The sequence below is a fragment of the Triticum aestivum genome, chromosome 2A (assembly GCF_018294505.1).
Source record: "Triticum aestivum cultivar Chinese Spring chromosome 2A, IWGSC CS RefSeq v2.1, whole genome shotgun sequence".
NCBI classification, from domain to species: Eukaryota; Viridiplantae; Streptophyta; class Magnoliopsida; order Poales; family Poaceae; genus Triticum; species Triticum aestivum.
Genome location: NC_057797.1, coordinates 159,633,334 through 159,705,422, shown reverse-complemented (window position 1 = coordinate 159,705,422; position 72,089 = coordinate 159,633,334). Strand labels below are relative to the sequence as shown.

The 72,089-nt window shown below is 44.3% G+C and overlaps 1 protein-coding gene across 1 annotated transcript; it reads left to right on the top strand.

Moving 5' to 3' along the window:
• Window positions 1-34,949: 34,949 nt before the first annotated feature.
• LOC123185054 (putative polyol transporter 1) lies at window positions 34,950-36,937 on the top strand. The gene is made up of 2 exons (XM_044597067.1): window positions 34,950-35,159; window positions 35,260-36,937. Exons 1-2 carry the CDS (start codon window positions 35,045-35,047, stop codon window positions 36,738-36,740), a joined length of 1,596 nt encoding a protein of 531 aa, XP_044453002.1. The 5' UTR covers window positions 34,950-35,044; the 3' UTR covers window positions 36,741-36,937.
• The last annotated feature ends 35,152 nt before the right edge of the window (window positions 36,938-72,089 follow it).

Genomic DNA, 72,089 nt, shown 5'->3' with positions numbered 1-72,089 from the left:
ACAGAACTTACCCACTGACTATCAGCAACGGGATAAATTATACCTGCCTCCAGAAGCTTGAGTATTTCCTTCCTTACCACTTCTTTCATTTTAGGATTCAAACGTCATTGAGGATCACATACTGGCTTAGCATCCGCTTCCAAATTTATTTTATGCTGACATAGAGTGGGACTAATGCCCTTAAGATCATCAAGAGTATATCCAATAGCGGCACGGTGCTGCTTCAGAGTTTTCAATAATCTTTCTTCTTCATGCTCTGAAAGGTTAGCAGTAATAATAACAGGATATATTTTCTTTTCATCAAGATAAACATACTTAAGATTATCAGGCAACGGTTTAAGCTCAAAAACGGGATCACCCTTGGGTGGAGGAGGATCCCCTTGGATTTCAACAGGCAAATTGTGTTTCAGAATAGGTTCCTGTTTAAAGAATATTTCATCTATTTCCTTTCTTTCATTCATAAACATATCATTTTTATGGTCTAGCAAATAGTGTTCTAAAAGATCACTAGGAGGTACAGCAATAGAAGCAAGACCAATAATTTCATCCTTACTAGGCAATTCTTCCTCACGATGTTGTTTACTGAATTTAGAGAAATTAAACTCATGAACCATATCATCCAAGCCAACAGTAACAACATTCTTTTTGCAGTCTATCATAGCATTAACAGTATTCAAGAAGGGTCTACCAAAAATAATGGGACAAAAGCTATCTTGTGGATAACCAAGAACAAGAAAGTCAGTGGGATATTTGGTTTTACCACACAAGACATCAACATCTCGAACAATTCCCATTGCAGATATAGTATCTCTATTGGCAAGTTTAATTGTAACATCAATATCTTCTAACTCAGCAAGTGCGATGTCATGCATAATTTCTTTATATATGTCAATGGGTATAACACTAGCACTAGCACCCATATCACATAAGACATGATAACAATGATCTCCTATTTTAACAGAAATAACAGGCACGCCTACCACAGGTCTATGTTTATCTCTATCACAGGGTTTAGTAATTCTAGCAGTTTCACCAGAGAATTCAATGACATGCCCATCAATATTATCAGACAAGAGATCTTTAACAATAGAAATATTAGGTTCTACTTTGACTTGCTCAGGAGGTGTATAAGTTCTAGTATTGCTTTTACGAACAACAGTTGAAGCTTTAGCATGATCCTTTACTCTAGCAGGGAAAGGTGGTTTCTCAACATAAGAGGTGGGAACAATAGGATCATTATAAGTGATGGTCTTTTCTTCAACTTTAATAGGTGCAGCTACTTTTACTTCTATGGGAGGATGATATTTAAACCACTTCTCCTTGGGGAGATCAACATAAGTAGCAAAAGATTCACAGAAAGAAGCTACTATCTCAGAGTCAAGTCCATATTTAGTGCTAAACTTACGGAAAATATCGGTATCCATAAAAGATTTAACACAATCAAACTTAGGTGTCATACCTGACTCCTTACCTTCGTCGAGGTCCCAATCTTCAGAGTTGTGTTTAATTCTATCCAATAAATTCCATTTGAATTCAATAGACTTCATCATAAAAGAGCCAGCACAAGAAGTATCGAGCATGGTGCGATTGTTATCAGAAAGCCGAGCATAAAAATTCTGGAGAATTTTCAATTTTGAGAGCTCATGATTGGGGCATGAATATAACATTGATTTAAGCCTCCCCCAAGCTTGAGCGATGCTTTCTCCTTTGCGAGGCCAAAAATTATATATATAATTGCGATCACGATGAACAAGATGCATAGGGTAATACTTTTGATGAAATTCCAATTTCATTCTTTTATAGTTCCATGATCTCGTATCATCACATAGCCTATACCATGTCGATGGGTCTCCCTCCAAAGATAAAGGGAAAGCCTTCTTCTTAACAACATCATCGGGTATACCTGCTGTTGGGGAACGTAGTAATTTCAAAATTTTCCTACGCACACGCAAGATCATGGTGATGCATAGCAATGAGAGGGGAGATTGTGATCTACGTACCCTTGTAGATCGACAACAGAAGCGTTAGCACAACGTGGTTGATGTAGTCGTACGTCTTCACGGCCCGACCGATCAAGCATGGAAACTACGGCACCTCTGAGTTCTAGCACACGTTCAGCCTGATGACGATCCCCGGACTCCGATCCAGCAAAGTGTTGGGGAAGAGTTCCATCAGCACGACAGCGTGGTGACGATCTTGATGTACTACCGTTGCAGGGCTTCGCCTAAGCACTGCTACAATATTATCGAGGACTATGGTGGAAGGGGGCACCACACATGGCTAAGAATATGATCACGTGGATCAACTTGTGTCTCTAGGGGTGCCCTCTGCCTCCGTATATAAAGGATCAAAGGGGGGGTGCGGCCGGCCAGGAGAGGGCGCGCCAGGAGGAGTCCTACTCCCTCCGGGAGTAGGATTCCTCCCCTTTCCTAGTTGGAATAGGACTCGGGAGGGGGGAAAGAGGAGAGAGAGAAGGAAGGGGGGGGGGCGCCGCCCCCTTCTCCTTGTCCTATTCGGACTAGGGGGAGGGGCGCACAGCCCAGCCCTGGCCACCTCTCCTCTCTTCCACTAAGGCCCACTAAGGCCCATATACCTCCCGGGGGGTTCTGGTAACATCCCGGTACTCCGGTAAAATCCCGATTTCACCCGAAACACTTCCGATATCCAAATATAGGCTTCCAATATATCAATCTTTATGTCTCGACCATTTCGAGACTCCTCGTCATGTCCCCGATCCCATCTGGGACTCCGAACTCCTTCGGTACATCAAAACTCATAAACTCATAATATAACTGTCATCGAAACCTTAAGCGTGCGGACCCTACGGGTTCGAGAACAATGTAGACATGACCGAGACACGTCTCTGGTCAATAACCAATAGCGGAACCTAGATGCTCATATTGGCTCCTACATATTCTACGAAGATCTTTATCGGTCAGACCGCATAACAACATACGTTGTTCCCTTTGTCATCGGTATGTTACTTGCCCGAGATTCGATCGTCGGTATCTTAATACCTAGTTCAATCTCGTTACCGGCAAGTCTCTTTACTCGTTCCGTAATACATCATCTCACAACTAACTCATTAGTTGCAATGCTTGCAAGGCTTATGTGATGTGTATTACCGAGAGGGCCCAGAGATACCTCTCCGACAATCGGAGTGACAAATCCTAATCTCGAAATACGCCAACCCAACATGTACCTTTGGAGACACCTGTAGAGCACCTTTATAATCACCCAGTTACATTGTGACGTTTGGTAGCACACAAAGTGTTCCTCCGGTAAACGGGAGTTGCATAATCTCATAGTCATAGGAACATGTACAAGTCATGAAGAAAGCAATAACAACATACTAAATGATCGGGTGCTAAGCTAATGGAATGGGTCATGTCAATCAGATCGTTCACCTATGATGTGATCCCGTTAATCAAATAACAACTCTTTTTCCATGGTTAGGAAACATAACCATCTTTGATTAACGAGCTAGTCTAGTAGAGGCATACTAGTGACACTCTGTTTGTCTATGTATTCACACATGTATTATGTTTCCGGTTAATACAATTCTAGCATGAATAATAAACATTTACCATGATATAAGGAAATAAATAATAACTTTATTATTGCCTCTAGGGCATATTTCCTTCAGTCTCCCACTTGCACTAGAGTCAATAATCTAGTTCACATCGCCATGTGATTCAATACTAATAGTTCACATCACCATGTGATTAACACCCATAGTTCACATCGTCATGTGACCTATACCCAAAGGGTTTACTAGAGTCAATAATCTAGTTCACAACCTTTATGTGATTAACACCCAAAGAGTACTAAGGTGTGATCATGTTTTGCTTGTGAGATAATATTAGTCAACGGGTCTGTCACATACAGATCCGTAAGTATTTTGCGAATTCTATGTCTACAATGCTCTGCACGGAGCTACTCTAGCTAATTGCTCCCACTTTCAATATGTATCTAGATCGAGACTTAGAGTCATCCAGATCTGTGTCAAAACTTGCATCGACGTAACTTTTTACGATGAACCTTTTGTCACCTCCATAATTGAGAAATGTTTCCTTATTCCACTAAGGATAATTTTGACCGTTATCCAGTAATCTACTCTTAGATCACTATTGTACTCCCTTGCTTAACACAGTGTAGGGTATACAATAGATCTGGTACACAGCATGACATACTTTATAGAACCTATGGCTGAGGCATAGGGAATGACTTTAATTCTCTTTCTATCTTCTGCCGTGGTCGGGCTTTGAGTCTTACTCAATTTCACACCTTGTAACACAGCCAAGAACTCTTTTTTGACTATTCCATTTTTTGAACTACTTCAAAATATTGTCAAGGTATGCACTCATTGAAAAAACTTATCAAGCGTCTTGATCTATCTCTATAGATCTGATGCTTAATATGTAAGCAGCTTCACCGAGGTCTTTCTTTGAAAAACTTCTTTCAAAACACTCCTTTATGATTTGCAGAATAATTCTACATTATTTCCGATCAACAATATGTCATTCACATATATTTATCAGAAATGCTGTAGTGCTCCCACTCACTTTCTTGTAAATACAGGCTTCACCGCAAGTCTGTATAAAACTATATGCTTTGATTATACTATCAAAGCGTTTATTCCAACTCCGAGAGGCTTGCACCAGTCCATAAATGGATCGCTGGAGCTTGCACACTTTGTTAGCTCCTTTTGGATCGACAAAACCTTCCGGCTGCATCATATACAACTCTTCTTCCAGAAATCCATTCAGGAATGCAGTTTTGACATCCATTTGCCGGATTTCATAAAATGCGGCAATTGCTAACATGATTTGGACAGACTTAAGCATAGATACGAGTGAGAAACTCTCATCGTAGTCAACACCTTGAACTTGTCGAAAACCTTTTTGCGACAATTCTAGCTTTGTAGATAGTAACACTAGTATCAGCGTCTGTCTTCCTCTTGAAGATCCATTTAATCTCAATGGCTCGCCGATCATTGGGTAAGTCAATCAAAGTCCATACTTTGTTCTCATACATGGATCTCATCTCAGATTTCATGGCCTCAAACCATTTCGTGGAATCTGGGCTCATCATCGCTTCCTCATAGTTCGCAAGTTCGCCATGGTCTAGTAACATGACTTCCAGAACAGGATTACCGTACCACTCTGGTGCGGATCTCACTCTGGTTTACCTACGAGATTCAGTAGTAACTTGATCTGAAGTTACATGATCATCATCATTAGCTTCCTCACTAATTGATGTAGTAGTCATAGGAACAGATTTCTGTGATGAACTACTTTCCAATAAGGGAGAAGGTACAATTACCTTATCAAGTTCTACTTTCCTCCCACTCACTTCTTTCAAGAGAAACTCCTTCTCTAGAAAGGATGCATTCTTAGCAATGAATGTCTTGCCTTCGGATCTGTGATAGAAGGTGTACCCAACAGTCTCCTTTGGGTATCCTATGAAGACATATTTCTCCGATTTGGGTTTGAGCTTATCAGGATGAAACTTTTTCATATAAGCATCACAATCCCAAACTTTAAGAAACGAAAACTTTGGTTTTTTGCCAAACCACAGTTCAGATTGTGTCATCTCAACGGACTTAGATGGTGCCCTTTTTAACGTGAATGCAGCTGTCTCTAATGCATAACCCCAAAACTATAGTGATAAATCAGTAAGAAACATCATAGATTGCACTATATCCAATAAAGTACGGTTATGACGTTCGGACACACCATTATGCTGTGGTGTTCCAGGTGGCATGAATTTGTGAAACTATTCCATAGTGTTTTAATTGAAGACCAAACTTGTAACTCAAATATTCGTCTCCGTGATCAGATCGTGGAAACCTTATCTTCTTGTCACGATGATTTTCCACTTCACTCTGAAATTCTTTGAACTGTTCAAATGTTTCAGACTTATGTTTCATCAAGTAGATATACCCATATCTACTTAAATCATCTGTGAAGGTCAGAAAATAACGATACCCGCCGCGAGCCTCAACACTCATCGGATCGCATACATCAGTATGTATTATTTCCAATAAGTCAGTTGCTCGCTCCATTGTTCCAGAGAACGGCGTTTTAGTCATCTTGTCCATGAGGCATGGTTCGCAAGCATCAAGTGATTCATAATCAAGTGATTCCAAAAACCCATCAGCATGGAGTTTCTTCATGCGCTTTACACCAATATGACCTAAACGGCAGTGCCACAAATAAGTTGCACTATCATTATTAACTTTGCATCTTTTGGTTTCAATATTATGAATATGTGTATCACTACGATTGAGATCCAACGAACTATTTTCATTGGGTGTGTAACCATATAAGGTTTTATTCATGTAAACAGAACAACAATTTATTCTCTTACTTAAATGAATAACCGTATTGCAATAAACATGATCAAATCATATTTATGCTCAACGCAAACACCAAATAACACTTATTTAGGTTCAACACTAATCCCGAAAGTATAGGGAGTGTGTGATGATGATCATATCAATCTTGGAACTACTTCAAACACACATCGTCACCTTACCCTTAACTAGTCTCAGTTCATTCTGCAACTCCCGATTCAAGTTACTAATCTTAGCAACTGAACTAGTACCAAATACTGAGGGGTTGCTATGAACACTAGTAAAGTACACATCAATAACATGTATATCAAATATACCTTTGTTTACTTTGCCATCCTTTCTTATCCACCAAATACTTGGGTAGTTCCGCTTCCAGTGACTAGTCCCTTTGCAGTAGAAGCACTTGGTCTCAGGCTTGGGACCAGACTTGAGCTTCTTCACTTGAGCAGCAACTCGCTTGCCGTTCTTCTTGAAGTTCCTCTTCTTCCCTTTACCCTTTTCTTGAAACTAGTGGTCTCGTTAACCATCAACACTTGATGTTTTTCTTGATTTCTACCTTCGTCAATTTCAGCATTACGAAGAGCTTGGGAATCGTTTCCGTTATCCCTTGCATATCATAGTTCATCACGAAGTTCTACTAACTTGGTGATGGTGACTAGAGAATTTTGTCAATCACCATTTTATCTAGAAGATTAACTCCCACTTGATTCAAGCGATTGTAGTACCCAGACAATCTGAGCACATGCTCACTAGTTGAGCAATTCTCCTCCATCTTTTAGCTATAGAACTTGTTGGAGACTTCATATCTCTTAACTCGGGTATTTGCTTGAAATATTAACTTCAACTCCTGGAACATCTCATATGGTCCATGACGTTCAAAACGTCTTTGAAGTCCCGATTCTAAGCCGTTAAGCATGGTGCACTAAACTATCAAGTAGTCATCATATTGAGCTAGCCAAACGTTCATAACGTCTGCATCTGCTCCTGCAATAGGTCTGTCACTTAGCGGTGCATCAAGGACATAATTCTTCTGTGCAGCAATGAGGAAACCTTAGATCATGGATCCAATCCGTATCATTGCTACTAATATCTTTCAACACAATTTTCTCTAGGAACATATCAAAATAAACATATGAAAGCAACAACGCGAGCTATTGATCTACAACATAATTTGCAAAATACTATCAGGACTAAGTTCATAATAAATTTAAGTTCAATTAATCATATTACTTAAGAACTCCCACTTAGATAGACATCCCTCTAATCCTCTAAGTGATCACGTGATCCAAATCAACTAAACCATGTCCGATCATCACGTGAGATGGAGTAATTTCATTAGTGAACATCACTATGTTGATCATATCTACTATATGATTCACGCTCGACCTTTCGGTCTTCGTGTTCCGAGGCCATATCTGTATATGCTTGGCTCGTCAAGTATAACCTGAGTATTCCGCGTGTGCAACTGTTTTGCACCCGTTGTATTTGAACGTAGAGCCTATCACACCTGATCATCACCTGGTGTCTCAGCACGAAGAACTTTCGCAACGATGCATACTCAGGGAGAACACTTCTTGATAATTAGTGAGAGATCATCTTAAAATGCTACCGTCAAACAAAGCAAGATAAGATGCATAAAAGATAAACATCGCATGCAATCAATATAAGTGATATGATATGGCCATCATCATCTTGCACTTGTGATCTCCATCTCCGAAGTACCGTCATGATCACCATCGTCACCGGCGCGACACCTTGATCTCCATCGTAGCATCGTTGTCGTCTCGCCAATCTTATGCTTCCACGACTATCGCTACCGCTTAGTGATAAAGTAAAGCATTACAGCGCGATTGCATTGCATACAATAAAGCGACAACCATATGGCTCCTGCCAGTTGCCGATAACTCGGTTACAAAACATAATTATCTCATACAATAAAATTTAGCATCATGTCTTGACCATATCACATCACAACATGACCTGCAAAAACAAGTTAAACGTCCTCTACTTTGTTGTTGCAAGTTTTACGTGGCTTCTACAGGCTTAAGCAAGAACCAATCTTACCTACGCATCAAAACCAAAACGATAGTTTGTCAAGTTGGTGCTGTTTTAACCTTCGCAAGGACCGGGCGTAGCCACACTTGGTTCAACTAAAGTTGGAGAAACTGACACCCGCCAGCCACCTGTGTGCAAAGCACGTCGGGAGAACCAGTCTCGCGTAAGCGTACGCGTAATGTCGGTCCGGGTCGCTTCGTCCAACAATACCGCCGAACCAAAGTATGACATGCTGGTAAGCAGTATGACTTATATCGCCCACAACTAACTTGTGTTCTACTCGTGCATATAACATCAACACATAAAACCTAGGCTCGGATGCCACTGTTGGGGAACGTAGTAATTTCAAAATTTTCCTACGCACACGCAATATCATGGTGATGCATAGCAACGAGAGGGGAGAGTGTGATCTACGTATCCTTGTAGATCGACAACGGAAGCGTTAGCACAACGTGGTTGATGTAGTCATACGTCTTCACGGCCCGACCGATTAAGCACCGAAACTATGGCACCTCCGAGTTCTAGCACACGTTCAGCTTGATGATGATCCCCGGACTCCGATCCAGCAAAGTGTCGGGGAAGAGTTTCGTCAGCATGACGGCGTGGTGACGATCTTGATGTACTACCGTCACAGGGCTTCGCCTAAGCACCGCTACAATATTATCGAGGACTATGGTGGAAGGGGGCACAGCACACGGCTAAGAATATGATCACGTGGATCAACTTGTGTCTCTAGGGGTGCCCTCTGCCTCCGTATATAAAGGATCAAAGGGGGGGGGGGGGGGTGCGGCCGGCCAGGAGAGGGCGCGCCAGGAGGAGTCCTACTCCCTCCGGGAGTAGGATTCCCCCCTTTCCTAGTTGGAATAGGATTCGGGAGGGGGGAAAGAGGAGAGAGAGAAGGAAGGGGGGGCGCCGCCCCTTCTCCTTGTCCTATTCGGACTAGGGGGGAGGGGCGCGCAGCCCAGCCCTGGCCACCTCTCCTCTCTTCCACTAAGGCCCACTAAGGCCCATATACCTCCCGGGGGGTTCTGGTAACATCCCGGTACTCCGGTAAAATCCCGATTTCACCCAGAAAACTTCCGATATCCAAATATAGACTTCCAATATATAAATCTTTATGTCTCGACCATTTCGAGACTCCTCATCATGTCCCCGATCCCATCCGGGACTCCGAACTCCTTCGGTACATCTAAACTCATAAACTCATAATATAACTGTCATCGAAACCTTAAGCGTGCGGACCCTACGGGTTCGAGAACAATGTAGACATGACCGAGACACGTCTCTGGTCAATAACCAATAGCGGAACCTAGATGCTCATATTGGCTCCTACATATTCTACGAAGATCTTTATCGGTCAGACCGCATAACAACATACGTTGTTCCCTTTGTCATCGGTATGTTACTTGCCCGAGATTCGATCGTCGGTATCTTAATACCTAGTTCAATCTCGTTACCGGCAAGTCTCTTTACTCGTTCCGTAATACATCATCTCACAACTAACTCATTAGTTGCAATGCTTGCAAGGCTTATGTGATGTGTATTACTGAGAGGGCCCAGAGATACCTCTCCGACAATCAGAGTGACAAATCCTAATCTCGAAATACGCCAACCCAACATGTACCTTTGGAGACACCTATAGAGCACCTTTATAATCACCCAGTTATGTTGTGACGTTTGGTAGCACACAAAGTGTTCCTCCGGTAAACAGGAGTTGCATAATCTCATAGTCATAGGAACATGTATAAGTCATGAAGAAAGCAATAGCAACATACTAAACGATCGGGTGCTAAGCTAATGGAATGGGTCATGTCAATCAGATCATTCACCTAATGATGTGATCCCGTTAATCAAATAACAACTCTTTCCATGGTTAGGAAACATAACCATCTTTGATTAACGAGCTAGTCTAGTAGAGGCATACTAGTGACACTCTGTTTGTCTGTGTATTCACACATGTATTATGTTTCCGGTTAATAGAATTTTAGCATGAATAATAAACATTTATCATGATATAAGGAAATAAATAATAACTTTATTATTGCCTCTAGGGCATATTTCCTTCACCTGCAAGCTTAAATAATCCACAAATATCATCCAAATAGCGTAGATGCTCGTCGGGATGCTTTGTCCCATCTCCTGTAAAAGTATTAGCCAACAGTTTTTCCATAATACCCGAAGGAAATGCAAAAGGAGTTTCATTTTCAATAGGTTCAGTAGGTTGAGGAGCAACTCTTTGCTCTACTGGACGGGGTGAAGATACCCCGAACAAGCCCCTCAGAGATTCAGTTTCCATAGTAACAAGTGACAGAAAATTTCAGCACACTATATAAATTTTTCCTTACCAAATTGCACCTACCAAAGGCGCTACACTCCCCGGCAACGGCGCCAGAAAAGAGTCTTGATGACCCACAAGTATAGGGGATCTATCGTAGTCCTTTCGATAAGTAAGAGTGTCGAACCCAACGAGGAGCAGAAGGAAATGATAAGAGGTTTTCAGCAAGGTATTCTCTGCAAGTACTGAAATAAGTGGTAACAGATAGTTTTGTGATAAGGTAAATTGTAACGAGCAACAAGTAACAAAAGTAAATAAGGTGCAGAAAGGTGGCCCAATCCTTTTTGTAGCAAAGGACAAGCCGGACAAATTCTTATATAAGGAAAAGAGCTCCCGAGGACACATGGGAATATCGTCAAGCTAGTTTTCATCACGCTCATATGATTCGTGTTCGGTACTTTGATAATTTGATATGTGGGTGGACCGGTGCTTGGGTGCTGTTCTTACTTGAACAAGCATCCCACTTATGATTAACCTCTATTGCAAGCATCTGCAACTACAACAAAAGTATTAAGGTAAACCTAACCATAGCATGAAACATATGGATCCAAATCAGCCCATTACGAAGCAACGCATAAACTAGGGTTTAAGATTCTGTCACTCTAGCAACCCATCATCTACTTATTACTTCCCAATGCCTTCCTCTAGGCCCAAATAATGGCGGAGTGTTATGTAGTCGACGTTCACATAACACCACTAGAGGTTAGACAACATACATCTCATCAAAATATCGAACGAATACCAAATTAACATGACTACTAATAGCAAGACTTCTCCCGTGTCCTCAGGAACAAACGTAACTACTCACAAAGCATATTCATGTTCATAATCAGAGGGGTAATAGTATGCATAAAGGATCTGAACATATGATCTTCCACCAAGTAAACCAACTAGCATCAACTACAAGGAGTAATCAACACTACTAGCACCAATCCCGGACTTAGAGACAAGGATTGGATACAAGAGATGAACTAGGGTTTGGACATGAGATGGTGCTAGTGAAGATGTTGATGGAGATTGCCCTCTCCCGATGAGAGGAGCGTCGGTGATGACGATGGTGATGATTTCCCCCTCCCGGAGGGAAGTGTCCCCAGCAGAACAGCTCTGCCGGAGCCCTAGATTGGTTCCGCCAAGGTTCCGCCTCGTGGCGGCGGAGTCTCGTCCCGAAAGGTTGCTTATGATTTTTCTTCTCATCGAAAGACTTCATATAGGAGAAGATGGGCGTCGGAGAGCCACCAGGGGGCCCACGAGGTAGGGGGGCGCGCCCAGGGGGGAGGGGCGCGGCCCCCACCCTCGTGAGCAGGGTGTGGGCCCCCTGGCCTTCATCTTTGGCGATGATTTTTCTTTATTTATTTTAAGATATTCCGTGGAGTTTCAGGACTTTTGGAGTTGCGCAGAATAGGTCTCCAATATTTGCTCCTTTTCCAGCCAGAATTCCAGCTGCCGGCATTCCCCCTCTTCATGGTAAACCTTGTAAAATAAGAGAGAATAGCCATAAGTATTGTGACATAACATGAAATAACAGCCCATAATGCAATAAATATTAACATAAAAGCATGACGCAAAATGGACGTATCACCTTGCTGCCTTTACTGTCACCCGGAAAGGACACCGCAAGATTGAACCCAAAGCTAAGCACTTCTCTCATTGCAAGAAAGATCAATCTAGTAGGCCAAACCAAACTGATAATTCGAAGAGACTTGCAAAGATAACCAATCATACATAAAAGAATTCAGAGAAGATTCAAATATTATTCATAGATAGACTTGATCATAAACCCACAATTCATTGGTCTCAACAAACACACCGCAAAAACAAGATTACATCGAATAGATCTCCACAAGAGAGGGGGAGAACTTTGTATTGAGATTCAAAGAGAGAGAAGAAGCCATCTAGCTACTAACTATGGACCCGAAGGTCTCAGGTAAACTACTCACACTTCATCGGAGAGGATAGGATGATGTAGAAGCCCTTCGTGATGACGACCCTCTTCCGGTGGAGCTCCGGAACAGGCCCCAAGATGGGATCTCGTGGATACAGAAAGTTGTGGCGGTGGAATTAGGTTTTTGGCTCCTCTTCTGATCGTTTGGGGGTACGTGTGCATATATAGGAGGAAGAAGTACGCCGAAGGAGAACCGAGGGGCCCACGAGGCAGGAGGGCGCGCCCTAGGGGGGGGGGGGGGCGCCCCCACCCTCGTGACCGCCTCTTCTGTTCCTTGGAGCAGGGTCCAAGTCTCCTCGATTACGTTCGGTGAGAAAATCACGTCCCCGAAGGTTTTATTCCATTTGGACTCCGTTTGATATTCCGTTTCTTCGAAACACTAAAATAGACAAAAACAACAATTCTGGGCTAGGCCTCCGGTTAATAGGTTAGTCCCAAAAATAATATAAAAGTGGAAAATAAAGCCCAATATAGTAGATAATATAGCTGTAGCGACCCGACCTCAGACGGTCAAGTCTCTGTGCTTACGTGTCATCCCTGGATCGGTATGCTGACACACACAGTACTCAAGGATTTATAACAGAGGTAAATCACATGTAAAAGTAACGTAAATACTATTACCTCAATCCAAATAGCGGAAGTAACAAAGGTTGTGGATTCCCATCAACACCAACGGCAAAGTTGAGTGTAGAAATCGTAACCCTAACGTATCACTTACTCGTCGTAAGATTCCTGCAACATGAGACGTTGCAGCAACAAAGGGTCAGTACATTGAATGTACTGGCAAATTCACACCAGAGGATAATGATGAATAATGGCTATCACTACATGCATATTTGGCTGGTGGAAAAGCTCTATGGTTACAATGTTTTTGCGAAAACCAATTTTTCCCTACTGCAAAGGAATATATTTTATTTAACTACAAAGTTGGTTGAAAATATTGAGAAGGTTCCTCCAACTCAATCCCAAATTAACATCAATAACCCAACAAATTATTTAAGTAATGTGATGAGATCAATAGGATAATCCAAGTACCAGATACTCAAGATTGTCCATAACCAGGGACACGGCTAACCATGATTAGTTTGTACACTCTGCAGAGGTTTGCACACTTTTCCCCACAAGACTCGATTGCCTCCGTTGGATTTCTCGCACTACATGGTGTTTGAGAAACGTATGACCGAGACACAGTCTTTCAGAAACATTAACTCTCTACTCCGAGCAGACCATACCAAACCTACAACCCTCTACCTGCTGATCCACCTCTTCAAGAGCTTCATGTAACCTACTCAACTATGCTAGAGCCCATAATAGCTTGTGGCTGCACACGAAAGTTTCTAGCATGAATAATCTTATGATCCCTTTGAGCCTGGGTGGTGGACCGTAGGATGATCACACGGTATATCCCCGGGATCTCCTAGGACAACACTGGTATTTCCCCAGGTGTCCGGGCAAGTCCACTGGTATATCCCTAGGGTGCCCCTAGCAATCCACCCAGATGTGTATTAAAGTTGCCACCTTAAGTTGAACCATTAATTAACAATCTCACATCTGACATGGGTTCCACTCAAACCCAAACCTCGTCTACGAGCATAGCATAAAAATATAAGCAACGCGTAGAAGTAACTCCCAAGGGTTTGATAGTAATAGGGCAATAGGTTCCTACCTCATCAACTAGTTCCCAACCCAAATGTTAATGACATCCTAATCATGCAATGTTTGAGGGGTGAAACTAATGCATAAAAACTGGGTATGAAGGGGATATGATCAAAGTGTGAACTTGCCTGTACTGTTGATGAAGATGATTTGCACTCAAAACTCTTGATAGTTCTACTCGTCACACTCCGTTCAATCTATCGTGAGCAAGCAATAGTAACCACACATAAGAAATCACTCAGAAGATCGGGAAGAACGAAGAAGACAGTTCGGAAAACATCAAAACCAAGCAATTAACTCTTGCAACATAAAACAATTTCTAACAGTACCAAAATTATGTGAATTTGGCCTTATCAAGAAGTTTAGGTCAAGAGCTTCGATTTGCAAAAAGAATCAACTAAATCGGAGTTACAAAACTCAAGTTATGATCAAACAAAGTTCAAATTCAAATCTGATCTAATTCAAATTTTAAACTTCAAAAAAGATGTTTGAGTTGGATTACTGGATAGAGGACATCGTAACGAAGAAGTGGGCGTTGGTTTCATCTAATTTGGATAAACGAGTGAAAAGTTATTGCTATTTAAAAAATTAGGGTCAAGCTGTTTTATGGAAGAAAAATAGCTACGCCTAAGGTCTAATGTATAATACGTGGACTAATTGGTAATTTAATTATTCTATCGTTTTAGTCTAAAAATAATAAACTACGGAAGTATAAGAAAAAAAAGAAAGATACCTTTATAAGACAGAGAAAAGATGACTCTGAAGAATAGAGACAATTTTCCAGAAGTCGCGCGGGAGAGGAGAAAAATATTTTAAATGAATCTAGTCAAACCAAAATATTGATTTAACCCGAATCGGATGATTTTTGAAGGCTCTATGGGTCTATATTTATTGGGGGAAAAGAGGCTTAGGGGTCAAAGGCTAGCAATGTGGGACTAAACGTAGACGAAAATATACAAAACAGAGAAGAAAAGAGACGGATGGGCCTAAAGGCTTCGGCCGGCCGCGTGCACACGCCGCGGCTGCAGTTTTTTTTAAACAAAATTCGGCCTAAAAGAAATGAAAAGGCTGGCTGGGCCTGGCCCATTTAAGAGAGAAAAAAACAATGGGGCGCCAGAAGCTACTATACTGCGCATGTAGGCGATAAATAAATATGGGCCACATGTACCGTTTTTTTAAATAGAAACAGAAGGAAAACCGAATAACACAAATAAATAAAAATTTATATAGGCATATTATACATCAAAATTTTCAGAAAAAGATTTTATATGACATGAACATTTTCCTAGCATTAAATAAAATACACACAAATTCTAATAATTCCGACAGTGCTCCTGCTCTAATAAGATCCAACAAAAATCATTTTAAAAATACCAAAATGAAATCAAATTTATTTCTCTCCAATTTTCTATTGTAGGGGATCATGTTACCCTATTTTCCATGTATTTTATTTTTGGAGAAAAATGATTTGAATAAAATCCAAATAACTCCAAATTGAAAATTAATTCAAAAGAACTTTGAATTTAGTTCTTTGAAACTCCCAACTCATATTTCATATAATTTGAAGAAGTCATTTTATCTTCTCTCATGAAAATCATTGAGCTGCATGAAGTTTATGAATTGAAATATTTCCAAATGAAATTCAATTATTTTCAAATACCCTTTCATTTAATTTAAATGGAAGAAGTCATATCATCTTCGCTCAAGGGTTTTGTATTTGAAAAGAATTTGAATTCATGGAGATCAGAAAGCAAATATGAAAGTTTGGGAAAGTCCTTTTATTCCCTCTCATTTAACTTTCAAAAAGTTTCGAATTCACTCACTTTCAGACAATCAATCAAACAATCAATCAAATGTAACTATTTATTATAACATTCCAAAATTTAGAATTTTGGGATGTTACAAACCTAGCACCCTTAAAATGAATCTCGTCCTCGAGATTCGGAGAGGCTAGAAAGAAATAGGTTAGGTTCGGGGTCTTCTCAAAATCCATCGATCGTCTCCGGGGTCTCGGGTGCTACCACCCTTAGAAAGATTGTTACGGTCCCATCAATACTCATATACTCCATCCTTATTCTTGACAGGGCCGGTCTTCTCAGATCTTCAGTATAATTCCTCTCTCTGGGCTCTTCCGGTAACGAGATAACCTTTTCCTCAATTCTTTTGTCCTTTCATCTTGGTAAGGTTATTTCGAGACTGGGTCTTCTTACCTGACGGGTCTGGCGCCAGTACTAAACAACTAATCGATATCTCATGGTGGTCAACAATTTATGGTTTCTCCTGCAGGAAATGGGTCTGGGTTGATCCTCACCGTATAACCTACGGTTGGCAAAAGCTGCCTTGTACAAAGGAAAAATACTTATTCCATTCTAAGGTTTAAACAAGGTTTAATATCGTCGTCTCTCTACTATAGGTAAGTCACTCAGATTTACCATCCCATATAGCAAGGCGAATAATAAGAGTAAGTCGGTATGGTGATCAATCCATCCCGCACCCAAATCATTACCCTGTATACGGTTTAGTGAATCTCGCATTCTAACACTCGGTCATCCTCACAAGCATTGCAGAATTTTTCTTGTCAACGAACTAAGTTCTGATAAATCCATTGATTCTGCAAGACAAACAAACATCTATCGTTCCTTCACATCTCTCAGGTTTTGCGTAAACTCCTATAAGATCGTCTGCCGATAAACGTAACTTCTTCCAGGGTTTCTCCTTCGGCAATAGTGTGCTTACTTCTTGGCAGGTCCTGGGGCCTGTGGGTTATGGCCCATCTCATCACTTGTAAACCTTGAACTTATCCTCTGGGCAACTTATCATTATTCCAACATCCAACTTCCAGCTTCCTAGCATACTTAAAATCCATCCAATTGTATTGTCTCCCTTCCTTCTATTTGTACAAGACTAAGACGTGATTACTCAAACTCATGATGGAGTTATAATCATTCCATATACCAACATCATACCTCCTTTATATCCAATAGTAATTCATCTCTTCATCCTCATGGGTTATCCCACATACCGAGATATAAACTTATACTTATGGAGTCCATACTCCACTTCATGGAACATCATTATCCTTTCCAGGGTCAAGCGTCCTTACAGGGGAATATTGGCCATCTCTGCATGGCACTTCTTCAACTGGGAAATGTGAAACACATCATGAACTCCTAACAGTCCTTCGGGTGACTCCAACTTGTTGGCTACTTCTCCTATAAGCTCCAAAACTCGGTATGGTCCTACAAATTTCAGGGCTAACTTTCCCTTAACTCCAATTCGTTTAACTCCTCGCAGAGGGGACACACGAAGACATGCTCTATCTCCAATTTCATATACTACCTCCTTGCGTTTTTTAGTCTGCATAACTCTTCTGCCTAGACTGAGATACCTTCAGTCTATCTCGAATCAACTTAACATTCTCTTCTGACTCCTTGATCACATTTGGTCCAAACAACTGACGGTCTCCAACTTCATCCCACATAGTCTTGGGGTATCACACATATCGAGACAAAACTCGTATTCATTTTGTCCGAAATCCACTCAGTGGAGTATCCTTATCTTTTCCAGGGGTCAAGGGTTCTTACAGGGTACTACCACCCTTAAAATGCACAAATATTCCATAGACCATATTTCTCATATCCTCAGAAATGATCAAAATCCTTCTTCATAGAGTAACAACTCATAAAATCCATATCAGTACCAACAATGCTAACTTTATTCACTCTCAATTGATTACAATCTCTCGCTTTTCCATTACATGTCTCAACTCAACACCTCAATATAAAATAAAATTTTCTCACTTCTACTACTCCATTTCTTTTGTTGCAAACTCACTATCTAGCACAAGTCTCCTTCTCCTTGGGGCATCCTCTGGCAAAGTGCCCTGCTCTATTACAACAAAAACATATTACTTCTGACAAGTCTCGAGGTTTCCTTTTTGGGCAACTGCTGAGGTAGTGCCCTGACTCCTTGCACCTGTAACAGGTGATATGACTCAGGTCCTTCCTGGAGTCCAATCTGCTTTTCTTCCTGGACCTTTCCATGCCAATCATGGCTTCTATTTCTTGTGGGTCATACTCTACTTCCTCCATCGGGAATTCTACTAGATCCCCATTAAAACAATTTTGGGAGATGTGTCCTTCTTCTCCACATGAATAGCAAGACTTAGCGCAGGGTTTACTCGGGTCCTCTTTAGGTGTGTCCTCCACATCTTCCTTCATCATGGGTTATTCTAAAATTTCCATAAGGGCTCCTTGCTTTACTTCTTTCTTCTGCTGTACGGTTCTTAGTACCATGGGGTAAATGTGACACTAAGTAGGATAGTGGGTAATCCCTTCACACAAGAAACAAGTAATCTGCCTAGTTGGGCATTCTTCAACTGGGTGACTTCCTTCACAATTAGGGCATTCATCCTTGTGTTCTTTATGGGTGTGTCCTATTTCTCCACAAATTTTGCATGCACAAGGTTTCCTCATATCCTTTCCATAAGGCTTCAACTTCTGGGACACAAGGTGAGATCTTTGCAGAGTCAACTTTAATTCTCTCCAAGTGGTTACTCCTTGCCATCCATTCATGGTTTGGTATATCCTCCACCAAGTAGCAGCACCTCTTTCAAAGCACTGAAGAGCATGCTGGGTCATATCATTTCCAACTATAGGGTTATTCTCCATGTGATCCTCCATGTTCTGAATCCATCGGTCTGTCTCCAATTGACTCATCGGTCTGGAAAATACAAGCTCATCTCCATTCATCGTCTATTGGGTCCAAGGGTTTTGGGGTGAGATGAGAGAGAGGGAGAGGGATGCACAATACAAACAATGGTTTTGAAAAGATAGATTTTATCTGTGGCTGTCGGAAAACATCAAACAAATGACATCTCACAAACGTCGCATCTAGCGTAGGTATATAACATGGGTTTGGTCTTCTAAAGGTCAATAAATCTTCAACGTCTCCAAACTCTTCAAGCCTTGTTCATGCCTCCAATGGCTTCTTCCGATCATGATTGTCTTTCTCAACTTCTTTTGCCAGATCATCTCTGTTGGCGCGACGTCTCTCGTGATGTCCCTTAATATTTATGGAGTTGCATTCCAAACTTCTGGGTTTCAACATCCTTGGCATGAACCATGGTCCTACTGTCCTTCAGTTCCTGACGGATCTCCTGTATCTCAAAGTTTTGCTCCTCCAGCTTGGCTACTTTCAGCTTCTGGATCCTGAGTTCTCCATGAAATGCTCCTTGTCAAATATAGCTTCCTAAAGGTCCATCTTAACTTCTTGATGTAACACTCCAGATCCTGGTGATACACTAGCTAAGGTTAAAACTTCACCTCTTGCTGATAGATGCTCCATCAGCCTTCTACCATCCAATCCTTCCGTGCAAATGCATGCTTAACTCAGCACAGTGACAATAGCATAAGCGGGCGATAACATCATAGATAACCGTGTTTCTGCTCTTGTCATTTCCATGAGCTATCATTCCATAGTTCATATCTCCTGCCTTAGGGTTTTCTTGACAAAACTTTGAGTTCTCATGCTCCTTGTTTCAGTCTTTCTCCAATACACCTTGATCTCGGTATTGACAGCTTCCATAGTCTGCCAAGTTCCATAAGGGTAGCCTTCCTAGGGCATACAAATCTGGGAATTCTTCAGAGCCTTCAAATTCTCCTAGTCTTCGGAGTCTTCAACCATTGCATTTTCCATTATTATAATGCATGGTAAAATCCTCTTCATTCCAAAATGATCTTACTTGTCCGATATCTTGTCCTTCTCGGAGTGGTCTCATCAGCTGAATCTTCGCATGGTCAAAAGGGGAAAAGGGGGGGGGGTATAGTCTCACTAAAAGAATTTTTTTTAATAAGCTCAAAAGAGAAGAGAGGTAAAAGATCCTTTTGAAAAGAAAGTTTTAGAGAAAATCTTTCCTATGGGCTTGCCAATTTCTAGGGGTCACGTCCTACAGTCAACATATGCTTTGATACCATCTTGTAGCGACCCGACCTCAGATGGTCAAGTCTCTGTGCTTACGTGTCATCCCTGGATCGGTATGCTGACACACACAGTACTCGAGGATTTATAACAGAGGTAAATCATATGTAAAAGTAACGTAAATACTATTACCTCAATCCAAATAGCGGAAGTAACAAAGGTTGTGGATTCCCATCAACACCAACGGCAAATTTGAGTGTAGAAATCGTAACCCTAACATATCACTTACTCATCATAAGATTCCTGCAACATGAGACGTTGCAGCCACAAAGGGTCAGTACATTGAATGTACTGGCAAATTCACACCAGAGGATAATGATGAATAATGGCTATCACTACATGCATATTTGGCTGGTGGAAAAGCTCTATGGTTACAATGTTTTTGCGAAAAGCCAATTTTTCCCTACTGCAAAGGAATATATTTTATTTAACTACAAAGTTGGTTGAAAATATTGAGAAGGTTCCTCCAACTCAATCCTAAATTAACATCAATAACCCAACAAATTATTTAAGTAACGTGATGAGATCAATAGGATAATCCAAGTACCAGATACTCAAGATTGTCCATAACCGGGGACACGGCTAACCATGATTAGTTTGTACACTCTGCAGAGGTTTGCGCACTTTTCCCCACAAGACTCGATCGCCTCCGTTGGATTTCTCGCACTACATGGTGTTTGAGAAACGGATGACCGAGACACAGTCTTTCAGAAACATTAACTCTCTACTCCGAGCAGACCATACCAAACCTACAACCCTCTACCTGCTGATCCACCTCTTCAAGAGCTTCATGTAACCTACTCAACTATGCTAAAGCCCATAATAGCTTGTGGCTGCACACGGAAGTTTCTAGCATGAATAATCTTATGATCCCTTTGAGCCTGGGTGGCGGACCGTAGGATGATCACACGATATATCCCCGGGATCTCCTAGGACAACACTGGTATTTCCCCAGGTGTCCGGGCAAGTGCACTGGTATATCCCCAGGGTGCCCCTAGCAATCCACCCAGATGTGTATTAAAGTTGCCACCTTAAGTTGAACCATTAATTAACAATCTCACATCTGACATGGATTTCACTCAAACCCAAACCACGTCTACGAGCATAGCATAGCAATATAAGCAACGCGTAGAAGTAACTCCCAAGGGTTTGATAGTAACAGGGCAATAGGTTCCTACCTCATCAACTACTTCCCAACCCAAATGTTAATGACATCCTAATCATGCAATGTTTGAGGGGTGAAACTGATGCATAAAAATTGGGTATGAAGGGGATATGATCAAAGTGTGAACTTGCATGTACTGTTGATGAAGATGATTCGCACTCAAAACTCTTGATAGTTCTACTTGTCACACTCCGTTCAATCTATCGTGAGCAAGCAATAGTAACCACACATAAGCAATCACTCAGAAGATCGGGAAGAACGAAGAAGACAGTTCGGAAAACATCAAAACCAAGCAATTAACTCTTGCAACATAAAACAATTTCTAACAGTACCAAAATTATGTGAATTTGGCCTTATCAGAAAGTTTAGGTCAAGAGCTTCGATTTGCGAAAAGAATCAACTAAATCGGAGTTACGAAACTCAAGTTATGATCAAACGAAGTTCAAATTCAAATCTAATCTAATTCAAATTTTAAACTTCGAAAAAGATGTTTGAGTTGGATTACTGGATAGAGGTGATCGTAACGAAGAAGTGGGCGTTGGTTTCATCTAATTTGGATAAACAAGTGAAAAGTTATGACTATTTGAAAAATCAGGGTCAAGTTGTTTTATGGAAGAAAAATAGTTACGGCTAAGGTCTAATGTATAAATACGTAGACTAATTGGTAATTTAATTATTCTATCATATTAGTCTAAAAATAATAAACTACGGAAGTATAAGAAGAAAAAAAATGAAGAAAGATACCTTTATAAGACAGAGAAAAGATGACTTTGGAGAATAGAGACAATTTTTCAGAAGTCGTGCCGGAGAGGAGAAAAACATTTTAAATGAATCTAGTCAAACCAAAACATTGATTTAACCCGAATCGGATGATTTTTGGAGGCTCTATGGGTCTATATTTATTGGGGGAAAAGAGGCTTAGGGATCAAAGGCTAGGCAATGTGGGACTAAATATAGACGAAAATATACAAAGCAGAGAAGAAAAGAGACGGATGGGACTAAAGGCCTTCGGCCGGTCGCGCGCACACGCTGCGGCTGCAGTTTTTTTAAGCAAAATTCGGCCTAAAAAAATGAAAAGCCAGGCTGGGCCTGACCCATTTAAGAGAGAAAAAAACAATGGGGCGCCAGAAGCTACTACACTGCGCATGTAGGCGATAAATGAATATGGGCCGCACGTACAGTTTTTTTTAAATAGAAACAGAAGGAAAACCGAATAACACAAATAAATAAAAACTTTATATAGGCATATTATATATCAAAATTTTCAAAAAAAGATTTTTTACGACATGAACATATTTCTAGCATTAAATAAAATACACACAAATTCTAATAATTCCAACAGTGCTCCTGCTCTAATAAGATCCAACAAAAATCATTTTAAAAATACCAAAATGAAATCAAATTTATTTCTCTCCAATTTTCTGTTGTAGGGGATCATGTTACCCTATTTTCCATGTATTTTATTTTTGGAGAAAAATGATTTGAATAAAATTCAAATAACTCCAAATTGAAAATTAATTCAAAAGAACTTTGAATTTAGTTCTTTGAAACTCCCAACTCATATTTCATATAATTTGAAGAAGTCATTTTATCTTCTCTCATGAAAATCATTGAGCTGCATGAAGTTTATGAATTGAAATATTTCCAAATGAAATTCAATTATTTTCAAATACCCTTTCATTTAATTTAAATGGAGGAAGTCATATCATCTTCGCTCAAGGGTTTTGTATTTGAAAAGAATTTGAATTCATGGAGATCAGAAAGCAAATATGAAAGTTTGGGAAAGTCCTTTTATTCCCTCTCATTTAACTTTCAAAAAGTTTCGAATTCACCCACTTTCAGACAATCAATCAAATCTATCTATTTATTATAACATTCCAAAATTTAGAATTTTGGGATGTTACAATAGCATGGAGCAATAAAAAATTATAGATACGTTGGAGACGTATCAGGCATCCCCAAGCTTAATTCCTACTCGTCCTCGAGTAGGTAAATGATAAAAAGAGAATTTTTTATGCGGAGTGCTACTTGGCATAATTTCAATGCAAATCTTCTTAATTGTGGTATGAATATTCAGATTAGAAAGATTCAAGACAAAAGTTTATATTGACATAAAAAATAATAATACTTCAAGTATACTAACAAAGCAATTATCTCTTCTCGAAAATAACATGGCCAAAGAAAGTTATCCCTACAAAATCATATAGTCTGGCTATGCTCTATCTTCACCACATAAAGTATTTAAATCATGCACAACTGCGATGACAAGCCAAGCAATTGTTTCATACTCTAACTTTTTCAAAACTTTTTCAATCTTCACGCAATACATGAGCGTGAGCCATGGATATAGCACTATAGGTGGAATAGAATGGTGGTTGTGGAGAAGACAAAAAGGAGAAGATAGTCTCACATCAACTAAGCGTATCAACGGGCTATGGAGATTCCCATCAATAGATATCAATGTGAGTGAGTAGGGATTGCCATGCAACGGATGAACTAGAGCTATAAGTATATGAAAGCTCAAAAAGAAACTAAGTGGGTGTGCATCCAACTTGCTTGCTCATGAAGACCTAGGGCAATTTGAGGAAGCCCATCATTGGAATATACAAGCCAAGTTCTATAATGAAAAATTCCCACTAGTATATGAAAGTGATAACATGAGAGACTCTCTACTATGAAGATCATGGTGCTAGTTTGAAGCACAAGTGTGGTAAAAGGATAGTAACATTGTCCCTTCTCTCTTTTTCTCTCTTTTTTCTTATTTTATTTGGGCCTTTTATCTTTTTTTATGGCCTCTTTTTATTTGGGCTTCATTGGCCTTTTTTTCGTCCAGAGTCTCATCCCGACTTATGGGAGAATCATAGTCTCCATCATTCTTTCCTCACTGGGACAATGCTCTAATAATGATGATCATCACACTTATATTTTTCTTACAACTCAATACTTAGAACAAAATATGACTCTATATGAATGCATCCGGCGGTGTACCGGGATATGCAATATGACAATGATGGAGTGTGTCATGATGAACTAGATGGTGGAAAGTTGCATGGCAATATATCTCGGAATGGCTATGGAAATGCCATAATAGGTAGGTATGGTGGCTGTTTTGAGAAAGGTATATGGTAGATGTATGATACCAGCGAAAGGTGCGTGGTATTAGAGAGGCTAGCAAAGGTGGAAGGGTGAGAGTGCGTATAATCCATGGACTCAACATTAGTCATAAAGAACTCATATACTTATTGCAAAAATCTAGAAGTTATCAAAGCAAAGTATTACGCGCATGCTCCTAGGGGGATAGATTGGTAGGACAAGACCATCGCTCGTCCCCGACCGCCACTCATAAGGAAGACAATCAATAAATAAATCATGCTCCAACTTCATCACATAATGGTTCACCATACGTGCATGCTACGGGAATCACAAACTTTAACACAAGTATTCTTTAAATTCACAACTACTCAACTAGCATGACTTTAATATTATCACCTCCATATCTCAAAACAATTATCATGATTCAATCTTTTCTTAGTATTCAACACACTCAAAAGAAAGTTTCACAAATCTTGAATACCAAGCATATTATTATTAAGCAAATTACCATGCTATTAAGAGACTCTCAAAATAATTTAAGTGAAGCATGAGAGATCAATAGTTTCTTTAAAACAAATCCACCACCGTGCTCTAAAAGATCTAAGTGAAGCACATAGAGCAAAATTATAACGCTCAAAAGATATAAGTGAAGCACATAGAGCAAAACTACTTAGCTCAAAAGATATAAGTGAAGCACATAGAACAAAATTATCTAGCTCAAAAGATATAAGTGAAGCGCATAGAGTATTTTATCAATTTTAATTCATGTATGGCTCTATCAAAAGGTGTGTACAGCAAGGATGATTGTGGCATACTAAGACACAAAGACACAAATAATACAAGACGCTCCAAGCAAAACACATATCATGTTGGTGAATAAAAATATAGCTCCAAGTAAATTACCGATGAAAGTAGACGAAAGAGGGGATGCCTTCCGCGGCATCCCCAAGCTTTGACTTCTTGGTGTCCTTGGATTATATTGGGGGTGCCATGGGCATCCCCAAGCTTAGGCTCTTGCCACTCCATGTTCCATGATCCATCAAAAGAATTCACCCAAAACTTGAAAACTTCACAACACAAAACTCAAAATAGAAAACTCGTGAGCTCCGTTAGCGAAAGAAAACAAAAGACCACTTCAAGGTAGTGTAATGAGCTCATTCTTTATTTATATTGGTGTTAAACCTACTGTATTCCAACTTCTCTATAGATTATAAACTATTTTACTAGCCATAGATTCATCAAAATAAGCAAACAACACACGAAAAATAGAATCTGTTAAAAACAGAACAGTCTGTAGTAATCTGTAGCTAGTGCAAGATCTGGAACCCCAAAAATTCTAAAATAAATTGCTGGACGTGAGGAATTTATCTATTAATCATCTTCAAAAGGAATTAACTAAATATCACTCTTCAAATAAAAATTACAGCAGTTCTCGTGAGCGCTAAAGTTTCTGTTTTTTACAGCAAGTTCAACAAGACTTTCCCCAAGTCTTCCCAACGGTTCTACTTGGCACAAACACTAATTAAACACAAAAAATACAACCAAAACAGAGGCTAAATAATTTATTTAATACTAAGCAGGATCAAAAAGCAATAAATAAAAATAAAATTGGGTTGCCTCCCAACAAGCGCTATCGTTTAACGCCCCTAGCTAGGCATAAAAGCGAGGATAGATCTAGGTATTGCCATCTTTGATAGGCAATCCATAAGTGGCTCTCATGATAGTTTCATATGTTAATTTTATTTTCTTTCTTGGAAAGTGTTCCATGCCCTTTTTAATGGAAATTGAAATCTAATATTCCCTTCCTTCATATCAATAATCGCACCAACCGTTCTAAGGAAAGGTCTACCAAGAATAATAGGGCAAGAAGGATTGCAGTCTATATCAAGAACAATGAAATCTATAGGCACATAATTCCTATTTGAAACAACAAGAACATCATTAATCCTTCCCATGGGTTTCTCAATAGTGGAATCCGCAAGATGCAAGTTTAGAGAGCAATCATCAAAATTACAAAAATCTAGCAAATCACACAAAGTCTTGGGAATAGTGGAGACACTAGCACCCAAATCACACAAAGCATAAAACTCATGATCTTTAATTTTAATTTTATAGTTGGGTCCCACTCATCATAGAGTTTTCTAGGGATAGAAACTTTCAACTCAAGTTTTTCTTCATAAGATTGCATCAAGGCATCAACAATATGTTCGGTGAAGGCTTTATTTTGACTATAAGCATGTGGAGAATTTAGCACGGATTGCAACAAGGAAATAAAATCAATTAAAGAGAAACTTTCATAATTAAATTCCTTGAAATCCAATATAGTGGGTTTAGCAACATCTAAATTTTTATTTCTTTCAATCCCACTTTCATCAATTTCATCATTAAGATCTAAATACTCCGAATTTAGAACGCCTTCTAGGTAAAGGAAGATCATATTCAGTTTCATCAAGATTCATATTGCAAAACAAAGATTTAATAGGGGACAGAATAATAACTTTTAGATCTTCATCTTGATTTTCATAGGAATTGGAGGAACATGCTTTAATAAAGGCATATTTGGAAGCACGCATCCTAGCGGTTCTTTCCTTGCACTCATCAATGGAAATTCTCATGGCTTTGAGAGACTCATTGATATCATGCTTAGGAGGAATAGATCTAAGCTTTAAAGAATCAATCTCAAGAGAAATTCTATCAACGTTTCTAGCCAATTCATCGACTTTAAGCATTTTCTCTTCAAGCAAAGCATTAAAATTCTTTTGTGAATTCATAAACTCTTTAACACTATTCTCAAATTCAGAGGGCATCTTATTATAATTTCCATAAGAGTTGTTGTAGGAATTCCCATAATTATTAGAAGGATTACTAGGATATGGCCTAGGATTAAAATTCCCTCTATAAGCGTTGTTACCAAAATTATTCCTACCAACAAAATTTACATCCATAGATTCATTGTTATTCTCAATCAAAGTAGACAAAGGCATATCATTAGGATCAGAAGAAACACTCTTAGTAGCAAATAATTTCATAAGTTCATCCATCTTTCCACTCAACACATTGATTTCTTCTATCGCATGCACTTTTTTATTAGAAGATCTTTCAGTATGCCATTGAGAATAATTAACCATAATGTTATCTAGGAGTTTAGTAGCATCTCCTAAAGTGATTTCCATAAAAGTGCCTCCCGCGGCCGAATCTAAAAGATTTCTAGAAGCAAAATTCAATCCGGCATAAAAATTTTGTATGATCATCCACAAATTCAAACCATGAGTAGGGCAATTACATATCATTAATTTCATTCTCTCCCAAGCTTGTGCAACATGTTCATGATCAAGTTGTTTAAAGTTCATAATATCATTTCTAAGAGAGATGATCTTAGCGGGAGGAAAATACTTAGAGATAAAAGCATCTTTGCACTTGTTCCATGAATCAATACTATTCTTAGGCAAAGACGAAAACCAAGCTTTAGCATGATCTCTAAGTGAAAAAGGAAATAGCTTCAATTTAACGACATAATTATTGACATCTTTTTTCTTTTGCATATCACATAAATCAACGAAGCTATTCAGATGAGTAGCGGCATCTTCACTAGGAAGGCCGACGAATTGATCTTTCATAACAAGATTCAACAAAGCAGTATTAATTTCACAAGATTTAGCATTGGTAAGAGGAGCAATCGGAGTGCTAAGGAAATCATTATTATTGGTATTGGTGAAGTCACACAATTTAGTATTATCTTGAGCCATCGCGACAAACAAGCAATCTAACACACGAGCAAACAAAAAGCAAGCGGGCAAAAAGAGGCAAATAGAGAGGGAGGATAGAGAGAGAGAGGGCGAATAAAATGGCAAGGGTGAATTGGGGGGAGAGGAAAACGAGAGGCAAATGGCAAATAATGTAATGCGAGAGATAGGGATTGTGATGGGTACTTGGTATGTTGACTTTTTGCGTAGACTCCCCGGCAACGGCGCCAGAAATCCTTCTTGCTACGTCTTGAGCTTGCGTTGGTTTTCCCCGAAGAGGAAGGGATGATGCAGCAGAGTAGCGTAAGTATTTCCCTCAGTTTTTGAGAACCAAGGTATCAATCCAGTAGGAGGCCACGCTCAAGTCCCTCGTACCTGCACAAAACGATAGCTACTCGCAACCAACGCGATTAGGGGTTGTCAATCCCTTCACGGTCACTTACGAGAGTGAGATCTGATAGATATAATATTTTTGGTATAAAGATGCAAAGTAAAAAGTAAAAGCAAAGTAAAAAGCAAAGCAAGATTAAAGTGATGGAGATTGATATGATGAGAATAGACCCGGGGGCCATAGGTTTCACTAGTGGCTTCTCTCAAGAGCATAAGTATTCTACGTGGGTGAACAAATTACTGTTGAGCAATCGACAGAATTGAGCATAGTTATGAGAATATCTAGGCATGATCATGTATATAGGCATCACGTCCGTGACAAGTAGATCGAAACGATTCTGCATCTACTACTATTACTCCACTCATTGACCGCTATCCAACATGCATCTAGAGTATTAAGTTAAAAACAGAGTAACGCCTTAAGCAAGATGACATGATGTAGAGAGATAAATTCATGCAATATGAAATAAAACCCATCTTGTTATCCTCGATGGCAACGATGCAATACGTGCCTTGCTTCCCCTTCTGTCACTGGGTAAGGACACCGCAAGATCGAACCCAAAGCTAAGCACTTCTCCCATGGCAAGAACTACCAATCTAGTTGGCCAAACCAAATGGATAATTCGAAGAGACTTGCAAAGATAACCAATCATATATAAAAGAATTCAGAGAAGATTCAAATATTATTCATAGATAGACTTGATCATAAACCCACAATTCATCGGTCTCAACAAACACACCGCAAAAAAGAAGATTACATCGAATAGATCTCCACAAGAGAGGGGGAGAACTTTGTATTGAGATTCAAAGAGAGAGAAGAAGCCATCTAGCTACTAACTATGGACCCGAAGGTCTGAGGTAAACTACTCACACTTCATCGGAGAGGCTAGGATGATGTAGAAGCCCTCCGTGATGACGGCCCTCTTCCGGCGGAGCTCCAGAACAGGCCCCAAGATGGGATCTCGTGGATATAGAAAGTTGCGGCGATGGAATTAGGTTTTTGGCTCCTCTTCTGATCGTTTGGGGGTACGTGTGTATATATAGGAGGAAAAAGTACACCGGAGGAGCACCGAGGGGCCCACGAGGCGGGGGGCGCGCCCTGGGGGGGGCGCCCCCCACCCTCGTGACCGCCTCTTTTGTTCCTTGGAGCAGGGTCCAAGTCTCCTGGATCACGTTCGGTGAGAAAATCACGTTCCCGAAGGTTTTATTCCGTTTGGACTCCGTTTGATATTCTGTTTCTTCAAAACACAGAAATAGGCAAAAAACAACAATTCTGGGTTGGGCCTCCGGTTAATAGGTTAGTCCCAAAAATAATATAAAAGTGGAAAGTAAAGCCCAATATAGTCCAAAACAGTAGATAATATAGCATGGAGCAATAAAAAATTATAGATACGTTGGAGACGTATCAATGAGCCCAGATTCCGCAAAATGGCTTGAGGCCATGAAAACTGAGATGGGATCGATGTATGAGAACAAAGTATGGACTTTGATTGACTTGCCCGATGATCGGCGAGTCATTGAGAATAAATGGATCTTCAAGAGGAAGACGGACGCTGAAAAAAATGTTTTCGACAAGTTCAAGGTGTTGACTACGATGATATTTTCTCACTCGTATCGATGCTTAAAAGTCTGTCCGAATCATGTTAGCAGTTGCCGCATTTTATGAAATCTGGCAAATGGATGTCAAAACTGCATTCCTTAATGGATTTCTTAAAGAAGAGTTGTATATGATACAACCAGAAGGTTTTGTCGATCCTAAAGGTGCTAACAAAGTGAGCAAGCTCCAACGGTCCATCTATGGACTGGTGCAAGCATCTCGGAGTTGGAATATATGCTTTTATAAAGTGATCAAAGCATATGGTTTTATACGGACTTGCAGTGAAGCATGTATTTACAAGAAAGTGAGTGGGAGCACTACAACATTTCCGATAAGTATATGTGAATGACATATTGTTGATCAGAAATAATGTACAATTTTCTAGAAAGCATAAAGGAATGTTTGAAAGGAGTTTTTCAAAGAAAGACCTCGGTGAAGCTACTTACATATTGAGCATCAAGATCTATAGAGATAGATCAAGACGCTTGATATATTTTCATTGAGTACATACCTTGGCAAGATTTTGAAGTAGTTCAAAATAGAACAATCAAAGAAGGAGTTCTTGGCTGTGTTGCAAGGTGTGAAGTTGAGTAAAGACTCAAAACCCGACCACAACAGAAAATAGAAAGAGAATGAAAAGTCATTCCCTATGCCTTAGTCATAGGTTCTATAAAGTATGCTATGCTGATTACCAGTCCTATTGTATACCTTAACATGATTCTGGCAAGGGAGTACAATAGTGATCTAGGAGTAGATCGCTGGACAATGGTCAAAATTATCCTTAGAGGGCTAAGGAAATATTTCTCAGTTATGGAGGTGATAAAAGAGTTCGTCGTAAAGAGTTACATCGATGCAAGCTTTTTACATCAATCTAGATGACTCCAAGTCCCGATCTGGATACATATTAAAAGTGGGAGCAATTAGCTAGAGTAGCTCAGTGCAAAGCATTGTAGACATAGAAAATTTGCAAAATACATACGGCTCTGAATGTGGCAGACCCGTTGACTAAATTTCTCTCACAAGCAAAACATGATAACTCTTTGGGTGTTAATCACATAGCGATGTGAACTAGATTATTGTCTCTAGTAAACCCTTTGGGTGTTAGTCACATGGAGATGTGAACTAATCACATAAAGATGTGAACTAGATTATTGACTCTAGTGCAAGTGGGAGACTGAAGGAAATATGCCCTAGAGGCAATAATAAAGTTATTATTTATTTCCTTATATCATGGTAAATGTTTATTATTCATGCTAGAATTGTATTAACCGGAAACTTAGTACATGTGTGAATACATAGACAAACAGAGTGTCACTAGTATGCCTCTACTTGACTAGCTCGTTGAATCAAAGATGGTTAAGTTTCCTAGCCATAGACATGAGTTTTCATTTGATTAACGGGGTCACATCATTAGAGAATGATGTGATTGACTTGACCCATTCAGTTATCTTAGCACGATGATCGTTTAGTTTGTTGCTACTGCTTTCTTCGTGACTTATACATGTTCCTCTGACTATGAGATCATGCAACTCTCGAATACCGGAGGAACACTTTGTGTGCTACCAAACGTCACAACATAACTGGGTGATTATAAATGTGCTCTATAGGTGTATCCAATGGTACTTGTTGAGTTGGCATAGATCGAGATTAGGATTTGTCACTCCGATTGTGGGAGAGGTATCTCTGGGCCCTCTCGGTAATGCACATCACTAATAGCCTTGCAAGCAACGTGACTAATGAATTAGTTGCGGGATGATGAATTACGGAACGAGTAAAGAGACTTGCTGGTAATGAGATTAAACTAGGTATTGAGATACCGACGATCGAATCTCCGGCAAGTAACATACCAATGACAAAGGGAACAACATATGTTGTTATGCGGTTTGACCGATAAAGATCTTCGTAGAATATGTGGGATCCAATATGAGCATCCAAGTTCCGATATTGGTTATTGACCGGAGATGAGTCTCGGTCATGTCTACATAGTTCTCCAACCGTAGGGTCCGCACGCTTAACGTTCGGTGACGATCAGTATTATGAGTTTATGGTTTTGATGTACCGAAGGTTGTTCAGAGTCCAGGATGAGATCATGGACATGACAAGGAGTCTCGAAATGTTTGAGTCGTAAAGATCGATATATTGGAACGCTATATTCGGACATCGGAAAGGTTCTAAGTGGTTAGGGTATTTATCGGAGTACCGAAGAGTTACGTGAATTCGCCGGGGAGTATATGGGCCTTATTGGGATTTAGGGGAGAGAAAGAGGGGCTTCCTAGGGCAGGCCGCCCCCAAGGCCTAGTCCGAATTGGACTAGGGGGAGGGGTGGCTCCCCCTCCTTCCTTCTCTTCTCTCTTCCCCTTCCTTCTCTCCTACTCCTACTACTTGGAAGGGGGGGGGGGATCCTACTCCCGGTGGGAGTAGGACTCCCCAGGGCGCGCCATAGTAGAGGGCCGGCCCCCTCCTCCCTCCATCCTTTATATACATGGCCAGGGGCACCCCATAGACACACAAGTTGATCATTGATCTTTTAGCCGTGTGCGGTGCCCCCCTCCACCATAATCCACCTCGGTTATATCATAGCGGTGCTTAGGCGAAGCCCTGTTCTGGTAGCATCATCATCATTGTCATCACGCCGTCATGCTGACGGAACTCTCCCTCGAAGCTCTACTGGATCGTGAATTCGCGGGACGTCACCGAGCTGAAAGTGTGCAGATCGCGAAGGTGCCGTGCCTTCGGTGCTAGATTGGTCAATCGTGAAGACGTACGACTACATCAACCGCGTTGTCATAACGCTTCCGCTTACGGTCTACGAGGGTACGTAGACGATACTCTCTCCTCTCGTTGCTATGCATCACCATGATCTTGCGTGTGCGTACGATTTTTTTTGAAATTACCGCGTTCCGCAACAAAATGCGGTACATAATGTTCGTTGGGACACTAACTATTGGGATACTTTACTTACACAAAGGTTCCACTCAACCTTATATGTATTGTAATCCATCACGGATCCTCCACGAGGATGAGGCTTCTGTTGCAGCTTATCCAAGCAAAGTATGTACAACTGATAAGAATGAGATTCGATGGCTTTCCATCTCCATGGGATCCTCTTCTAGCTGGACCCGTGGTGGGCAAGTCTCCTCTGTGTATGTAGTTCCCAAACTTGTTTGCTATCTGTCTGGATCCATTCTTGTTGGTTTCCTCAGGCGCCCATAACGGACATTGGAACATCTAGTTCCTACGGACATTTGGGCCAGAGGAAACCGTTGCTTGGACCAACTATCGGGTGGCCCTCCTGCCAATGCTTCTGAACTATCCGGACGATATATCTTTGTGTTTGACCTCTTCGGGGATTTTTTCTGTTGGCTCTCGGAGTATCATGCCTTATGCCGGTGCCCATCTCTTTACTGGACCTTTCCTTTGTGGAAATCACCATTACCATTGAAGATCAATATCTTCATTTGGCAGCTGTTGCGAGATCCCCTCCCATCGAGGAAGGAGGTGATAAAGAGGAATGGCCCTGCGAATGGCCCATGCTTAGTTTGTGTGGTCCTAGAGACTAGGACCGACATCTTCTTCTCATGTCCGGCTAGTCAATTTCTTTGGTGCTTTGCACTTGAGGCTCTGGGGACCGACCAGGAGGCCCTGGACCTGGCCGGGTTTCTCCAAACCCAGGTCAATCAGACTGGAAGGAGGAGACACCTCTTCTAGTTTGTGTTCGCGCCGTTGGTGTGGACCCTGTGGTTAGTGGATAATGGAGTTGGAGGGTTCAGTCGACGAGCTCGAGAAGAGATGTAGACAGGCAGGCTTGGATTATCGGGCTCTAAAAATTAGCTCTCCACTACTTTGTGTCTATGGCTAGTGGGTCCGATTGTCAGGTTTGTGTTTCACGGGTAGTTTTTTATTTTGTAATCAATTAGTCCCATAGTTGTGGTTTTATGTTAAAACAACTTATAGTTGTGGTTTTGGATTACCTCAGTCCATAATTTGTGTATTTGTGCAATTTCCTAGAAAAACAAATTTTATAATATTCTAATATACACAGTCCACTTTGACACAAAGACCACGAACAGTACTTAAAGTTAGGACGCGGCTCCCCTGACGTGTCGTGGCGCCCACTGACATGTGGCCCCAGACCCACACATCAGTGGCTCAACGTCATGAGGCTGTACGTCAACGTCATGAGGCTGTACGTCAGATGATCCGGCTCCTCAAAGTTAACGTGGATGCTTCACCCCAAAAAGTGGGTGGGCTCAGCATACTATGTCATCAGAGACAGTAAATAGAAAATTTGTTGCAGCAGGTGGGCGTTGGTACCATCATTTGCCTAATACACTAACTGATGAAGCTTACGCTGCCATCGGTGGCCATGTGCTGAAACAATCATACATTTGAGCCTATTTGAAAAATAACAATAATCAGATGGTTGGTTGATCAAATGGTCAATAGGATGACTGAGCGCATACCAAAAGATGCCTTAATCCTCGATTAAATGTACTAGTATAAAAGGTCCTGGAGATATCATGGAAATTAAGAAATCCAACAAGGTCAGGATTTATGAACTTGCTTGCACGCAGAAGCATATATAGTAAACAAGGAAAACGTCCTCACCTATCCATCATGTCAAGCTCCACCATCCCTCATGTTTAATTAGGAAACAAACTTCAGCAATCAGTAGACCATGGTCAGTGGCATCCCTCTGTAAGGACAGGGCAGAGAAGAGTAACGTTCCCAATGGCTTCTGATGGGCTCCCAGAGGCAGTAGCACCCAAGACGAAGAAGAGCAACATCAAGTATGCCTCCACCTGCGCCGTCGTCGCCTCCATGGCCTCCATCGTCCTCGGCTACGGTACACATGTTGACATTATCACCTCGTCGTCTGATTCTGTCTCGTGTCTACCAGCGATGATGATTGCTGCATGAACTGTTCCTTTCATGGCCGCATGCAGACATCGGTGTGATGAGCGGGGCGTCGCTGTACATCCAGAAAGACCTCGAGATCACGGACGTGCAGGTGGAGATCCTGATGGGCATCCTGAGCATCTACTCCATCGTCGGCTCCTTCGCCGCCGGCAGGACGTCCGACTGGATCGGCCGCCGCTTCACGGTGATCTTCGTCGCCGCTTTCTTCTTTGCTGGTGCCTTGCTCATGGGCTTCGCGAGCGGCTACACCATGCTCATGCTTGGTCGCTTCGTGGCTGGCATCGGCGTGGGCTACGCCATCGTGATCGCGCCCCTGTACACGGCTGAGATCGCCCCGGCATCGGCGCGCGGCTTCCTCGTGTCCTTCGCGGAGGTCTTCATCAACCTTGGTATCCTCTTCGGCTACGTCTCTAACTACGCCTTCGCTCGCCTGCCGCTCCACCTCGGCTGGCGCTTCATGCTCGGCATCGGCGCGGTGCCGTCCGTCCTGCTCGCCCTCTTGGTGTCCGGCATGCCGGAGTCTCCCCGGTGGCTCGTCATGAAAGGCCGCCTCGCGGACGCGAGGGTCGTGCTGGAGAAGATCACCGACACGCCGGAGGAGGCCGAGGAGCGCCTCGCTGACATCAAGACCGCCGCCGGCATCCCAGAGGACCTCGATGGCGACGTGGTCGTCGTGCCCAGGAAGAGAGGCGGCGAGGAGAAGCAGGTGTGGAGAGAGCTCATCCTGTCGCCGACCCCTTCCATGCGGCGAATACTGCTCGCGGCGCTCGGCGTCTTCTTGTTCCAGCAGTTGACGGGCTCCGACTCCGTGGTGCTCTACAGCCCGCGCGTGTTCGAGAGCGCCGGCATCACCGGCGACGACCAACTCCTGGCCGCCACCTGCGCCATGGGCGTCGCCAAGACGCTCGTCATCCTGGTCGCCATGTTCCTCCTCGACCGCGTCGGCCGGCGGCCGCTGCTGTTATGCAGCACTGGCGGCATGATCGTCTCGCTCGTCGGCCTCGCGACGGGCCTCACCGTCGTGGACCAGAACCCGGACGCGAGGGTCCCGTGGGCGGTCAGCCTGTGCGTGGCGTCCGTCCTGGCCTACGTGTCATTCTTCTCCGTCGGCCTCGGGCCCGTGACGGGCGTGTACACCACGGAGATATTGCCGCTGCGGGTGCGCGCGCTGGGCTTCGCGGTCGGGGCGGCCGGCAACCGCGTGGTGAGCGGCGTCATGTCCATGACCTTCCTCTCGCTGTCCGGCGCCATCACGCTCGGCGGAACCTTCTTCCTCTACGCCGGCGTCGCCGTGCTCGCGTGGGTGTTCTTCTTCACGTGTCTCCCGGAGACGCGCGGCCGGACGCTGGAGGAGATGGGCAGTCTGTTCGGCATGACCGACACGGGGCCGGAGGCAGAAGATGCTGCCCCCGGGACACAGGACGCGAGCTGCAGGGCGAGACTCTTGATTAATCACATGAATATTTGGGGCTCAGTACATAGAAAGGTGTGTGTAGGACACATCTAAATGTTATGTCACGTCTAATCTGATGTTCATTATGTTTGTGGTTTACTTTATTTTGTTTGTTGTTGTTACGTTTATTTGTGAGAGTTTAGATGCGACATCCTTAGAAAACATTTAGATGTGAATTAGACAAACTGAGGTTTATATATGACACATCTAGATGTGACATCTAAGCTAATGTCCACTCTGTTTGTGGTCAATTTTTTTGTCCTATTTTTTATTGCTGCATTATATGTTTGTGTGAGTTTAGATGTGACATTCTTAAAAAATATCTAGATGTGAATTAGACAAACTAATATAAAAATATGCCGCCAAAGGTGGTTGGTCTCGGTTTTCTTTGTTACTTTGCATACTTTTGCTTCTTACATTTTGGAACACCTCGACACATCTGTGTTTCACTGCACGTCTGCAATAGTCCACCGCATGGATCACTAGTAGAATGCCCATGTTACTATGACGTTCCTGATTTGACCGTACATTAATCATACACGTAAATGTATACGATCAAGAATAAAAATTCACGGGAAAAATATCACAACACAACTCTAGACACAAATTAAAAAAAATACAAGCTTTATATTACAAGGCAGGGGCCTTGAGGGCTCGAATACGTAACCTCGAATATACAAGAGTCAGCGGAAGAAATAATATCTGAGTACAAACATAAATTAAACAAGTTTGTCTTAAGAAGGCTAGCACAAAAGTAGCAACGATCGAAAAGGCAAGACCTCCTGTCTGGGACCTCCTAACTACTCCTCAAAGCCGAGCTCCACGTAGAAACATCCTCGGGATCCTCTGGCTCCTGAACTCCATCATCTGGTTGCGACATCCGAGAAAATTGGAAAAGGTGGAAACGAGAGAGCAAAGCAACCGTGAGTACTCATTCAAAGTACTCGCAAGCAAGAATCTACACTACATATGCTGTAACGGCCTCGATGAGGCTATATCTCCCACGTGTTGAAACACGACTTAGAGATATAACCGCATTGAAAGCAATGTCGCAAGTGAGACAACCCATGTAAATAAATAAAGGGAAAAGGTACATAGCTGGCTTACACTCGCCACATCACACAAAAACATAAATAAGTCATTACATTCATCCAATACACTCAAGGTCCGACTACGGAACCAAAATAAAGATCAACCCCCAAAAGTGACAAAGTCCCCGATCGCCCCAACTGGTCACCACTACTGATCATCTGGTAAAGACACGTAGTAACGACGAGAATCTTCATCGAACTCCCACTTGAGCTCGGTCATATCATCTGGAGCGGCATCATCGGTCCCTGCATCTGGTTTTGGGAGTAATCTGTGAGTCACGGGGACTCAGCAATCTTACACCCTCGCGATCAAGACTATTTAAGTCTATAGGAAGGGTAAAGGTATGATGTGGAGCTGCAGCAAGCGACTAGCATATTTGGTGGCTAACATATGCGCAAAAGAGAGCGAGAAGAGAAGGCAAAGGCACGAGCGACAAACTATGATCAAGAAGTGATCCTAGACAACCTACGTCAAGCATTACTCCAACACCGTGTTCACTTCCCGGACTCCACCGAGAAGAGACCATCACGGTTACACACGCGGTTGATGCATTTTAATTAAGTTAAGTTTCAGGTTATCTACAACCGGATATTAACAAATTCCCATCTGCCCATAACCGCGGGCATGACTTTCGAAAGTTCAAATCCCTGCAAGGGAGTCCCAACTTAGCCCATCACAAGCTCTCACGGTCAACGAAGGATATTCCTTCTCCCAAGACATTCTGATCAGACTCGACATCCCAGTTACAAGACATCCTCGACAATGGTAAAACAAGTCCAACAACACCGCCCGAATGTGCCGACAAATCCCGATAGGAGCTGCACATATCTCGTTCTCAGGGCACACTCAGATGAGCGCTCCATACAACTAAAACCAAACCTCGAGTTTCCCCGAGGGGGCACTGCACAGGGCTCTAGTTTGGACCAACAATCAGAGGAGCACTGGCCCGGGGGGGGGGGGGGGTTAAATAAAGATGACCCTCGGGCTCCGGAAACCCAAGGGAAAAAGAGGCTAGGTGGCGAATGGTAAAACCAAGGTTGGGCATTGCTGGAGGAGTTTTATTCAAGGTGAACTGTCAAGGGGTTCCCATTATAACCCAACCGTGTAAGGAACGCAAAATCCGGGAACATAACATCGATATGACGGAAACTAGGGCGGCAAGAGTGGAACAAAACACCAAGCATAAGGCCGAGCCTTCCACCCTTTACCAAGTATATAGGTGCATTAAGATAAACAAGATAATATGGTGACATTCCAACAATAAACATGTCCCAACAAGGAACGATCTTCAATCTTCACCTGCAGCTAGCAACGCTATAAGAGGGGCTGAGCAAAGCGGTAACATAGCCAAACAACGGTTTGCTAGGACAAGGTGGGTTAGAGGTTTGACATGGCAATTTGGGAGGCATGATAAGAAAGTGGTAGGTATCATAGCATAGGCATAGCAAAAGAGCGAGCATCTAGCAAGCAAAGATAGAAGTGATTTCGAGGGTATGGTCATCTTGCCCGCAAAGTTCTCAAAGTTGCCTTGATCCTCGTAAGCGAACTCAACGGGCTCCTCATTCACGTACTCGTCTCCCGGCTCTACCCAAACAAGAACAACAAGCAAAAGGAACACAATCAACCACGTGCAATGCTCAAGCAACATGATGCAAACATGGTATGATATGCGGGATACGATATGGGATGCATATGCATGATTTGCAAAGGGATGATTGAATCTGGAATCAACTTGGAAATCCAAGAGTGCCACTGGAAAGGTGAGTTGATTTTGGTCGAAATCGATATAAAGATCACCGGAATCGGATGCACGGTTTGGAAATGGCAAGCAAAACAAATATGGCACCGGTCTGCGATTAACAACAAGTAGCCATCTAAATGCAATAAGAACAACATGCTACAACACTCAAACATGACAACAAAATACATGGAAGGGATCCACTCATGATGCTTGACAAAAGATGAACACTGAGCTACGGCTAATTCACTCATTAAAAGATTCAAACAAGCATGGCAAAAGTGCAAAAGATAACAGGTTTCAGACTTAGTGAAATTGATAGCATGTCAGGAATTTATCACCAGGAAGCAATGTTTAGAGCACGATAACTACATGCTACAGGAAGATATCATGGCAAAGCAAGGCATGGCATGAAGCTACTCAAATAATATAACAAAAGTCCCTTAATGAACATGAGCCAAAAGGGATCAGAAAATACAATTGCAAGCATGTGAACATAGCAAAAACATAAACAGATTCAGACTTAGTGAAAACCTGGAGCATGCAAAACAGATTAACGAGTAAGCATGTTTACGAGCTCGATGCACTCACTACGAGGCATTGCATGATAAGCTAAGCATACACCCAGCAAATAGACATGGAATAGAAGCTAGACATAGCAATAACAACAACATAGCATGCACGGATCAAATGCAACAAGCTTGGCAAAATTGCAAAACATGTTAACAATCTGCCAGGAATATTTTTATAGCAAAAGTAGAGCTCGATTGACTCAAGCTAGGGTGCTCCATCATTGCAAACAAAGACATGGATGGATAGAGCACAACATTATCTACAAAACATCCTTACTGATCATGCTCAAAAGAGGCACGGATCATTAGGAAACAACATGAACATATGGCATAAAAATAATGACAGGGCAAGGGCTTAGTGAAATTCTAAGTCCCTGAAATCAGCATCATTGAGTAGGCTACTTTGCATGCTTGTGCTAGTCACCACAAAGATCACAAAAATACATGGCATACACCCCTGTAAAGATAGCATGGTATACATCAAAATACATGTAGAGCTCAGGATCATAGCATGCACACATTAATCCATAGCATGCACACATTAATCATGGCAAAAATGACAAAAGTGCATTTGCTGAAACAGATCTGAAACTATCCTCACATAGTCCTCTTCAAACAGCATTTCGGGCATCAAGATGAGCTCAAATGAAAATGATGCAATGAGATAAAATGATGTACTCGTCGAGACGAACATTTTGATATGCTACACGCACGAATCGGAGCAACGGTGACGGAGTTATGGCAGGTCAAAGATTGCAAAAAACATGTTGGGAATTAGGGTTTGGGGTCAACCGAGAAGTGGATCTGGATCTCAGGTCGACCGGCACTGTAGCACGCACGCAGCCCGAGGATATCCCCGGAGTTGCTCGTCGGAATCGTCGGAGGGGAGGTCGCCGGGGCCGGACTTGGAGGGGCTCGCCGGCCGGAGTGGAAGCCGGGGTGTTCGCCGGAGTTCTTGGGCGGCGAGGGCGGCGAGGCGGAGCAGGGCGCGGCGAAGTCCGGCGATGGCGTGCGGTGGCCGGCGCGGGGCTCCTCGCGGGAGCTGGAGGCGATGGGTGGCACGGGCGTGAGGAGGCGATGGGTGGCGCGGGCGTGAGGAGGCGGCGGCCCGGATCGGCGGCGGGGAGGGCCGGCCTCGGGCCGAGCGGGCCTCGGCGGTGGGGGGAGGCGGCCTGCCACGTGGCACCCCCTCAGTGGCTGCGGGCGGTGGCGGCTGGGGTGTCCGGCGGCGGAGAGGGGATTTTTCTAGGGTTTCGAGGGAGAAGACCCGGGATTTTCGGGAGGGGATCTATTTATAGAGATAGAGGGAGCTAGGGAGCTCCAAATGAGGTGCGGTTTGCGGCCACGCGATCGTGATTGAACGATCTAGATGATAGAAGGGGTTTATGTGGGTTTTGGGCCACTCTGGAAGGGTGTTGGGCTGCAACACACACGAGGCCTTTTTGGTCCCTCGGTTAACCGTTGGAGTATCAAACGAAGTCCAAATGGCACGAAACTTGACAGACGGTCTACCGGTAGTAAACCAAGGCCGCATGACAAGTCTCGGTCCAATCCGAAAATGTTTAACACCCACACACGAAAAGAGGTAGAAAGGGACACCGGAGGACATAGGAGCGCCAGAATGCAAAACGGACAACGGGGAAAATGCTCGGATGCATGAGACGAACACATATGCAAATGCAGTGCACATGATGACATGATATGAGATGCATGACAAAGACAAAAGCACACAAAGGCAAAAACCCAACAACGAGGAAATATCATAACTTAGAGCCGGAAACGGCAAGAGTTGGAGTACAAATAAGGTAGGTTACATCCGGGGTGTTACAACGCTCCACCACTACGAAAGGATCTCGTCCCGAGATCTAGGACTGGAAAAACTCTGGGTACTTAGAACGGAGGTGATCCTCGTGTTCCCAGGTGGCTTCATGGTCAGAATGATGTGACCACTTGACTTTGAGGAATTTGATTGACTTGTTGCGATTCTTGCGCTCAGTTTTTTTAAGAATAGCCACAGGGTGCTCATGATAAGACAGGTCTTCTTGGAGATCAATGTCTTTGAAGTTGACGGTGCGGTCAGGAGTCTTGAAGCACTTGCAGAGCTGAGAGACATGAAACACGTCGTGCATGTTTGCAAAGTTAGAGGGAAGCTCAAGTTGATAGGTGAGATCGCCTCTCTTGCTGACGATCTTGAAAGGACCCACGTATCTAGAGGCAACCTTCCCATTGACACCGAAGCGACGAGTACCTTTCATTGGAGAGATGCAGAGGTAGACATGGTCTCCGATCTCGAAAGCCAAGTCACCATGCTTACTATCATAGTAACTCTTCTGGCGCGATTGTGCGGCTTTGAGATTATCACGAATGACTTTGCACATCTCTTCTGCCTCTATGATCAAGTCATTGCGAAGAAGTTGACGTTCACCAGTCTCTGACCAGTTAAGAGGAGTACGACACTTCCTGCCATAGAGAATTTCAAATGGGGCCTTGCCCGAACTCGCTTGAAAGCTGTTGTTGTAGGAGAACTCGGCATATGGAAGGCAATCTTCCCACTTCATACCGAAAGAGATGACGCAAGCTCTGAGCATATCTTCAAGAATCTGATTGACACGCTCGACTTGGCCACTAGTTTGGGGATGAAAAGCTGTGCTGAAACGGATGTTGGTGCCCATGGCCTTCTAAAAAGAATCCCAAAACTTCGAGGTGAAGATGTTGCCACGATCTGAAGATATCAACTGCGGAATGCTGTGCAAGGAGACAATCCGGGAGGTATATAGCTCTGCCAATTGAGCTCCGATGATAGATTCTTTGATAGGAAGGAAATGAGCCACTTTAGTGAGCTTGTCGATGACAACGAAGATAGCATCATTACCACGCTTGGACTTTGGAAATCCAGTCACGAAGTCCATCTCAATGTGGTCAAACTTCCATTCTGGAATGGAAATAGGTTGGAGGAGACCAGCTGGTCGTTGGTGTTCTGCCTTCACTCTTCTGCAGACATCACATTCATTCACAAACTGAGCAATCTCGCGCTTCATTCGAGTCCACCAATACGACTACTTGAGGTCATGGTACATCTTTGTACTTCCAGGGTGGATAGAGAGGAGTGAATTGTGAGCCTCGTTCATAATGACTTTACGAAGATCACCTTTAGGCACAACAATGCGATCCTCGAAGAATAGAGTATCCTTGTCATCAAGACGATAGCACTTGTACTTGGGTTGACTCTTGGCAATCCCAACCTTCACCTTCTTCACCATAGCATCAAGAAGTTTAGCCTCGCGAATCTGATCTTCCAAAGTAGGAGAGACTTGGAGGTTGGCGAGGAAACCTTGAGGAACAACTTGTAGATTGAGTTTGCGGAAAGCTTCACAAAGCTCGGGTTGGTAAGGCTTGAGAATCAAACTGTTGCAGTAAGCCTTCCTGCTCAATGCGTCAGCAATTACATTGGCCTTGCCTGGAGTATATTCGATACTCGGATTATACTCTTTAATCATTTCGACCCAACGAGTCTGCCTGAGGTTGAGATTAGGCTGAGTGAAGATGTACTTGAGACTCTTGTGGTCAGTGAAGATGTCCACTTTTCGTCCCAATAAGAGATGTCTCCAAGTTAAAAGAGCATGCACAACTGCCGCCAACTAGAGGTCATGAGTGGGGTAGTTCTTTTCATTGGGCTTCAACTGGCGAGAGGTATAAGCCACAATTTTCTTCTCTTGCATCAACACTGCACCAAGACCTTGAAGGGAAGCATCACAGAAGACCTCAGACGGTTTGGATTCATTAGGAGGTGTCAGAACTGGAGCAGTGACTAACTTCTCTTTCAGGGTGTTGAAAGCGATGTCACATTCAGGAGACCAGACGTACTTGACGTGCTTCTGGAGAAGGTTGGAAAGAGGCTTCGCGATCTTAGAGAAGTTCTCGACGAACCTTCGACAATAGCTTGCGTGACCCAGGAAGCTGCGGAGTTGCTTCACGTTCTGAGGTGGTTCCCAATTCACAATTGCAGACACCTTCTCAGGATTAACCGCTACGCCCTTGGCGGAAATGATATGCCCAAGGTAGAGAACCTCATCGAGCCAAAACTCGCACTTTGAAAACTTGGCATAGAACTGATGTTCTCTTAGCTTATCCAGCACCAAACGCAAGTGCTTGGCATGATCTTCCTTGTTCTTGGAAAAGACCAAAATGTCATCGAGGTAGACCAAGACGAAGTAATTTGTGTAAGCGTTGAAGATGAAATTCATCATGCGAGAGAGTGTTGGCGGAGCGTTGACGAGGCCGAAAGACATGACAGTGTATTCATATGAGCCATAGCTTGTTCTGAATGCTGTCTTGGGGATATCCTCTTCACGAATGCGAATCTGATGATAGCCCATACGGAGATCAAGCTTGGAGAATACTTCAGCACCTTTGAGTTGTTCAAACAGCTCGTTGATGTTGGGAAGTGGGTACTTGTTCTTTATAGTCTTCTTGTTCATGGACGATAGTCGACACAGAGTCGGTCCGTTCCATCCTTCTTCTTCACAAAAAGAACTCCACAACCCCACGGAGAAGAACTAGGTCGGATGAGACCTATTCGCTCTTGAATATCGAGTTGCTTCTTCAACTCCTTCAACTCTTCAGGTCCAAGCTTGTAAGGACATTTGCAAACATGTTCCGTGCCAGGCTCAAGATCGATGACAAATTCAACTGGCCGGTGCAGAGGCATTCCTGGAAGCTCTTCCGGAAAGATGTCTTGATATTCGCAAACGACCGGAATTTGAGAGATGGCATCCAGCTCGCCCTTCTCATTGAGAGAAAACAGTCGGATGGTATCATCCCTTGCGGCAAAGACAATAACATCCTCAGACGAATGAGTCAATTGAATCTGCCTGGCAGCACAATCAAGACGAGCCTTGTGCTTAGAAAGCCAATCCATTCCAAGAATAAGATCAATATCCGAGTCGCCCAGAACAATAGGAGAAGCTAGAAATTTGTAGTCGCCCAACGTGATAGTAACATCCGGGACGCAGATATTAGCTGTCATTTGCTTGCCCGGGGACACGATTTGTAAAGATCTTTGCAAATACTGATAATCACACTCATACTTTGATGCAAAAGGTTTAGAAATGAAGCAATGCGATGCACCAGTGTCAAAAAGAACTTTTGCAGGAACATCATTAACAGGAAGGTTACCCATGATGACATCTGACGAGTCCTCTGCCTGATCTGCATTCATCAAGTTGACCTTGGCGTGCTTGGGGTTATGCTTGACCACTGCATTGCTAGCAGATCTCACAGGAGGAGGAGGAGGAAGACACCTCTGATTGAAGCATTTGTTGGCATAGTGACCCTTCTGCTAACACTTGTTGCACATGACCTTCGAGAGCGGACGGTGATATGGAGCACTTGATCTTGGAGCTTGAGACCAAGTCTTGTTCTGAAAGCCAGGGTTGGGCGGGTGGGAAGATCCACTGCCACCTTTGCTCTTCTGCTGATAAGGCTGATGGAACGGAGGAGGAGGCAGCCAATACTTTTGCTGCTTAGAAGCCACTGGAGTTGAGGAAGAAGGAGTTGCATCTCTGACTCGCTTCTTGGAAGCATCGCACTTGAGTTGAGCAGTCTTTTGTTTCAGTGCCATGTTGTAAAACTCATCGTACTTCCGAGGCTCGAAAATCACGAGAGCAAGTTGAAGGTATTCTATGAGGCCACCCCTGAACTGGTAAATCATACTCTTCTCGTCAGGGACGTCTTTCTTGGCGAAACGAGCGAGCTTCTGGAACAGAATGTTATACTGGTAAACAGACAAGCTACCTTGATTCAGGTTGCGGAATTCCTCACGCTTGCTTTCAACAACACTCTGAGGAATGTGATGAGCTTTGAAGTCTTGACGGAATCCATCCCAGGAAATTACACGGCCTCCTCTGGAATCTTTGTACTGCTGAAACCATTCTGCAGCTTGGTCTTTGAGTTGGAAGGAGGCAAACTTGACAAAGTCCTCAAGCCTGATGTTACTGCACTCAAAATGCTTGCATATATCCACGAGCCAATCATCAGCGTCTGAGGCCTCGACACAGTTGCTGAAGGTCTTTGGCTGGTTAGAAAGGAACTGGTTGAGTGTTGCAAACTGATTCTGATTGTTGCCATGGCCTTGGTTGCACTCTTGCAGAATTTGCATGATCAGCTGCGTGTTTGCATTGGTAGCGGCCATCACAGCTTGCCATGCCTCCGGAGGTGGAGGTGGTGGTGGCGGATCCTGATTCTGATTCTGACCCTTAGCAGGAGCCATCCTGAAGAGGATGACATCCGTTAGCATATTGACAGACAAATATTCAAGCTGAATCAAACGGATTGAAATTGCAACATATAGTCTTCACATCCGAATAACATGAACGAATGAATTCCAATTGAAATGGCCACATTTCCATAAATTGAGAAGCCACTTAGATAGAGGTAGAAGAATAAAACAACAAAGTACGGACAAGAACAAATACTTGGTGAGGATTACCCAATGCCAAACCAAATATCCGCAGAAGAAGAACTAGAGCTACATGAATTACCACCTATGAAACTCCTGAACCTTTCTGGTTATGCAATCAGGTGTTGGGGATACAGGGGAAGCATAATATCTCACCCAAAGCTAGCAAATCCTACATCCAGCTGTATCCATCCTTCAACACATAATGAAGAAACCTTCGGAAATCATTTACCTCAACCTTCGAAAAGCATCCGTTATACGAGTTATGGCAATACTCCCGAACTCCCGCCCCAGTACTGGGTGGCGTCGAGGTTATCTCACCAACAACTGCATAAAAGAGGTTTTCAATGTCGGCGAAACTCAGGTATTCCAGAATCTCAACGATAAAATTGTGACGAAAACACCTCGGAGCTCAACTCCCCGGGACACTGCCACAACCCCTAAATGTCAGGAGGCACCAAGAACAATGTTCTCGTCACAAAACCATCGGAACGATTCCAAGATACCCGCGTGATCCTAAATTTTTTAGTGAAATTTGAGAAGAGAAGAGTCAAAACTCTACGTCAGGATGCCTCACCAGAGCGACGAAGGGACTGAGGAGTAAAAAGAATTCCTAACTCTCCGATATATATAATCCTAAATGACTCAAAACATTTTTCTAGACTCAACAACGCCAACGATTCGATCAAGCAGGGGGCTCCTAAGGTCGGGGAAGGCTCTGATTACCAACTTGTAATGCCTCGATGCGGCTATATCTCCCACGTATCGAAGCACGACTTAGAGGCATAACCGCATTGAAAGCAATGTCACAAGTGAGGTAATCTTCACAACAACCCATGTAAATAAATAAAGGGGAAAGGTACATAGCTGGCTTACACTCGCCACGTCACACAAATACATAAATAAGTCATTACATTCATCCAATACACTCAAGGTCCGACTACGGAACCAAAATAAAGATCAACCCCCAAAAGCGACAAAGTCCCCGATCACCCCAACTGGGCACCACTACTGATCATCTGGGAAAGACACGTAGTAACGACGAGAGTCTTCATCGAACTCCCACTTGAGCTCGGTCATATCATCTGGAGCGGCATCATCGGTCCTTGCATCTGGTTTTGGAAGTAATCTGTGAGTCACGGGGACTCAGCAATCCTACACCCTTGCGATCAAGACTATTTAAGCTTATAGGAAGGGTAAAGGTATGATGTGGAGATGCAGCAAGCGACTAGCATATTTGGTGGCTAACATATGCGCAAAAGAGAGCGAGAAGAGAAGGCAAAGGCACGGTCGACAACTATGATCAAGAAGTGATCCTAGAACAACCTACGTCAAGCATTACTCCAACACCGTGTTCACTTCCCGGACTCCGCCGAGAAGAGACCATCATGGTTACACACGCGGTTGATGCATTTTAATTAAGTTAAGTTTCAGGTTATCTACAACCGGACATTAACAAATTCCCATCTGCCCATAACCGCGGGCACGGCTTTCGAAAGTTCAAATCCCTGCTGGGGAGTCCCAACTTAGCCCATCACAAGCTCTCATGGTCAACGAAGGATATTCCTTCTCCCAAGACATTCCGATCAGACTCGGCATCCCGGTTACAAAACACCCTCGACAATGGTAAAACAAGTCGAGCAACACCGCCCGAATGTGCCGACAAATCCCGATAGGAGCTGCACATATCTCGTTCTTAGGGCACACTCAGATGAGCACTCCAATCAACTAAAACCAAACCTCGAGTTTCCCCGAGGGGGCGCTGCACAGGGCTCTAGTTTGGACCAACACTCAGAGGAGCACTGGCCCCGGGGGGGGGGTGTTTAAATAAAGATGACCCTCGGGCTCCGGAAACCCAACGGAAAAAGAGGCTAGGTGGCGAATGGTAAAACCAAGGTTGGGCATTGTTGGAGGAGTTTTATTCAAGGCGAACTTTCAAGGGGTTCCCATTAGAACCCAACCATGTAAGGAACGCAAAATCCGGAAACATAACACCGGTATGACGGAAACTAGGGCGGCAAGAGTGGAACAAAACACCAGGCATAAGGCCGAGCCTTCCACCCTTTACCAAGTATATAGGTGCATTAAGATAAACAAGATAATATGGTGATATCCCAACAATAAACATGTCCCAACAAGGAACGATCACCAATCTTCACCTGCAGCTAGCAACACTATAAGAGGGGCTGAGCAAAGCGGTAACATATCCAAACAACGGTTTGCTAGGACAAGGTGGGTTAGAGGTTTGACATGGCAATTTGGGAGGCATGATAAGCAAGTGGTAGGTATCGTAGCATAGGCATAGCAAAAGAGCGAGCATCTAGCAAGCAAAGATAGAAGTGATTTCGAGGGTATGGTCATCTTGCCCGCAAAGTTCTCAGAGTTGCCTTGATCCTCGTAAGCGAACTCAACGGGCTCCTTGTTCACATACTCGTCTCCCGGATCTACCCAAACAAGAACAACAAGCAAAAGGAACACAATCAACCATGTGCAATGCTCAAGCAACATGATGCAAACATGGTATGATATGCGAGATGCGATATGGGATGCATATGCATGATTTGCAAAGGGATGATTGAACCTGGCCTCAACTTGGAAATCCAAGAGTGCCACTAGAAAGGTGAGTTGATTTCGGTCGAAATAGATATAAATATCACCGGAATCGGATGCACAGTTTGGAAATGGCAAGCAAAACAAATATGGCACCGGTTTGCGATTAACAATAAGTAGCTATCTAAATGCAACAAGAACAACATGCTACAATACTCAAACATGACAACAAAATACATGGCAGGGATCCACTCATGATGCTTGACAAAAGATGAACACTGAGCTATGGCTAATTCACTCATTAACAGGTTCAAACAAGCATGGCAAAAGTGCAAAAGATAACAGGTTTCAGACTTAGTGAAATTGACAGCATGTCAGGAATTTATCACCAGGAAGCAATGTTTAGAGCACGATAACTACATGCTACAGGAACATATCATGGCAAAGCAAGGCATGGCATGAAGCTACTCAAAGCATATAACAAAAGTCCCTTAGTGACCATGAGCCAAAAGGGATCAGAAAATACAATTGCAAGCATGTGAACATATCAAAAACATAAACAGATTCAGACTTTGTGAAAAACTGGAGCATGCAAAACAGATTAACGAGTAGGCATGTTTACGAGCTCGATGCACTCACTACGAGGCATTTCATGACAAGCTAAGCATACACCCAGCAAATAGACATGGCATAGAAGCTAGACATGGCAAGAACAACAACATAGCATGCACGGATCAAACAACAAGCTCGGCAAAATTGCTAAACATGTTAACAATCTGCCAGGAACATTTTTATAGTAAAAGTAGAGCTCGATTGACTCAATCTAGGGTGCCCCATAGTTGCAAACAAAGACATGGATGGATAGAGCACAACATTATCTACAAAACATCCTTACTGATCATGCTCAAAAGAGGCACGGATCACTAGGAAACAACATGAACATATGGCATAAAAATAATGACAGGGCAAGGGCTTAGTGAAATTCTAAGTCCCTGAAATCAGCATCATTGAGTAGGCTACTTTGCATGCTTGTGCTAGTCACCACAAAGATCACAAAAATACATGGCATACATCCCTGTAAAGATAGCATGGCATACATGAAAATACATGTAGAGCTCAGGATCATAGCATGCACACATTAATCATGGCAAAAATGACAAAAGTGCATTTGCTGAAACAAATCTGAAACTATCCTCACATAGCCCTCTTCCAATACCATTTCGGGCATCAAGATGAGCTCAAATGAAAATGATGCAATGAGATGAAATGATGTACTCATCGAGACGAACATTTTGATATGCTACACGCGCGAATCGGAGCAATGGTGACAGAGTTATGGCAGGTCAAAGATTGCAAAAAACATGTTGGGAATTAGGGTTTGGGTCAACCGAGAAGTTGATCTGGATCTCAGATCGATCGGCACTGTAGCACGCACGCAGCCCGAGGAGATCGCCAGAGTTGCTCGTCAGAATCGTCGGAGGGGAGGTCGCCGGGGCCGGACTTGGAGGGGCTCGCCGGCCGGAGTGGAAGCCGGGGCGTTCGCCGGAGTTCTTGGGCGGCGAGGGCGGCGAGGCAGAGCAGGGCGCGGTGAAGTCTGGCGATGGCGCGTGGTGGCCGGCACGGGGCTCCTCGCCGGAGCTGGAGGCGATGGGCGGCGCGGGCGTGAGGAGGCAGCGGCCCGGATCGGCGGCGGGGAGGGCTGGCCTCGGGCCGAGCGGGCCTCGGCGGTGGGAGGAGGCGGCCTGCCACGTGGCAGCCCCTCAGTGGTTGCGGGTGGCGGCTGGGGTGTCCGGCGCGGCGGACATCTCCGGCGGTGGAGAGGGGATTTTTCTAGGGTTTCGAGGGAGAAGACCCAGGATTTTCGGGTGGGGATCTATTTATAGAGATAGAGGGAGCTAGGGAGCTCCAAATGAGGTGCGGTTTACGGCCACGCGATCGTGATCGAACGATCTAGATGATAGAAGGGGTTTAGGTGGGTTTTGGGCCACTTTGGATGGGTGTTGGGCTGCAAGACACACGAGGCCTTTTCGGTCCCTCGGTTAACCGTTGGAGTATCAAACAAAGTCCAAATGGCAGGAAACTTGACAGTCGGTCTACCGGTAGTAAACCAAGGCCACATGACAAGTCTCGGTCCAATCCGAAAACGTTTAACACCCACACACGAAAAGAGGTAGAAAGGGACACCGAAGGACATAGGAGCGTCGGCATGCAAAACGGACAATGGGGAAAATGCTTGGATGCATGAGACGAACACGTATGCAAATGCAATACACATGATGACATGCTATGAGATGCATGACAAAGACAAAAGCACACGAAGGCAAAAACCCAAAAACAAGGAAATATCATAACTTAGAGCCGGAAACGGCAAGAGTTGGAGTACAAATAAGGTAGGTTACATCCGGGTTGTTACATATGCATTGTTATCAATGAAATGAGTAGTATCTATGGACTGAATTGTAGAATGCCAGAATAAGAGGGGGGGGGGGGTAGCTAGTCCTATCGAAGACTACGCTTCTGGCAGCCTCCATCTTGAAGCATGTCGAAGAGAGTAGCAAGTGCAACATCAAGTAGCATCGCATAGCATAATCCTACCCGGCGATTCTCCCCTTGTCACCCTGTAGGAAAGCGATCATCGGGTTGTATCAGGAACTTGTAAGAGGTGTGTTTTATTAAGTATCCAATTTTAGTTGTCATAAGGTAGGAATACAACTCCGGGTCGTCCTTTTACCGAGGGACACGACTATTCGAATAGATAAACTTTCCTGTAGGGGTGCACCACATTACCCAACACGCTCGATCCCTTTGGCCGGGCACGCTTTCCTGGGTCATACTCGGCCTCGGAATATCAACACATCACATCCCTACCTATGCACAATAGAGAGGTCGGCGCGCCGGTCTAAATCCTATGCGTGCGGGGGTCTGGGCCCATCGCCCATTGCACACCTGCACGTTGCGTACGCGTCCGGAAGCAGACCTGGCCCCCTTAATACAAGCGCATACTTATGGTCCAATCCGGCGCACGCCACTCAGTCGCTGACGTCAAGAAGGCTTCGGCTGATACCACGATGTCGAGTGCCCATAAATGTTCCCGCGTAGTCGGTTAGTGCGTATAGGCCAGTGGCCAGACTCAAATCAAATACCAAGATCTCGTTAGGCGCGTTATTTTGAAGTAACCACGGATGCCGACCAGGGCCAGGCCCACCTCTCACCTAGGTGGTCTCAACCTGCCTTGTCGCTCTACCACAAAGTAACAGTCGGGGGCCATCGGGAACCCAGGCCCACCACTACCGGGATGGAACCACCTGTCCTTTCAGACCCCACATCGGAATCACTTGCGGGTACTCTACGAGCCAACCCGACTTTAGTCACCACATGTATCATATAATATGTATGTAAGTATATACCCGTGATCACCTCCCGAGTGATCACGGCCTGGTAGTACAACATGGTAGACGAACAAGAATGTAGGGCCACTGATGGAATAGTAGCATCCTATAGTAAGCATTTAGGATTGCAGGTAAGGGTAACAACTGTAGCAACAATGACAGGCTATGCAGCAGTATATGATCAAACCGATGAAATAGTAACACTACTCTAATGTAGAAGTAGAGGGAAAGAGTAGGCGATATCGGGATGAACAAGGGGGTTGGCTTGCCTAGTTGCTCAACAGACAGATACGGACCCTCGACGGTGAAGTAGTCGATCACTGGATCACGGTAGTCTCGGGGTCTACCGAAAAGAAGTAACGGGAGGGGAACACAATAAATAATAGAGAAAACAAATGCATCACAAAGTATGGCATGGTAATACGCAATGCTAGAGGTGACCTAACGCGGTACTAGGTGCTACTGGCAAAGGGGGGAAACATCCGAGAAAGTATTCCTGGTGTTTCGCGTTTTCGGACAGACGGACCGGAGGGGCGGTTGCAGGTTCGCTATGCTATGGACATGTGGTGAACAAACAAACTGCATATTCAGATTTGTCTTGTCATTCTAAACAACTTTCATATATAAATTATTTTCATCGGAGTTACGGTTTATTTTATATGATTTTTCAAAGTTTTTAAACACTTTCTAAAATTATATTAGTTCAGAAATAAAAAAATACCTAAACTGCTACGGGTACACAGAGAAGTGTACGAAATAGTGTGCAAAGAGGTTGACAGGTGGGGTCCAGTTGACTGCCTAGTCAGCAGTCAACTGGGACCGTTGACTGGTCAAAGGGATCAAGAGGACCCACATGTTAGTGGCTGGTAGATTAAATTAACCTTATCTATCTAAATAGTGCACTGGGTCCACGTGTCATTGACTAACCACTTAATTAGAGTTAGTTTTAAATCCATGGGTTAATTAGGTGCGGGACCAGCTGTTAGTGAGGGTTAGGGGTTAATTAGTGGGGCTAATTATATGGTTAGCGGCCGGGCCCCACATGTCATAGGGGTCAGCCGGTTGGGGTCGTGGCCAGGTATGCGCGCATGCAGAGGAGAGCTGAAAGTGCAACTATCCCTGGGTGGTTTTGGTAATTATTAACAACATATAGCTCATTGAGCTATTGCTATTTCAAGATAAATATTTTAGGAAAGCTCAATGATTGGCATGGCATAGATTAGAAATGTGGACCCCTCAATGCTAAGGACAAAAGATTGGCTCAAGCTCTAAAGCTCAAGACTCTACATTTTACTTTTAGTGATCCAAGATCACATTGAGTCCATAGGAAAAGCCAATACTATTAAAAGGGATAAGGTCTTTCTTAATGGGTTGCTTGCTCAAAATGCTTAGTGATATGCTCCAAAAACCCTCAACCACTTTCTCATATCCACATATGTCCCAAACTAAAAGTCAAACTCGGCCCCACCAAAACATTCCATCCGGCGCCACCAAGGTTTCTTGACATAGCCACTGCCACAAACCCTAGTCACTTCGGTCTCACCGATAGGGATCTCGGTCTCACCGAGATGGGATTGCAAACTCTCTGTTTCCCTTCGTAATGTTTCGGTCCAACCGAGATGAGCGATTGGTCCCACCGAGTTCGCAATGCAAACTCTCTGTTTCCCCTTCATAATGTTTTGGTCTCACCGAGATGAGTGAATCGGTCCCACCGAGTTTGCCTGACCAACTCTCTGGTTAGCTTATTACCAAAATCGGTCCCACCGAGTTTGTGTAATCGGTCTCACCGAGATTATGTTATGCCCTAACCCTAATGAAATCGGTCCCACCGAGTTGACATGTCGGTCCAACCGAAAATCCTAACGTTCACATTTTGAACTAAATCGGTCTGACCGAGTTTCATGATTCGGTCCCACTGAGTTTGGTGATTTCTGTGTAACGGTTAGATTTGGTGTGGAGGCTATATATATGTAACACCCCGGATGTAACTTCCCATATTTGTAACTCCGACTCTTGCCATTTTCGGCTTTAAGTTATGAGATTCCCTTCGTGGTTGGGTTTTGTCTTCGTTTTGCATTTTGTTCATGTCACGCATTTCATATCATGTCATCATGTGCATCGCGTTTGCATACGTGTTCATCTCATGCATCCGGTCATTTTCCTCGTTGTCCGTTTTGCAATCCAACACTCCCACATGCACCGGTGCACCCCTCTTGTCTCTTTTCATGAGCGGGGGTTAAACATTCTCGGAATGGGCCGAGATTTGCCAAGTGGTCTTGGTACACCACCGGTAGACTGCCTGTCAAATTTCGTTCCATTTGGAGGCCGTTTGATGCTCCAACGGTTAACCGGGTAACCGCAAAGGCCTCTTGTGTGTTGCAGCCCAACACCCCTCCAAAACAGCCCAATAACCCATCTAAATCATATCCATGTCCTCCGTCATCGGAGCACGATTGTGTGGGCGAAAACTACACCTCATTTGGACACTCCAAACTCCCTCTACCTATAAAAAGGCCTTCTCCTCCAAAAATGCGGACGAAACCCTAATCTTCCCCTTCCACCGCGCGCCGAACACGTCCGCCTAGCACCGGACACGTCCGTCCAGCGCCAGACACGTTCGTCCAGCGCCGGACACGTCCGCCGCCATCCCCTCAGCGAATCGCACGGCGCAACATCACCCAGCGCCCGCGCCCACATCGCCGCATCTCCACATCCACGACGCCGAGCTCCTTCGCCGGCGCCACCGAGCTCCTCTGCCGGCCGCCGCCCGGCTCTGCCGCCCCGCCGCCTACAACGCCCCCCGGCCCGAGCACGCCGCCTCGCTTGCCCCTTCACCTCCACACCGGCGAGCTCTCCGGCGACCTCCTCCTCTGCCCGGCCCCGTCTCCTCCCTCGTCCGACGAAGCTCCGGCGAGCTCACGCCTCCACCTCGGGTCCCGCGCCATTGGAACCCTAGATCTGAAGGTCTAACCCCCCCTCATTTTTCCACCAAGTCTTTTTCTGCTTTGTTTTCATGCCCTATTCAACTTGCCGTATCTCTGTGCTCGGTGATCCGATTCATGCATATGATATGTCAAATTGTTAGTATCGTTGAGCTCTTCATGGTAGAAGCATTTCCATGCATGTTTCTGTTCATTATGATGCCATTATCATTGATGCAAAAGTGTTATACAATGTTAACTGCCGGTACTTATCAGATCAGGGTGATTTGTCATTTTTATTACATTTGATGTGAGCATCCTTTGAGCATGAGGTCTACATGTGTTTTGAACTACAACATGCCATCTTTACAAGAGTGCTTGTATTGTATCTTTTTAATCTATTTGATGACTAGCATAAGCATGCCAACTAGGCTTCGTGATGTTGCTGTTTTCAGGGACTTAGGATTTTGCTAAGTCTTTTTCCTGCTGTTATTTTGATGCCATGTAAACTTGATGCTACAGTGAGATCCAAGCTTATTTTGAGATACTTAAGTAAGGGTTTTTTGAACATGTGGTTTTGCTCTATCCATCCATGCCCTGTTTGCAATTATGGAGTTGTCTAGCATGTCATTTGCTTGCTCTACTTTTGCTATAAAATTGTTACAACAAAGTCAACCGCTTCTCCATGAGGAATTTCGGAAACTTAATCTTCACATTGTTCCTCAAGGTTTTCTTTCCACCTTGGTGGCAAAACCTACCCTTACGGATCAGATTATCAAAGCACAGAAGGTAGATCCGGGAATCTCCCGCATCAAGAGAAACATTCAGAAAGGAATTGCGAATTGCTTCTCTATTAATGATCAAGGGGTCGTACACTTCGGGAATCGATTAGTAGTTCCCAAAGTGCGGAACCTGAGGCGTTTGATCCTTAAGGAAGCTCATGAATCTCCTCTCACCATTCATCCCGGTAGTACTAAGATGTATCAGGACCTACGCCAGAGGTTCTGGTGGACTAGGATGAAGAGAGAAATTGCTCAGTTTATTGCTAATTGCGACGTCTGTCGTCGTGTAAAAGCAGAGCACCAACGGCCTGCTGGCACCCTTCAACCCTTAGCTATTCCTGAATGGAAATGGGATTAAATCCACCATGTACTCCTACATGGCCTCTCATCGATACCTTTACCAAATCGTGTTCACCACACCACTCTCATTACCGACATAATCATTTCACTCTAGCCCATCACCCAGATGAACCAGACCTGACACGACTCTAAGCATAGCAGGCATAGCAAGGTAGGAACAACACATACATATGGCTCAATCAACTCCTACACATGCTAGTGGGTTTCATCTAGTTACTGTGGCAATGACAGGTCATGCAGAGGAAATGGGTTCAACTACCGTAGCACACAGCAGTTTGAAACGCGTTGTCTTAATGCGGTAAAAGAGAGCAGGAGCGAGAGTATGGGATTGTATCGATATGATCAAATGGTTGGTTGCTTGCCTGATGGTTCGATGCACCCCGACTCGATGTCACATCGATCTAGCCGGTAACACCTCATATCACTTTGCGGCCTCACGCACGGTATCCCCACGGGTGTCGCCTTACCTTTGCCCGGGACCGTTTGCGCCTTTTGGCTCACGTATATGATAGTGTCGCTAGCATCCATATGATAAAGAGCCCGGGCTGACATGACTAGTCGTAAACCAAAGTGGCACAGACTTACAGGGACAGGCATCCATGACCCAGCTTCGAACGTGTCGGTCATCAGCAAGTGGGTCCGGGCTGTAGCACTGGGCTAGCAGGACTCCGGTAAACCGGGCTGTAGCGGGCTAACAGGACTCCGGTACTCAAAGCGTGACATTTCCCCGAAGGGACAGACACAGGAACGAAGAAGGACACATGCCGGCCAGCCTAAGTGTTCCAGAGCAGTAGCAAGCTACCATGGCTCAGCGGTAACACTAGGAGGCATTTCCCGGTAAGAGAGGCTACTAAAGATAAACAACTAGATAGTCAGATCCCACACATACCAAGCATTTCAATCATACACACAATATGCTCGATATGTGCAAATACAACGAAGCATCACAAGATGACTCTATGACACAAGTACTTTATTTAAGGCTCAGGGAGCCATACATAACATACACAAAGGTACGGGTCTCACGACCCAACATACAAGTCATACAGTCATACAATCCAGCAGCGGAAGTAACTTGTCTGAGTACAGACAACTAGTAAAATAAAAGAGGCTTGGAAAGCCTAGCTATACTACGTGGTCCATCACAAGCTCAGGGTCACCACCTGGGTCTTTAGCCTACTCGTTGATGTCAACGTCTACATAGAACCCATCAGAAGGGGTTGCAGCGTCTTCTGTAAAAATGTAGATTATAGCAACATGAGTACAAAGGTACTCAGCAAGACTTACATCAGATCCTACATACATGCATATTATCAAGAAGGGTTGGTGGAGTTATTGCAGCAAGCCAGCTCTGACTCTTGGCTAGACTATCCTACGATACTCCAACTTGAAATGGTTTTGCGCACACGAGTCCACTACTCACCACTTCAATACACTACCGAGGATCCACCTCCGTCTTCCTACGGAAGACCCATCCTCGGCACTCACACTTATCTTGAGGCTTTTAGTAGTTTCCATTTACTTGTCTATGAACTGTATAGGCAACCAAGTAGTCCTTTACCGCGGACGCGGCTATTCGAATAGATCATGTTAACCCTGCAGGGGTGTACTTCTTCATACACGCTCTCACCACTTACCATCGTTTACACGACATGTACTCGGCAACCTTCAAGCGGAAGCCCAACGTGGGTGTCGGCCACGACCTACCTAATCACCTAAGCCTCCAGTCCAGGTTTATCGCCTATTCAGGTTCCATCCGCAGGGAGTCCGGCCGAGGTTTCCCATACGGCCCCGAACGATGTGAACAGGGTTCCCGAGATACCTAACGGGTATTCGGTACACCCGGCCACGTACCTACCGCATCACAGCCCACCCCTACGGTCAGCGCTGTCCACGGCCTCCAGTAGGCTACAAACACCAGAAACTACTTGCAACTCCTGGACGGAGAACTAGGGTGAATAAGAAGCCGAGAGGGTCCATTGGTTTCGGGCCCAATGCATGGTAGTAGCTGATTCTTAAATCACACATACAGATCTCAGTGCTTAAGGTCGGCTTCAATGAAACAACCCACCATGTACTCCTACATGGCCTCTCATCGATACCTTTACCAAATCGTGTTCACCACACCACTCTCATTACCGACATTAACATTTCACTCTAGCCCATCACCCAGATGAACCAGACCTGACACGACTCTAAGCATAGCAGGCATAGCAAGGTAGGAACAACACATACACATGGCTCAACCAACTCCTACACATGCTAGTGGGTTTCATCTAGTTACTGTGGCAATGACAGGTCATGCAGAGGAAATGGTTCAACTACCGTAGCACACAGCAGTTTGAATCGCGTTGTCTTAATGCAGTAAAAGGGAGTAGGAGCGAGAATATGGGATTGTATCGATATGATCAAATGGTTGGTTGCTTGCCTGATGGTTCGATGCACTGATACGGTTCTTCGTTAGGGTAATCACGGTACTCCTCGGGGGCAGAACCTGTCGCAAAGGGCACCGATACACAACTATCACCAAACAATGTGCAACAATATGATGCATGCATGAAACATGGCAATATGAGTGTGTTGGGCTAATGCAACTAAAACCAGAAGGGTTTGAACAAATTTGAATCAAAGATTCAAATTTCAAACTCAAACATGGCCTCTTTAAGTGCTTTTCCTTGTTCTTCTTAAAACATCAATTTAACTTGTTTGATCATGCATGAAAATAGTACAGATGGATAGATTGGATTTTTCTGATCATTTTTCATATATAATTTGTCCAATTTGGAGTTACAGAATAAAAGTTATGAATTTTTGAAGTTTAAATAATATTCTAGAATTTCCTGATTAATTTAAATCCAGAAAATCAATTACTGCGTCAGCCTGACGTCAGTGTGACGTCAGCAGGTCAACGGAACAGGTCTGGGTCAAACCTGACAGTGGGTCCCGCATGTCAGGGTGATTATTTTAATTAAGATTTAATTAAAACTAATCCTGTATAATTAGCAGGGCTGGGCCCCACCTGTCATTGACTCAGGGGAGTCAACCAGGGCCCACCCGTGGTCAAAGTCTAAGTCGGCTGCCGGCGTTTAGCCGCCGGCGAGCCCGACGCGGCGGCGGAAGTGGTTTTTGCCATTTCGGCCACCAAATGGACCGCGGAGACCACCGGTGTGGAGCTGAGGACAACCCGCAGCTCTTGGCGGAGTCCGTTGGGGTTGGGGTGGCCGGAGTCGACGGCGGCGAGCTCGGCTGCGGCCGCCGGGGTTCGGTCGTGCACGGGAACAGGGTTGGAGCTCGAAGTCGAGCGAAGCGAGGCGCTAGGGATGCTCTACGGGGTCTTGCGAACTCGTTGGACTCGCCGGGGTGACCAAATGGTCACCGGAGTGCGTCGACGGCGAGCTCGGCGACGGCGGAGGTTCGGCCGTGGTGGGGAGGAGGCTACGATGGGGGAACGAGGGGGAGGAGAGGGGGAAACGGTGGCGTAGCTCACCGCGGTTGCAGTGGGCGTCGAAGCGGGCTCGGGGACGCGCCGGAGACGACGAATTCGACGGCGACGATGATCGGAGCCCGAAGAGGGGAACGGCGACGTGGCGGCGATGCAGGGCTTCCGGGGAGCTGTGGAGCGGTGGGGAGGAAGAGGGGGTTGTGGCGGAGCTTCTGAGCTAGTCGGGGGAGCGAGGGGTGGCCGGAGATGGCTGCTACGGCGAACGGCAGCGACGGTGGTGTTCGGCCGTGTGAGAGAGAGAGCGAGGGAGAGGAAGGAAGAGCCGGGGAAGAGTGAGAGAGAGCAGGGGGGAGGCGTGGCGTCGTCCAGGGGCATCGAGGCGAGGAGGGGAGGGCAGGCAGGCAGGCGAGCAGGTGGCGTGGCGCGGTGGCGCGCGCGCGCCGGCCACACTCCCCTCCCTCTGTCGAGGACGAAGATGACAGAGGAGGGAGGCGGGCTGGGCCGCCTGCTGGCTGGGCCGGCCAGCTGGCTGGGCTGCACAGGGAGGAGCCCAGGTAAGCTTCTCCCTTTTTTAATTATTTCTGTTTTCTAATTTCTGACATTTGTTTTGATTTAAAAAAATATTAAATCATTTATTTACCTTATGCCAATTTTGCAGGAGCTAGATATATTATTCCAGAGCTCCTTTATAGTTGGCATAATATTTGGACATATATTAATATATATAACTAATATATTTCCAATGCAAATATTTATGCATTAATTCCAAATGCCCAAAATAAATGTCCATGAGCCACTAAAAATATTGGTTTGATTTTTATCTCTGTCCAATATTTTCAGAGAGCAACATGAGCATTTTCTTGGATCCTTTTGGAGAAATTTTTATTTGGGTCATTTTCAAAATGATTCTGAGGGTTTCACAGATCCCCATTTCAAGTTTCTGATGAAAGAGTAAACATGATGCAACACTCTAATGCATGACTAACTAGGATGTGACAACTCACCCCCACTCAAAAGAATCTCGTCCCGAGATTTGGGTTCCTCCGGGAAGAAGGCGGGATACTCGAGTCGAAGACGATCCTCCCTTTCCCAAGTTGCTTCATCCTCAGAATGGTGCGACCATTGAACCTTGAGAAACTTGATATTATGACGTCGCGTGGTACGTTCGGCTTGATCGAGGATACGAATGGGGTACTCTCGATATGTAAGATCATCTTGGAGATCAAGCGTTTCGTGGTCCACTCCACGGATAGAATCCGAGAAGCAACGCCTGAGTTGGGAAACGTGGAAGACATCGTGAACTCTGGAGAGGTGCGGAGGTAGTTCCAACTGGTAGGCAACTTCTCCTCGTTTGGCGAGAATGCGAAAAGGTCCAATGTAACGAGGAGCTAATTTGCCTTTGATACCGAAACGATGGGTTCCCTTCAGAGGGGTGACCCGAAGATAAGCCTTCTCGTCAACTTCGAAGGTCATAGCCCTATGTTTTCGGTCATATTGACTCTTTTGATGAGATTGGGCTGTTTTCAACTTTTCACGAACGATACGAACTTGTTCTTCTGCTTCCTGAATCATATCCAGGCCAAAGAATTGTCTTTCCCCGGTCTCTGACCAGTGAAGGGGTGTTCGACATCGTCGTCCATAGAGAACTTCAAAAGGGGCTTTACCCAAGCTAGATTGATAGCTGTTGTTGTAGGCGAATTCGGCAAATGGAAGGCACTTCTCCCAGTCCATTCCGAAAGAGATAACAGAGGCTCGAAGCATGTCTTCTAGAATTTGGTTGACGCGTTCCACTTGACCACTCGACTGAGGGTGGAAAGCGGTGCTAAAGAAGAGACGGGTACCCATAGCATTTTGGAAGCTTTCCCAAAATCGAGAGGTGAAAAGACTTCCTCGATCGGAGTTAATTTCCAAAGGAACACCATTACCGGTTTTCCCAGGACCAAGAGAGGGAATAATGCTATTTTCGTCGTGGTCGATCGTCTTTCCAAAGTAGCCCATTTCTTACCTGTTCGTGAGAGTATAACCGCTAGTCAGCTGGCAGATTTGTACATCTCCCGAATAGTGTCTCTCCATGGTTCTGACTGAGGTGTCAGCTGGCAGATTTGTACATCTCCCGAATAGTGTCTCTCCATGGTGTTCCTTTGGAAATTAACTCGGATCAAGGAAGTCTTTTCACCTCTCGATTTTGGGAAAGTTTCCAAAATGCTATGGGAACTCGTCTCTCCTTTAGCACCGCTTTCCACCCTCAGTCGAGTGGTCAAGTGGAACGCGTCAACCAAATTCTAGAAGACATGCTTCGAGCCTCTGTTATCTCTTTCGGAATGGACTGGGAGAAGTGCCTTCCATTTGCCGAATTCGCCTACAACAACAGCTATCAATCTAGCTTGGGTAAAGCCCCTTTTGAAGTTCTCTATGGACGACGATGTCGAACACCCCTTAACTGGTCAGAGACCGGGGAAAGACAATTCTTTGGCCCGGATATGATTCAGGAAGCAGAAGAACAAGTTCGTATCGTTCGTGAAAAGTTGAAAACAGCCCAATCTCGTCAAAAGAGTCAATATGACCGAAAACATAGGGCTATGACCTTCGAAGTTGACGAGAAGGCTTATCTTCGGGTCACCCCTCTGAAGGGAACCCATCGTTTCGGTATCAAAGGCAAATTAGCTCCTCGTTACATTGGACCTTTTCGCATTCTCGCCAAACGAGGAGAAGTTGCCTACCAGTTGGAACTACCTCCGCACCTCTCCAGAGTTCACGATGTCTTCCACGTTTCCCAACTCAGGCGTTGCTTCTCGGATTCTATCCGTGGAGTGGACCACGAAACGCTTGATCTCCAAGATGATCTTACATATCGAGAGTACCCCATTCGTATCCTCGATCAAGCCGAACGTACCACGCGACGTCATAATATCAAGTTTCTCAAGGTTCAATGGTCGCACCATTCTGAGGATGAAGCAACTTGGGAAAGGGAGGATCGTCTTCGACTCGAGTATCCCGCCTTCTTCCCGGAGGAACCCAAATCTCGGGACGAGATTCTTTTGAGTGGGGGTGAGTTGTCACATCCTAGTTAGTCATGCATTAGAGTGTTGCATCATGTTTACTCTTTCATCAGAAACTTGAAATGGGGATCTGTGAAACCCTCAGAATCATTTTGAAAATGACCCAAATAAAAATTTCTCCAAAAGGATCCAAGAAAATGCTCATGTTGCTCTCTGAAAATATTGGACAGAGATAAAAATCAAACCAATATTTTTAGTGGTTCATGGACATTTATTTTGGGCATTTGGAATTAATGCATAACTATTTGCATTGGAAATATATTAATTATATATATTAATATATGCCCAAATATTATGCCATTTATAAAAGAGCTCTGGAATAATATATATAGCTCCTGCAAAAATTGGCATAAGTTAAATAAATGATTTAATATTTTTTCTAAATCAAAACAAATGTCAGAAATTAGAAAAACAGAAATAAATAACAGGAGGAGCTTACCTGGGCTCCTCCACTGTGCGGCCCAGCCAGCTGGCCGGCCCAGCCGGCAGCCGGCCCAGCCCACCTCCCTCCTCTGTCGTCTTCGTCCCGACAGAGGGAGGGGAGTGTGGCCGGCGCGCGCGCGCGCCACCGCGCCACGCCACCTCTCTCCCTGCCTGCCTGCCCTCCCCTCCTCGCCTCGATGCCCCTGGACGACGCCACGCCTCCCCCCTGCTCTCTCTCACTCTTCCCCGGCTCTTCCTTCCTCTCCCTCGCTCTCTCTCTCACACGGCCGAACACCACCGTCGCCGCCGTTCGCCGTAGCAGCCATCTCCGGCCACCCCTCGCTCCCCCGACTACCTCAGAAGCTCCGCCACAACCCCCTCTTCCTCCCCACCGCTCCACAGCTCCCCGGAAGCCCTGCATCGCCGCCACGTCGCCGTTCCCTTCTTCGGGCTCCGATCATCGTCGCCGTCGAATTCGTCGTCTCCGGCGCGTCCCCGAGCCCGCTTCGACGCCCACTGCAACCGCGGTGAGCTACGCCACCGTTTCCCCCTCTCCTCCCCCTTGTTCCCCCACCGTAGCCTCCTCCCCACCACGGCCGAACCTCCGCCATCGCCGAGCTCGCCGTCGACGCACTCCGGTGACCATTTGGTCACCCCGGCGAGTCCAACGAGTTCGCAAGACCCCGTAGAGCATCCCTAGCGCCTCGCTTCGCTCGACTTCGAGCTCCAACCCCGTTCCCGTGCACGACCGAACCCCGGCGGCCGCAGCCGAGCTCGCCGCCGTCGACTCCGGCCACCCCGACCCCAACGGACTCCGCCAAGAGCTGCGGGTTGTCCTCAGCTCCACTCCGGTGGTCTCCGCGGTCCATTTGGTGGCCGAAATGGCAAAAACCACTTCCGCCGCCGCGTCGGGCTCGCCGGCGGCTAAACGCCGGCAGCCGACTTAGACTTTGACCACGGGTGGGCCCTGGTTGACTCCCCTGAGTCAATGACAGGTGGGGCCCAGCCCTGCTAATTATACAGGATTAGTTTTAATTAAATCTTAATTAAAATAATCACCCTGACATGCGGGACCCACTGTCAGGTTTGACCCAGACCTGTTCCGTTGACCTGCTGACGTCACACTGACGTCAGGCTGACGCAGTAATTGATTTTCTGGATTTAAATTAATCAGGAAATTCCAGAATATTATTTAAACTTCAAAAATTCATAACTTTTATTCTGTAACTCCAAATTGGACAAATTATATATGAAAAATGATCAGAAAAATCCAATCTATCCATCTGTACTATTTTCATGCATGATCAAACAAGTTAAATTGATGTTTTAAGCAGAACAAGGAAAAGCACTTAAAGAGGCCATGTTTGAGTTTGAAATTTGAATCTTTGATTCAAATTTGTTCAAACCCTTCTGGTTTTAGTTGCATTAGCCCAACACACTCATATTGCCATGTTTCATGCATGCATCATATTGTTGCACATTGTTTGGTGATAGTTGTGTATCGGTGCCCTTTGCGACAGGTTCTGCCCCCGAGGAGTACCGTGATTACCCTAACGAAGAACCATATCAGTGCATCGAACCATCAGGCAAGCAACCAACCATTTGATCATATCGATACAATCCCATATTCTCGCTCCTGCTCCCTTTTACTGCATTAAGACAACGCGATTCAAACTGCTGTGTGCTACGGTAGTTGAACCCATTTCCTCTGCATGACCTGTCATTGCCACAGTAACTAGATGAAACCCACTAGCATGTGTAGGAGTTGATTGAGCCATATGTATGTGTTGTTCCTACCTTGCTATGCCTGCTATGCTTAGAGTCGTGTCAGGTCTGGTTCATCTGGGTGATGGGCTAGAGTGAAATGATTATGTCGGTAATGAGAGTGGTGTGGTGAACACGATTTGGTAAAGGTATCGATGAGAGGCCATGTAGGAGTACATGGTGGGTTGTTTCATTGAAGCCGACCTTAAGCACTGAGATCTGTATGTGTGATTTAAGAATCAGCTACTACCATGCATTGGGCCCGAAACCAATGGACCCTCTCGGCTTCTTATTCACCCTAGTTCTCCGTCCAGGAGTTGCAAGTAGTTTCTGGTGTTTGTAGCCTACTGGAGGCCGTGGACAGCGCTGACCGTAGGGGTGGGCTGTGATGCGGTAGGTACGTGGCCGGGTGTACCGAATACCCGTTAGGTATCTCGGGAACCCTGTTCACATCGTTCGGGGCCGTATGGGAAACCTCGGCCGGACTCCCTGCGGATGGAACCTGAATAGGCGATAAACCTGGACTGGAGGCTTAGGTGATTAGGTAGGTCGTGGCCGACACCCACGTTGGGCTTCCGCTTGAAGGTTGCCGAGTACATGTTGTGTAAACGACGGTAAGTGGTGAGAGCGTGTATGAAGAAGTACACCCCTGCAGGGTTAACATGATCTATTCGAATAGCCGCGTCCGCGGTAAAGGACTACTTGGTTGCCTATACAGTTCATAGACAAGTAAATGGAAACTACTAAAAGCCTCAAGATAAGTGTGAGTGCCGAGGATGGGTCTTCCGTAGGAAGACGGAGGTGGATCCTCGGTAGTGTATTGAAGTGGTGAGTAGTGGACTCGTGTGCGCAAAACCATTTCAAGTTGGAGTATCGTAGGATAGTCTAGCCAAGAGTCAGAGCTGGCTTGCTGCAATAACTCCACCAACCCTTCTTGATAATATGCATGTATGTAGGATCTGATGTAAGTCTTGCTGAGTACCTTTGTACTCATGTTGCTATAATCTACATTTTTACAGAAGACGCTGCAACCCCTTCTGATGGGTTCTATGTAGACGTTGACATCAACGAGTAGGCTAAAGACCCAGGTGGTGACCCTGAGCTTGTGATGGACCACGTAGTATAGCTAGGCTTTCCAAGCCTCTTTTATTTTACTAGTTGTCTGTACTCAGACAAGTTACTTCCGCTGCTGGATTGTATGACTGTATGACTTGTATGTTGGGTCGTGAGACCCGTACCTTTGTGTATGTTATGTATGGCTCCCTGAGCCTTAAATAAAGTACTTGTGTCGTAGAGTCATGTTTTGATGCTTCGTTGTATTTGCACATATCGAGCATATTGTGTGTATGATTGAAATGCTTGGTATGTGTGGGATCTGACTATCTAGTTGTTTATCTTTAGTAGCCTCTCTTACCGGGAAATGCCTCCTAGTGTTACCGCTGAGCCATGGTAGCTTGCTACTGCTCTGGAACACTTAGGCTGGCCGGCATGTGTCCTTCTTCGTTCCTGTGTCTGTCCCTTCGGGGAAATGTCACGCTTTGAGTACCGGAGTCCTGTTAGCCCGCTACAGCCCGGTTTACCGGAGTCCTGCTAGCCCAGTGCTACAGCCCGGACCCACTTGCTGATGACCGACACGTTCGAAGCTGGGTCATGGATGCCTGTCCCTATAAGTCTGTGCCACTTTGGTTTACGACTAGTCATGTCAGCCCGGGCTCTTTATCATATGGATGCTAGCGACACTATCATATACGTGAGCCAAAAGGCGCAAACGGTCCCGGGCAAAGGTAAGGCGACACCCGTGGGGATACCGTGCGTGAGGCCGCAAAGTGATATGAGGTGTTACCGGCTAGATCGATGTGACATCGAGTCGGGGTCCTGACAAAAATGTTCCTGGCAGAATGTTAGCATGTTAATCAAAATTGCCATGGTTGTTGTTAGTGATCCATGCATCCTATGAACTTGTTCTTTCCATGGTTAGATTCATGAACATGTCAGCTTTCTATTGGTATGCTTATATTGTCATGCAATTCTTTGTGGTGAGTGGCATGAGCTCGCAAAGTTGCTATCATAATTCTGTTTATGACATGCTCTGTTTTTCTGCTGTCTGAAACTGTTAATAAAACTTGCTACGTTTACATGGGTGCCATCATATTTTCTGTGCCTTTTGGGCTCATGTTTAGTAAGGGACTTTTCATCTATGCTTTTAGTAGAATCATGCCATGCCTTGGTTTGCTATGATATGTTCATGTAGCATGATGTTTGCTTGCTCTAAACATTGATTCCTGATGTTATTTTTGACATGTTAGTATTTTCACCAAGTCTGTGATGCTGATATCTTTTGCACTTTTGCCATGCTTGTTTGAACCTGCTCTAATGTGATTTAGCCGTAGCTCAGTGTTCATGTTTTGTCAAGCATCTCTTGTACATCACTGCCATATGCTTTGTTACTATGTTGGAGTGCAGTAGATTAGTTACTTGTTGCATTCTAGATGGCATCATGCTATTAATCGCAGAATTGTGTCATTCTTGTTTTGCATGCCATTTGCAAACCGTGCATCCGTTTCCGGTGATCCTTATATCAGTTTCGACCGAAATCATCTCATCTTTCCAGAGGCATACTTATTTTTCCAAGTTGATGCCTTGATCATTCTTTCCCTTCCGGAGCATGCATATGCATTGCATATCACATCTTGCATATCATGCCATGTATTGCATCATGTTGCTTGTGCATTGCATCGTGATTGATTGTTGTTCCATTGCTTGTGTTCTTGCTTTGGGTAGAGCCGGGAGATGAGTATGTGACCAAGGAACCTGTTGAGTACGCTAATGAGGATCAAGCTTTCGACAATGCTGAGAACTTTGCAGGCAAGATGACCATACCCTTGAAATCACTTCTATCTTTGCTTTGCTAGTTGTTTGTTCTATCGCTATGTTGCGCTACCTACCACTTTCTATATCATGCCTCCCATATTGCCATGTCAAGCCTCTAACCCACCTTTCCTAGCAAACCGTTGTTTGGCTATTTTAGCGCTTTTGCTCAGCCCCTCTTATAGCGTTGCTAGTTGCAGGTGAAGATGAAGTTTGTTCCATGTTGGAACATGGATATTGTTGGGATATCATTATTATAATTTATTTACTTTAATGCATCTATATACTTGGTAAAGGGTGGAAGGCTCGGCCTTATGCCTGGTGTTTTGTTCCACTCTTCACGCCTTAGTTTCCATCATATCGGTATTATGTTCCTTGATTTTGCGTTCCTTACGCGATTGGGTGTTATGGGAACCCCTTGATAGTTCACTTTGAATAAAACTCCTCCAGCAAGGCCCAACCTTGGTTTTAACATTTGCCACCTAAGCCTTTTTCCCTTGGGTTCCGCGGACTCAAGGGTCATCTTTATTTTAAACCCCCGGGCCAGTGCTCCTCTGAGTGTTGGTCCAAAAGAGAGCCACTTGCGGTGCCGACCCTAGGCAACTTGGGGTATCTTCGGTTGCCGTACGTAGTGTTCATCCGGTGTGCCCTGAGAACGAGATACGTGCGACTCCTATCGGGATTTTCGGCAAATCAGGCGGCTTCGCTAGTCTTGTTTTACCATTGTCGAAATGTCTTGTAACCGGGATTCTGAGACTGATCGGGTCTTCCCGGGAGCAGCAATATCCTTCGTTGACCATGAGAGCTTGTGATGGGCTAAGTTGGGACACCCCTGCAGGGTATAAACTATCGAGAGCCGTGCCCGCGGTTATGTGGCAGATGGGAATTTGTTAATATCCGGTTGTAGAGAACTTGATTCTTAACTTAATTAAAATGAATCAACCGCGTGTGTAGCTGTGATGCTCTCTTTTCGGCGGAGTCCGGGAAGAGAACACGGTCTCGTGTTATGCTTGAACGTAAGTAGCTACAGGATCACTTCTTGATCACTTCTAGCTTCTCGACCGTGCGTTGCTTCTCTTCTCGCTCTTATTTGCGTATGTTAGCCACCATATAAGCTTAGTGCTTGCTGCAGCTCCACCTCACTATCTTCTCCTACCCATAAGCTTAAATAGTCTTGATCTCACAGGTGTGAGATTGCTGAGTCCTCATGACTCACAGATACTTCCAAACAGTTGCAGGTGCCGATGATGCCAGTGCAGGTGATGCTACCAAACTCAAGTGGGAGTTCGACGAGGATTTGGGTCGTTACTATGTTTCGTTTCCTGATGATCAGTAGTGGAGCCCAGTTGGGACGATCGGAGATCTAGCATTTGGGGTTGTCTTCCTTTATTTTGGTTCCGTTGTCGGACCTTTGAGTGTATTTGGATGATGTATGAATTATTTATGTATTGTGTGAAGTGGCGATTGGAAGCCAACTCTTTATCCCTTTCTATTGAGTACATGGGATTGTGTGAAGAATACCCCTCTTGCGACAAAACTACCATGCGGCTATGCTTCTACGTCGTGCCCCGACACGTGGGAGATATAGCCCCATTGTGGGTGTTACAAGTTGGTAATCAGAGCCATCCCCGACTTAGGACCCCCCCCCTGCTTGATCGAATCGCTGATGTTGTTGAGTCTAGAAAAAAATGTTTTGAGTGTTAGGATTATATATATCAGAGACTAGGATTCTTTTTACTCCTCAGTCCCTTCGTCGCTCTGGTGAGGCCTCCTGACGTAGAAGTTTTGACTCTCCTCTCCTCAAATTTCATGAATTTTTTTAGGATCACGCGGGTATCTTGGAATCGTTCCGATAGTCTTGTGATGAGAACATTGTTCTTGGTGCCTCCTGACATTTAGGGGTTGTGGCAGTGTCCCGGGGAGTTGAGCTCTAAGGTGTTGTCGTCACAATTTTATCGTTGCAGTTTTGGAATACCTGAGTTCGCCGACATCAAAAATCTCTTTTATGCAGCTGTTGGTGAGATAACCTCGACGCCACCCAGTACTGGGGAGGGAGTTCGAGAGTATTGCCATAACTTGTATAACTCATGTTTTTCGAAGGTTGAGGTACATGATTTCCGAAGGTTTCTTCGTTATGTGTTGAAGGATGGATACAACTGGATGTAGGGATTGTTAGTTTGGGTGAGATATTATGCTTCCCCTGTATCCCCAACACCTGATTGCATAACCAGAAAGTTTCAGGAGTTTTATAGGTGGGAATTCAAGTAGCTCTAGTATTTCTTCCCGCAGATATTGGGTTTGTGATTAGGTAATCCTTACCACTTATTTGTTCATATCCATACCTTGTTTCTTTATTCATCTACCTTTATCTAAGTGGCTTCTCAACTTAATGGACGTGTGATGATTTACTTTTGAATTCATTCGTTCATCCTTGTTCGAATGTTAAGACTATATGTTGCAATTTCGATCCTTTGATTCAGCTTGAATATCTGTCTTTCAAGATTCTAACGGATGTCACCCTCTTCAAGATGGCTCCTCCAACGCGTCAGAATCCGGACTGCAATGATGGAGATCAGTCGAACCCTTCGCCACCACCTCCACCTCCGGAGGCATGGCAAGCGGTCATGGCAGCCACCAATGCCAACACTGAGATGCTTTTGCAACTCTTGCAAGAGCGCAACCAAGGTCAAGGCGACCAAGGAAATCAAGGCCAAGGCAACAATCAGCCTCAGTTTGCTACCCTCAACCAGTTGCTCGCAAACCAGCCGAAGTCTTTCAGCAAATGTGCCGAGGCGACAGACGCCGATGACTAGCTTGTGGACATTTGCAAGCATTTTGAATGTAGCAATGTCTGACCTGAGGACTTTGTCAAGTTTGCTTCGTTTCAACTCAAGGACCAAGCTGCTGAGTGGTTTCAACAATACAAAGATTCCAGAGGAGGTTGTGTGATTACCTGGGATGATTTCCGCCAAGACTTCAAAGCTCATCACATCCCACCAAGTGTTGCTGAAAGCAAGCATGAGGAGTTCCGCAATCTCAAGCAAGGCAGCATGTATGTGTATCAATATAATATCCAGTTTCAGAAACTTGCTCGCTTTGCTAAACAAGACGTTCCTGATGAAAAGAGTATGATCTATCAATTCAGAGGTGGCCTCAGAGAGGATCTGCAGTTAGCTCTCGTGCTTCTTGAGCCGACCAAGTTCGATCAATTCTATAACATGGCACTAAAGCAAGAAGCCGCTCAGCTTAAGTGTGAGGCATCTAAGAAGAGAGTCAGGGATACAGTTCAATCTTCTTCTTCATCACAAGTGGCAGCTAAGCAACAGAAGTTTTGGTTACCTCCTCCTCCATTTCTCCAGCCCTACCAGTAGAAGAGCAAAGGTGGCAATGGATCTTGCCACCCACCCAACCCAGGCTATCAGAACAAAGCTCAGTCTCAAACTCCAAGGTCAAGTGCTCCTTATCATCGTCCATGCTCAGAGGTTACTTGCAACAGGTGTCAGCAAAAAGGGAACAATGCAAACAAGTGCTTCAACCAAAGGCGCCTTCCGCCTCCTCCTCCTGTGAGATCTTCCAGCAATGAAGTGGTCAAGCATAATCCCAAGCATGCTAAGTGAACATGATGAACGTAGCTCAGGCAGAGGATTTTTTAGAAATGATCATGCGTAACCTTCCAGTAAACTCCTTTCCTGCAAAAGTATTGTTTGATACGGGTGCATCGCTTTCTTTCATTTCAAGACCTTTTGTTGCCAAGCATGAGTTTGTGACCAAAAAGATTCCTTTCCCATTGAAGATTGTGTCCCCGGGTAAGAAAATGACATCTAATAATTGCATCCTGGATGTGTCTATCGAGATGGGCAACTATAAGTTTCTGCCTTCTCCAATTGTTCTTGGTGACTCGGATATTGATCTAATTCTCGGCATGGACTGGCTTTCTAAGCACAAGGCTCAGCTTGATTGTGCTGCCAGGCAGATTCAATTGACAC

Excerpts from the sequence above, each read along its gene's own strand:
- LOC123185054 (XM_044597067.1), top strand. The coding sequence starts at position 35,045 with ATGGCTTCTGATGGGCTCCCAGAGGCAGTAGCACCCAAGACGAAGAAG. Across the intron at positions 35,160-35,259 it reads CTCCATCGTCCTCGGCTACG|ACATCGGTGTGATGAGCGGG; the intron begins GTACACATGTTG and ends GGCCGCATGCAG.